At 47.1% G+C, this 71,250-nt stretch overlaps 1 protein-coding gene across 2 annotated transcripts; it reads left to right on the forward strand.

Moving 5' to 3' along the window:
* The first annotated feature begins 6,003 nt into the window (after positions 1 to 6,003).
* On the forward strand, positions 6,004 to 56,828 carry NDST1 (N-deacetylase and N-sulfotransferase 1). 2 transcript variants are annotated; one of them, XM_068979692.1, is made up of 14 exons: positions 6,004 to 6,516; positions 15,132 to 15,626; positions 18,471 to 18,558; positions 34,406 to 34,560; positions 35,219 to 35,404; positions 37,144 to 37,272; positions 38,088 to 38,270; positions 42,642 to 42,738; positions 43,914 to 44,037; positions 46,060 to 46,234; positions 48,508 to 48,678; positions 49,297 to 49,406; positions 50,772 to 50,874; positions 55,777 to 56,828. In XM_068979692.1, the coding sequence occupies exons 1-14, from the start codon at positions 6,004 to 6,006 to the stop codon at positions 55,894 to 55,896; spliced, it is 2,649 nt and encodes an 882-aa protein (XP_068835793.1). In that variant the 3' UTR covers positions 55,897 to 56,828. The 2 variants fall into 2 exon arrangements, with proteins under 2 accessions (XP_068835793.1, XP_068835794.1); XM_068979693.1 differs by lacking the exon at positions 48,508 to 48,678.
* Positions 56,829 to 71,250: the final 14,422 nt, after the last annotated feature.

The raw sequence follows: 71,250 nt of genomic DNA on the forward strand, positions 1-71,250 counted from the left end.
GCTCAGGGAGCTCTTGGTCTCACTCCAGAGCCCACCTGTCCGTCCAGGGCAGAGCTCGACCTCCTCCTCAGTCCTCCTCTCTAGACAGCTTGGTTTCTGAGAGGTTCCTTGTAGCCTCTGCCTCTTTTCTCTTTGGGTCCTAGAGAGGATTCTGGGGGCACCTGGGTGTTTTGGAATCGGGGGTGGGGTCATAAGTGACTTTCAACAGAGCAGTGGCCACAGTTACCGTGGTATTTCCCGAAAGTGCAGTGTTGCCATGGCATCTCCATGACAACCAGAGCATCTCATTCATTATCCCCAGCACCTTGGCAGGGAAAGCTGGGCCTAGGGCTGAAAGAGCACAGTGGAGGCTTGGTTGAGGGCTTGGTAGCTGAGGCCCCCTCATGCTCTCCCCTATCCCTGCCAAGATTCCCCTGTAGGCTCTGGAGCCATCACCATTTCATGGGGTTTGGGTTCAGATTTCATTTCTGCCACTGACTAGCTGTGTGGTTTAAGTGGCTTAACATCTCTGAGCCTTATTTTCTGCAACTGTAAAGGTGAATGACAGTATTAGTTGTAAGGATTAATTGAGATAAAGTATGTAAAAGTGCTTAGCACAGTGCCAGGCACAGGTCATAAGTTCCAGTCCTGCCCCCATCTGCAGGCTCCAGGGTACAGAGCCGTGTGTAGAAACACTCCAAGTCTGCTCCGCCTGGACTACACGCGCGGGTGTGCTCGGGTTGGTGTGTGTGTGTGTGTGCACTTAAGTGCTTAATTGCTCAGTTGTGTTCCACTTTTTGCAACCCTTTGTTGCTTTTTACTTTTTATTTATTATTTTATTTTTGGCTGTGCCTGATCTTTGTTGCTGTGTGTGTCTTTCTCTGGTTGTGGTATGAGGGCTTCTCATTGTAGTGATTTATCTTGCTGTGGAGCATGGGCTTTAGGGCTTGCAGGCTTCAGTAGCTGAGGCATGTTGGCTCAATTGTTGCGGCTCCCTGGCTCTAGAGCACAGGCTCAATAGTTGTGGCACACGGGCTTAGTTGCCCTGACTGTGGGATATTCCCAGATTAGGGATCGAACCTGTGTCTCCTCCATTGGCAGGTGGATTCTTTACCACTGAGCCACCAGAGACGCTCTCTTTGTGACCCAATGGACTGTAACCCACCAGGCTTCTCTGTCCATGGAATTTTCAGGCAAGAATACCGAGTAGATTACCATTTGCTTCTCTGGGGATCTTCCTGACCCAGGGATTGAGCTTGCATCTCCTGTGACTCCTGCATTGTAGGTAGATTCTTTACCTGTTGAGCCATCAGGGAGCTAAATGAGGGAGGGAGGTCAGCTATGAGACTGTTTACCCACCTGAGGCTGGAGCTTGAAGTATAAGCTACAAAGGTAGCCAGTGGGTGTGCATGCCCCGTGCTGAGTTCAGCCATTCAGTCATGTCCAACTCTTTGTGACTCCATGGACTGTAGCCCTGCAGGCTCCTCTGTCCATGGGATTTCCCAGGCAAGAGTACTGGAGTGGGTTGCCATTTCCACAGGCCTAGTGTCACTAAAATGTGTGTGTGTGTTTTTTTAATGGACTTTTTGTTTTTTATTTTGCCCCACCACACAGCATGTGGGATCTTAGCTCATCAACCAGGGATTGAAACTGTGCAGAGTCTTAATCACTGAACCGCCAGGGAAGTCCCTGAAATGTGCTCTTTTTCAAGAAGTTGGAAGTTCTTTTTTTTTTTGGTCAGTAAACAACTTAGGCTTCTATTTGCCTAAGGCCAGCTGTTGCAGGCACTGAGGCCCCAAGACTTCCAGAAGGGATAAGCGGGGGTGGCGAGCCACCCTGCCTCCCAGTTGCTGCCTGCCCCGTCCTGTTCCTGCGGGAGATGGGAGAGTAGATGAAGTGAACCCTTTCGCCATCAAGTATCTCCTCAGTTTTGTGTGTGTGTCAGTAGCTCAGTCGTGTCTGACTCTGCCACCCCATGGACCGAAGCCCATCAGGCTCCTCGGTCCGAGGGATCTCCAGGCACGAGTAGTGGAGTGGGTTGCCATTTCCTTCTCCAAGAAGTTGTGAGTTCTGACTTTTATATGAAATCTCCTGATTTTAAGATGCTGATAGCTAGTCTCAAAGAAGAATGCTGTCAAAGAATTTTGCATCCTGTTTTGGCTGGAGGGTCCTGGTTCTCAGCTTCTGTGCTATAGAGTAGGATGGGGCAGGAGCCCGAGGAATGGGATGTGGGGGCAGGAAAGGGGTTGGTGGGTGGAGATGACTTCAGAGACATGATGATATTGGAACTGGGGTCTTGAAGGATGAGTAAGTGTCCCAAGGGGTAGGGGAAGACATTCCAAGCAATGGGAACTTCATCAACAAAGGCTTAGATGCATGACCAAGACTGGTGACTGGTTGGGCGAGGCTGGAGTTTAGGAAGATGGCTGGTGATGTCGGCAAGGCCCAGGCAGGCCCAGGGCGGGAGGGAAGTGTTGAGGCCTTAGCCCCCAGATGTCCTTGAGGCCTGCGCGGCTCCACGGAAGTTTGAAACCTTTGTTTGGCATGCCTTGAGCCACAGGGGTGCAGGAATTCAGGCAGGTATGGAGGGCCTTGAATGGCTGGTGCTGGGCCCTTGAGGGGTTGCAGTAGGGGCGGCACTGGAGGTCCCCGTGGCCAGCTCGATGGTGGTCCACGATTTGCCAGCTACCCGGCCTTCTCTGGGGCCAGGGGCTAGTTGGTCACTCTCTTTCCCTCTTTACCCTCTCTTGGGCTTGAGCTTTGCATGGCCTTCTCTCTAGCCTTCTGGCTTCTATATGGCCTCTGCTCATCCATCCAGTTCCCCAGCAAGGCATGGCTTCTGAAAGTGGGGATTTGGGATTCCAAGGGCCGTTAGAGACTTAGAGAGTGCCCAGAGCTTGACGGTGCTTTGTGGGCTCAGGTGTTACCCACGTTATGAGTACGCTAAATAGGAATACATCGAAACAGCAGCTGGGCTTTCCTCAGGGTTGTGTGCCAGGCATGACACTTCCTATGTATCCACTCATTTAATTTTCACAACTTCGGAAAGTACGTCAAGTTTTCCAGTTTTACAGATTAGGAAACTGGGGGCACTTAAAGAATTTGCCCAAGATTACACAATTGCTAGGTGGTAGGGCTCAGGTTTGAACGAAGCTGCCTAGCTCTAGTCTGCCCGTGTAACCTTTAGGCTCTATTGACCTAGGGCTTTAGGGAGTTGGAGGCACTGGGTTTGGACTATGAAATTGTTACGTTTCCCAGTGTATGTGCATTTTTTTAAAAATAGGGAAATGTCTGATTCCCACAGGGGTCGGTGACCCCAAGACGCCTGAGACTGCTGGTTGTGTCATTAGCACACATGTTGAAAGGCTGTTAATGCAACAGGCTGAAGGCCGGTGACCAGAGCACCCAGGCCAGCAGGGGCAGTGGGGTTAGATGGCCTGAGTAGGCAGGTGCCTCCCCACCCACTGTGCTCCTGTCCTGGCCCTGGGCCAAGGGGTGGGGCTCGCTGTGGCCGCAGGGCAGAGGGCTGCCCTTGTCAAAGGGGAACGGGACTTGGGTACACCCCAGGAATAAGCTGGGCCAGTCGCCCCAGCTCTCTCGGCCGCACCTGGGAAGCCTGTCCCGCCTTGCCCTGCCCTCAGCTGGAATTGCAGGGACTCCCTGGAAAGCTCTGCCTGTTCCCTTACGCCTGCGCTGTGCTATGCATCCCTCTCTCTCCCTACCCTGGGCCAACCCTTGCTTGGCTTTCTGGCCAGTTCAGGCACCACTTCCTTCAAGGAGCCTTCCTTGATCCTCCCCCTTCCTCCCCAGGGAGATTAAGTGCCCCTCAGTTCTCTCAGATACCCTCCCTCCTCCCACTGCCGCACTCCCTGCATCATGGGTGCCGGTTTTCTTGGCTGCGTTGGGTTCCCTCTGATGCTGGTACATAGTAAGAGACTGAACTGTAGAATATCAGAGGTGGAAGAGTCCCCAGACATCATCTGGCCCAGGCCCCTCGCTGACCGACGAGAAGCCCAGAAAGGGGCAGAGTGTGCCTGAGGCCACACAGCACGTTATGGCAGAACTGGGAGCAGACCCAGCGGCTAAGACACGTCCTCATTTCATACCCCTGCCTCTTTGCTGAGCACATCTTTTAAAAATATTTGTTTTCACCTATTCACAAGATAACAAATGATTATTATACAAAATGTAGGAAACAAAGGAAAAGAAAAGTCAGAGATAATTGTTACTGTTTTTTGTTTTGATTTTTGGATTTAGTACCAGTTTCTGGCTTACGCGTAAAATTTTTCACAAAAGACAGTATGGTCTTACAAAGATGTTTTCTACTTTAACAGTATATATGGTAATTATATTTCTGTGTCAGTTAATGTCTTCCTTCAGCATACTGTAAATGGCTGCCTAGGATTCCATCACATGCTTGCATTATAATTGCTAAAGACAGCCCCCTATTGTTGGGCATTTGCTATTATAAACAACACTCTGTGCTATTATACAGAACGGGAATTCGTTTTCTTGTGGGGAAATCTTTGCACACTTCTGCAATTACTACCTCTAGGATGAGTTCCTAGAAGTACAGCTGTAGGGTCTCTGGTAGACTGTACTCACGCTGAGCAGACCATGTGGTCTGGGGGCTGGGAGCGGGTTTGAGGATCTTCATCCCTGCCTCTGGGTCTGAGACTCACATTCCCCTCCTGGCTGCGCCAGCCCAGTCCCTCACACCTCCTACCCTCCCATCCTGCAGGGGAGCTCTCCTGCCAGTTTTCAGCAGCTACCTCCACTCAGGTTTAAGGGAGACTAGAGCGCCGTGGTCGGGTTGCTGTTTGGGTGAGGATGTTGGGCGAGCTTGGGATCCTCAAGGCAGGGGGTTTGGTCGCGTGCTGTGCTGGGCTGGTGTATGCCACTGTGGGCTTGTGCCCTGAGGATGAGAGATGCCTGTTGTATTTGGGGCAGATAGCGACAGCTGCCGTTTCTTACGTGTGGCTTACGCCGTCCTCCTCCCGTAGGTTTCCTCAGTCACCCTCGGCCCCAGCCCGGTGCAGCAGGCCTGGTGATTTCACACGTGAGATCGCTGATGCTTGAGAGGGCCTTCTAGCACAGCCAAGCCGCTGATGCCTCACAGCCTAAGTCCGAATCCTAGTCTGAGCCTTAGGCTTTAATCTGTGAGATGGCACTGCTGGGCGCATTCCGAGAGAGAAATGGGTGGGAAGCACGCGGGTAAGGGAGTGGGGGAACGCGGCATTGGGTCGTGAGTTAGAATTCCACCTCTAGCTGCCAGGCCTTGAGAACGCTTATTGTCCCACTTCATTCTTCCTGCTTCTGGAGTCTTCTTGGTGCAGTCTTGGACTCTGGTAATCATGATAAACAGCATCTATCACTGTAGACACCACATGCAGGTAACTGCTCAGCGTGATGTATGTATCATGGGACGAAACCTCCCAGCCTCTGGTGAGGCAGGTACTGTAGTTAACACATGGAGAGACTGAGGCTCAGAGAGATGAAGAAGCTTGCCCCAAAGCATGCACCCAGGTCGAGCAGCAGTAGTTGAACTCGGGCCGGCCTAGATCAGGTCCTGTGGGTCCACAGTCAGTGGAGCCCCCCAGGGCCCACACTCTGGCTTTCCACCTTCTGATTCTCCTTCTCTCTCCACAGCCTTGGCCCCGGGGGCCCCACTGAGTGAGCGGCATGCGGCGCCCCCAGGCCTGTCCAGCATCCTACTGCACGCTGCCCAGCACCCCCAGGAGGCCCTGACGCCCTGGGGCACTTCTGCTGTGCACAGGACCACGTGGGGGTTTGCCATGGTGACATAAAGGGGTGCGGAGGAAGGAAGGAGCGCAACCAGCCGTGGACTGTGCCCCTGGCTGGGAGGAAGGGCCAGGGCCCGGATCCTCCTCTCCCCTGCCCACTGCGGGCCTCACTCACTGAGTCTCTGTGAATCTCTTGGCCGGTGGACAACTCGGGCGTCTCCTCCTGCGTGGGGCCTTGGGGCAGGCCGGGGCCCTGGTGGCCACGGTCTCGGGGGCCAGGATGCCCGCCCTGGCGCGCCTCCGCAGGTTGTGTCGGCACGTGTCCCCGCAGGCCGTCCTTTTCCTGCTGTTCGCCTTCTGCCTGTTCAGCGTTTTTGTCTCGGCCTACTACCTTTATGGCTGGAAGCGGGGCCTGGAGCCCTCCGCAGACGCCCCCGAGCCTGACTGTGGGGACCCTCCTCCCGTGGCCCCCAGCCGCCTGCTGCCGCTCAAGCCCATCCAGGCAGCCACCCCTTCCCGCACGGACCCGTTGGTGCTGGTGTTCGTGGAGAGCCTCTACTCGCAGCTGGGCCAGGAGGTGGTGGCCATCCTGGAGTCCAGCCGCTTCAAGTACCGCACGGAGATTGCACCGGGCAAGGGTGACATGCCCACACTCACCGACAAGGGCCGCGGCCGCTTCGCCCTCATCATCTATGAGAACATCCTTAAGTACGTCAACCTGGATGCCTGGAACCGGGAGCTGCTGGACAAGTACTGCGTGGCCTACGGCGTGGGCATCATTGGCTTCTTCAAGGTACGCGGGGAGCAGGTCCGAGCAGTGAGGGGCTCCAGCCGAGCTCGATTCTCATCCCACACTCGCTGGCTGAGTTCCTGACTTTCCCACCTGTACAGTGGGTGTAATGACAGCACCTCCTCCCAGCTTGTTGGTCGTGAAGGGTGAGCGGGTAAGTGTAGGTAAGGTGCTTGGGGTACATGGTGCCCTGTGTCTGATAGGGCCTTTTAAGTATTAGCTTTATTAGGAGCCTTGCCTGCCTTACACAGGCCTTGCATGCTGCTGGCCCATTCTTAAGAGTGGCCCTAGGGATGGGTGCAAAGGAGAAGAGCATGTGCTCTGCTGGGTCATTCAGAACCTGTCACGGCAGTTCTCCCAAGGGCGGGGCTATGTCCCTGTTTTGCAGATGGGCAAACCAAAGCTCAGGAGGGTAAAGTTAGGTTACAGGAGGCCATGCTGCCTGTAAGTGAGAGAGCCAGCCTCTGAGCCCAGACTCAGATGGTTGGGACTCTGGGTCCTATACCCTTTCCTCTTGGCTGTGGAGGGGTATATGGAGTTCATGCACCCCTTGAACCAGAGCCATTTTGCATTGGAAGAAGGAAGGGAAAGAAATCCCAGAGGACAGGTGAGCTGCTCTGGGCTTGGTGGGGTACCCGGAGCAACTGCTGGGACCACGGTCCTTTCTGAAATTGTCATGGAGAAGCTGTCCTTGGGGAGGAGGTTGGGGATAACAGGACAGGAGACCCAGAGGCTCTGGCCAGAGAACCCTGAACTGCAAGGTGGGTGACTGGGATTAGCTGGGTGCTTGGGGGTGTTTGTTCCTCCATTCAGCAAATATTTTCGGAGTGCCTAGCATGTTTAAGTTCTTCGGTGGGCACTGGGAACACAGTGGTGATCGAAGTGTGCAAAGTCCCTGCGGTTGTGCTGCTTACATTTCTGTGCAATGGGTGGGGTGGGTGACTAGACAGTGGGCAAATAAACATACCATGTGGCAGGTGGTGATAAGTAAAAAAAAAAATAAGCAGGAAAGGGCACGTGGATGATGGATATGGGCAGTGATGCTGGTTTTGATAGACTGGCCAGAGACGTTTTCTTTGATTAAGTGACTGGAAGGGCGTGAGAGGAGCCCATGACTCTGTGCAAAGGGCCTTCCAGGCAGAGGAGACAGTAAACACACAAGTCCCAAGGTCAGCCCTTGTGTGGCGTGAGTGGAGAGAGGAGCAGGAGATGGGTCAGAAGTAGCCTGTGTGCACCGGTGGCTGCTCGTTCGTGCCCAGGCATTGGTGGCACAGCCGCGCCCTGGTCCTGTGCCCTGTGCTGGGAGGACTGGTCTAGATGAGGGTGTTTCATGGTGTATTCTTTCACACACTAATGGAGTAGGATGCTCTGCCACTAGAAAAGGTTTTGTGGGCCGAGAAATTGAAGGCCCTTAGAAGTCCTGCAGTGGACCAACCTGGTGAGCTTTGTTCCCCAGCTGGCTTGATGACAAAACCCTTTATTTCATGTCTCAGCATCTGGGGAATGCTGGCCTGGTTTATGGCTGGGCAGTGGCGTAGCGTCAGACGGCTGCATTGTCTGCTTTCCCTTTGCTCCTGGACTCTGTTCCCTTTCCTGACATGAGCTTCATTATGCTCGATGCAGAGCCCCAGGCCTGAGAAAGGTCGGCGTGGCTGACAGCTACTGAGTGCTCAAGCACAGCCACACACATCTTATGCACTTTATGTGAACTAACACATTTGACACTCATAGACCATCCTCCAAACCAGGTGGACGTCATCTTGATTTGAGAGAGAAGGAAACTGAGGCACGGAGGGGCAAAGCAGTGTCCCCACACTCAACACCTCTAATGAGCATAGGTGTAGGATTTGAACCTAGGTGATCTGGTTCCACAGACTTTATTCCCAACACTGGGATGGGTCCAGGAGCATTGAAAACCACGTATTTAGTAGCATTTGCACCAGAGGCCACGCCCAGTGCCCAGAGCTCCCCTGGTTTCTGGGGACCAGTCAGTGGACTCTGGTCATTGGGCGCAGTGGGTACAACAGAGCTGGGATCCTCTCAGGCCCTGGTCCCTTGCTATACAGAAGGTGAACATTTGGCCCAGGGAGGGGCAGGGGTATGCTGAGTCTCCTGTGGGGCCTGTGGTCATTCCAGTTCTCCATGCTCTTTCCACCCTACTGTGTAAGACAAGACCCCCTCCTTGGTTTTCATCAGGGGCCGGTGACTTTCCATTCTGACTGGAGCCATCTGGTGGTCAAGCTGCGTGTTTCTGCTCTTCTGCAAGAAACATGTGCTGCAGGTCGGGGGTTGGGACTCCAGGGGTCTGGAAGCGCTCACTTTCCAATGCCCACAGCACTGGACTGCCTGGTCAGTGTGAGAGCAGGGGCTGGAGAGTCCAGACTGTGGGTCAGCTCTTTCTGTCAGTTATAGACAGAGTGACCTTGGGCAGGACATTCAGCTGGTCTATGAAATGGAGCCAGTCACAGCACCCGCCTTTGTTGTGCCACATTGAAGACAGGACAGTGGACAGAAAGCACTAGCACAGTGCTTGGTGGCCAGAGCCACCCAGGAAATGGCAGCTGGCTTGCCTTGTCATCTTACTCAGCACACACACCTGGGGGTGGCTCTCTGTCCTGTGGCTCAGCCAACATGTGCCCCTGAAGTCCCTGAGGGCAGAGTCGGTCTTCATCAGTAGCCCTGTTTCCTGGCTGAGCCTGGCAGCTCCAGGTTCCCCCAGGTTGAGCACATCCTGACAGAGGCCTGACAAGGGCCACTAATGCTTTCTGTGCACACTTGTGTGTGTGTGTGTGTGAGTTACCTCAGTCGTGTCTGACTCTTTGCGACCCCATGGACTGTAGCCTGCCAGGCTCCTCTGTCCATGGGGATTCTCCAGGTAAGAAGACTATAGTGGGTTGCCGCGTGCTCCTCCAGGGGACCTTCCAGACCCAGGGATCAAACCCCTACATTGGCAACTGGAGTCTTTGCCACTAGTGCCACCTGGGAAGCCCTGTTTGTACACTTACTCTGTGCCACACCCTCAGCTTATTGCCCTGCAGGCCTTGTTGTTCAGTTGCTCAGTCATGTCCAACTTTTTATGACCCTATGGACTGCAGCACTTAGCATTCCAGGCTTCCCTGTCATTCACCATCTCCCAGAGATTGCTCAAACTCATGTCCATTGAATCGGTGACGCCATTCAATCATCTCATCCTCTGTCACCCCCTTCTCCTCCTGCCCTCAATCTTTTCCAGCATCAGGGTCTTTTCCAAAGAGTCAGCTCTTCCCATCAGATGGCCAAAGTGTTGGAGCTTCAACCTAAGCGTCAGTCCTTCCAATGAATAATCAGGGTTGATTACCTTTAACATTGACTGGTTTGATTTTCTTGCAGTCCAAGGGACTCTCAAGAGTCTTCCCCAGCACCACAGTTCAAAAGCATGAATTCTTCAGCGTTCAGCTCTCTTTATGATCCAACACTCACATCCATACATGACTACTGGAAAAACCATAGCTTTGACTAGACGGACCTTTGTTGGCTAAGTAATGTCTGTGCTTTTGAATACCATGCCTAGATTTATCATAGCCTTATTTCCACGGAGCAAGCGTCTTTTAATCTCCTGGCTGCTGTCCCCATCCCCAGTGATTTGGGAGCCCAAGAAAATAAAGTCTGTCACTGTTTCTACTTTTTCCCTATCTATTTCCCATGAAGTGATGGGATGGATGCCGTGATGTTAGTTTTTTGAATGTTGAGTTTTAAGCCAGCTTTTTCACTCTTCTCTTTTACTTTCATCAAGAGGCTCTTGACTTCCTCTTCGCTTTCTGCCATTAAACTGGTATCATCTGCATATCTGAGGTTGTTGATGTTTCTCCTGGCAGTCTTGATTCCAGCTTGTGAGTCATCTAGGCCGGCTTTTCACAGGATGTACTACTCTGCTTACAAGTGAAATAAGCAGAGTGACAGTATACAACCTTGACGTACTCCTTTCCCAGTTTTGAGCCAGTCCATTGTTCCATGTTCAGTTCTGTTGATTCTTGTCCTGCCTACAGGTTTCTCAGGAGGCAGGAAAGGTGGTCTGGTATTCCCATCATTTTAAGAATTTTCCACAGTTTGTTGTGATCCACACAGTCAAAGGCTTTAGCATAGTCAATAAAGCAGAAGTAGATTTTTTTTTTTTTTAATTCCCTTGCTTTTTCTAAGATCCAACAGATGTTGGCAATTTGATCTCTGGTTCCTCTGTCTTTTTTGGATCCAGCTTGAACACCTGAAAATTCTTGGTTCACATACTGCTGAAGTCTATCTTGAAGAATTTTGAGCATAATCTTGCTAGCATGTGAAATGTGCAATTGTGTGGTAATTTGAACATTCTTTGGCGTTGCCCTTCTTTGGGATTGGAATGAAAACTGACCTTTTCCAGTCCTGTGGCCACTGCTGAGTCTTCCAAATTTGCTGACATATTGAGTGCAGCACTTTAACAGTATCATCTTTTAGGATTTGAAATAGCTCAGCTGGAATTCCATCACCTCCACTAGCTTTGTTCATAGTGAGTTTCATAAGACCCACCTGACTTCACATTCCAGGATATCTGGCTCTAGGTAAGTGATCACACCATCGTGGTTATTTGGGTCATTAAGACCTTTTTTGTACAGTTTCTCTGTGTATTCTTGCCCCCTCTTTTTCATCTCTTCTGCTTCTGTTAGGTCCTTGCTGTTTTTGTCCTTTATTGTGCCCATCTTTCCATGAAATGTTCCCTTGGTATCTCCAATTTTCTTGAGATCTCTAGTCTTTTTGTTGTTTTCCTCTATTTCTTTGCATTGTTCACTTATGAAGGCTTTCTTATCTCTCCTTGCTATTCTCTGGAACTTTGCATTCAGTTGAGTATATCTTTTCCTTTCTCCTTTCCTTTCTCTTCTCTTCTTTTCTCAGCTATTTGTAAGGCCTCCTCAGACAACCACTTTGCCTTCTTGCATTTCTTTTTCTTAGGTATGGTTTTGGTCAGTACCTCCTGTACAGTGTTACAAACCTCTGTCCATAGTTCTTCAGGCATTCTGTCTACCAGATCTAATCCCTTGAATCTATTCATCAACTCCACTGAATAATCAGAAGGGCTTTGATTTAGGTCAGACCTAAATGCTCTAGTGCTTTATCATATATAATTCTCATAGGTCTTGTGAAGTGAGTACTTTGTTTTCAGGTGAGGAATTGAGGCTCCAAAAGTAACATGGCTGTCTAGACTGACACAGCTCGTAAATCTGAGCCAAGATTCAGCCACCACACTCAGCTCTTTTAGCCCACTTTTAGGAGCAAACTGACCAATGGCTGTAAGACCTGAGGCCCTAAGAAGTAGTGCCTTGGCATTGAAACATGTATACTATCATGTAAGAATCGAATCACCAGTCTATGTCCGATGCAGGATACAGCATGCTTGGGGCTGGTGCACGGGGATGACCCAGAGGGATGTTATGGGGAGGGAGGTGGGAGGGGGGTTCATGTTTGGGATCGCATGTACACCCGTGGTGGATTCATGTCAATGTATGGCAAAACCAATACAGTATTGTAAAGTAAAATAAAGTAAAAATAAAAATTCAATGAAAAAAAAAAAAAGAAGTAGTGCCTTGGGAAGTAGCACCCTGAGGTTTCCAAGGTCATGCAACCAGTTACTCTCAGTCTGTGCTGCTGCTGCTGCTGCTAAGTCGCTTCAGTTGTGTCCGACTCTGTGTGACCCCATAGATGGCAGCCCACCAGGCTCCCCTGTCCCTGGGATTCTCCAGGCAAGAATACTGGAGTATTGCCATGTCCTTCTCCAATGCGTGAAAGAGAAAAGCGACTCTTCGCGACCCCATGGACTGAAGCCCACCAGGCTCCTCCGTCCATGGGATTTTCCAGGCAAGAGTACTGGAGTGGGGTGCCATGTACTAGGCCTCCCCATTCCCGGGTCAGGGCTGTTCCTTTCTCTGCCTGATGACCCCACTGGAAGACTTGGTGTCTCCTGTGTGGGTCCCCAGTGCTGAAGAACAGGAGGGATTCCTCTCCCTTGGGGCGAGGCTCACAGTGGGGATTCAGTCCCTGCTATGCTTATGGTTACTTTCCCTTCCCTTCCCAGACATTTGCTTTCACTGCAGGTTGGGGTGACAGTCAGTGACTTGGCTTTCTCCCTTCCTTGCTGCGTCCCAGCAGGCCAGCTGCCTGAGCTGCCAGCACCTGGCAGTCAGTTCAGGATCGGGGCTTTGAAATGGGATATCCCAGTGCCTGTGGTCCACTGTGGCCTCCCCGGCCACAGCAGGTGATGGACAGGGTCTGAGATGTCGCTCGCCCCCACTGCCTTTGTCCCCGGTGCTAGCTTAGTAGTCTTGGGGACTCTGGGGCTGGGGGAGGGGCCTCTCAGTTTGGGACTCTCAACACAAGGGTGGGGAGTTGGCACGTGTTCCTGGTGTGTGGAGAGTGGAACACAGGCCCCTTACCTCAGCTTGTGAGGCCAGGGCCCTCCAGAGCCTTACAGAAAAGCACTTGTGCGTGGAGGTTATTACTGAAAGGTGCCCTGGCACAAGGCTCGGCCCTCTCAAGTGTCCTTGCATGGCGCTCACAGGCCAGCTCTCCAGCATGGCCCAGCGCACCACCCTGCCTCCCCCTCCAACCATTTGGCACCCTTTGTCCACTCTTGCTTTGTCCCACCGCACTCATTCCTCACACAGTGGTCAGATGGACCTTTAAAATGCAAATAGGAACCTGTCATCCCTCTGTTTGGATCCCATCGGTGGCGTCTGGTGGCTTCCCAGTGCCACTTCCAGCCTCCAGGGTCCTGCAGGTCTGGCCCCAGCTGACCTTTCTGCCTCTTCTCCCTGTTGATTACTCTGCTGGCCTTTCCGTGTTCCTTGACTGTGCCGCACTCTCTCCAATCTCAGGACCTTTGCACTTGCTGTTCTTTGAACTTGGCTCCCACCTCTGCCCTAGTTGACACTTGCTCATTCTTTAAATCTTAGTTCAGAAGTGCGTTTCCTAGCGAAGCCTCTCTTGAGCTAGCTGACTATGCTCAGTTACCTACTCTTCTATAGCTCTGAACCTCTTCTGTGTAGTTGTGCCACACTGACATTTTATGTGTATTTCTGCTATTTTGATTTCTCTCTTCTCTGCTTGCCTTTATAGTTCATAAGGGCAGGAGCAGTGTCTGTTTTCTCACCACATGCCTGTTACTTAACACAGTGCCTGGAATAGTGAATAATTGTGGGTTAAACAAATGAAATGTGTAATGAACTGCTGTCATGTGCCAGGTATTTGGGATCTGTCTGTTCTTTTTAAAAATTCAGTTGCTCATCAAATATGCCTTTTCTCCCACTGGGTGTCAAGCCTGTGCTGGCACCAGGGATCCAAGGTGGAAATGACATCATCCCTGCCCTTGAGAGGGCGCAGACTGGCAGAGAGACTCTGAACAGATGGTGCTGCAGCTGAGGCTTTAATATGGTCCCAGGGATGAGAAGAGGGCAGATGCATTGGGTTTTGAAGGATGAGCAGGAGTTTGTCAGGCCAAGAAGACGCAAAGGAGCTGGCACAGGGACAAAGACAGATTGTACTACAACCAGAGGAAGGTGACTGGGAGGGTGAAGGACAAGGGGCAGGGGCTGTGGGTCTAGGGAGGAGGAAGGAGAGGGTGCTGTGGGTACTGTCTGAAGGTGCCCAGAGAGCTGGCAGCGGTGGATCCTGGGAGGAGACAGAGGCACAGGGAGCTGGACTCCTGCGGGGCGTGGCCTCGGGAGTGCTGGGGCGTCTAGGGGTTGGGAGCACTTTGCAGCGGAGTATCTCCTTCTGTACCCCCAGCAGTCTCCTGCGCTCTGATCTCTTCTCCGTGGGCATTCGCCCAGGCTTTCTCCTGAAGGAAAGATGGTGTAGCAGAAGCCAGCTTGGAAAGCCCAGGCAGGGAACCTGGTGGTCAGGTGGGCGGGCTCTGGGGTCAGCCATCTGGCTGTGCGGTGTGGCTCGTCCTGACCACTGTGTGACCCAGGACAGCACCGCGCTCAGAGCCTCGGTGTCCTTGCCTGTGAAGCGGGGTGACAGAGGCTGATGTGAGGACTGAAGGAGCGATGGTGATGCCGCCAGCCCTGTTCTGATCACTTTGCCAGGCTTAATGCTCACCCTCCTCCACCAGCCCTGAGGGACTTGCTGCCATTCTTGGCCATGTTTTATAGCAGAGGAAACTGAGGCGTGAGGAGGTTACATAACTTGCTCAAGGTCAGGCAGACTGGTGGCAGAATCCGTGCGCTCCACTGCTAGCTTTCCCATGTGTGATTCTGGACAGGTTACCCAGCCTTTCCGGACCTGGCCTCCTTGTCTGCATAACGGAGATGCCTCCATCGTGGGGCTGCTGGGAGGATTACAGGGCCCCTTCATGTGAAGTACGCGAGCCTGGCTCCTGGCTTTGGGAAGCCGTCCTGTGTGTTAGCTGGTGTAGTACTGAGATGGGCGGAGTGGGGTGTGCTACATTCACACAGGCTCAGGAGTGTGATGAGGCCTCTGGGAATGAGAGCGGGTACTGCTGACATTACTGTTCTCTGCCCATCTCAGTATTACACCTGAGATTCCATGGTCCCGGGGGGCTGTGGATCTGATGGCTGTCTTCCCCCTCCCCTCTCCTCCCCTCCCTGCTGCAGGCCAATGAGAATAGCCTGCTGAGCGCGCAGCTCAAAGGTTTCCCCCTGTTCCTGCACTCGAACCTGGGCCTGAAGGACTGCAGCATCAACCCCAAGTCCCCGCTGCTCTACGTGACCCGGCCCAGTGAGGTGGAGAAGGGCGTGCTGCCCGGCGAGGACTGGACTGTGTTCCAGTCGAACCACTCCACTTACGAGCCGGTGCTGCTGGCCAAGACGCGCTCGTCTGAGTCCATCCCGCACCTGGGCGCGGACGCCGGGCTGCACGCCGCGCTGCACGCCACGGTGGTCCAGGACCTGGGCCTGCACGACGGCATCCAGCGTGTCCTTTTTGGGAACAACCTCAACTTCTGGCTGCACAAACTCGTCTTCGTCGACGCCGTGGCCTTCCTCACGGGCAAGCGCCTCTCGCTGCCTCTGGACCGCTACATCCTGGTGGACATCGATGACATCTTCGTGGGCAAGGAGGGCACACGCATGAAGGTGGAGGACGTGAAGGTATGGCTGGCGGTGCCAGCGGGGGCCGGGGACGCCTCACCACCATCAGCGTCTGCTGTCCCCACTGTGACTTTGCTCTCTGTACCTCCTTTATGCTGTCTGTCCCCCTCCCTTGGCCATTTGGTTCTATTGTCTTCTTCGCAGCAGGTTGCCATTTAAAATTATTTGAAGTACTGAATATAGAGGAATTTTGCTTCTGGATATGTGGGGCTCAGGAACATAACTACTGAGAGATGGGAGCTGTGCAGAGTTGTTTACCTACCTCTTAATCCAGACATGAGTTTTAACTCTCAAAAACGTGTATGTCAGTATCAAAGCTCCTCCAGAACTCATAAAACAAGAATTAGAGCTTAAATTATACACAAGGCATACTTTAACTGAGCTCTGTATAGATGGTGGAAGGCATGTATTTAATTCAAAAAATGTTTATCTAACTTAACTAACTATATGTAAAAGCGTTTTGCAAGCCATGAAATTTTACACGTTTCACTGTAAAAGAGACACCCACAAATTAAGACCATTAAGCATTCTCTAAAAGACAGCTTCCATCTACTCACGGTTTTACTCAGGGTTATATGCAAAGGGAACAACATCACTTGTGTAAATGGGGAAATCAGTATCACATGCCATAAATAGAGGGCAGCCATAACAGTAGATCCAGTGAAAACAAAACAGGGGATTAAATTCTAGCGAAGTCCTGCTGCCTACTGACCGCCTGTCCTCTCTTATGTGAGATTAGTGAGAGTTAGAAATGTATTAGCACCAAACCAAGACTTTTTTTTTTGATGTTAGGAGGAGTGAAAGAGACTTTACAGGAATGCTTTCCTCCCGTGGGTGTTGTGTTGGGGTTCTCTGTAGGTCCTGAAAGGGCCATAGTGGGCAGGGCCCCCGGGGTGAGGGGCAGGGGGATGTGTGGACTCTTCCTTGGTCCAGAGTGAACTCTCTGCTCCTCCTTACACCTCCAGAGGAGAAGAGCAGAGCAGAGGCTGTTGGGGAGCAGGCAGTGTCTGGGGAGTCAAGACCTGGGTTCAAGTCCCAGTCTGCCCCTAAGTGGGTAACCTGAGTACACCCCTTCCTTTGTCTGAGCCTCAGCAGTGAAATGACAAGATGGGGTGGGTGGGAGGGCCCTGGATGGCTGGGGTGGGGGTGGGGTGTGTGTGCAGGTGCCAGGCTCTGAGCCCTCTGCCCCACTTTTAGGACAGGGCAGTATTGCTTTTTTACTTTTGCTTCTGAGATTTCACCTCCTCAAGGGCTCCTCTGTTGGAAGAAAGTTTTGTGACAACTCCTCGTGAGCCTTCCAGCTGAAGCTTCATACAATGCCACAACCCACCTCCCACAAAGTAGATTACTCTCTTTTCTACCTAGGTCATTCTTCCGGTGGCCCAGCCTTGCTCTCTCCTCTGCAACTTAGGTCTTTGCTCCCTGTCCAGGATGAGTCCTTGAGAGGTCCAAGGTTGGCCCCAGAAGGAAATCAGGCTGCCAGATTCACTGTGTCTCCCATGAACCCCAGACTTGGCTTCTTGGTTCTTATTTTCCCCATTTTTAGAGTGAGAAGAGTGCTAGCAGTTTGGAGCTGTTTCTGTAGAAGAGTACCAACAGAGATGCCTTCTTCCATGCACGCAGCTCAGTGGAGACTGCCGAGCCCTCCAGCAGCCGGGTCCCATTTGCCTTAAGCATCCTTTTTTGAGTCAGAATGGACAGCTTAAAAAATTTTTTTTCTTCAGTCCCAAGCACTGGCGACAACTGAGCTTTTCTTTCAGAAACATGAATGTTGCCTCATTAACTTGTACAGTACGGGCTGTCCAGTACAACTTAAGTAATACCAACAGCAGCTTTTATTCAAGGCTTGGCAAGCGCCAGGCTCTGTGTTCAGCCCTTTCTGTGTGTTGCCTCATCTGATCCTCACAGCAACTTTGTGAGATGGGTATTGTTTTAAATCCCGTTTTACAGAGGCAGACACTAAGATTCAGAAAGGTGAAGTGACTGGCCCAAGGCAACACAGCTAGGGAATGGCTATCCATGAGGTAGTGCATGGCCCCAGGAGAGACAGGACTTTCATTTGCAAAGTGTTCTGATAGCAGGCTCTTGCAGGTTTCCCAGCAGCCTTGCACATCATGCCTGGTAGGGATTTTTTGAGTCCCTACTCCAGAGGACAACTGTTTGTTTGACAAGGGTCAGCATCCCTTCGCTGACATGCAAAGCACTGGGTGTGCCGTGCATGGAAACGCTGCATTGCTGGACACACAGTACCTCTTTGGAAAAGTTGTGGTCCTTTGATATCAGCCTTTTAGTCACCAGTGAGGTGAAATCCCCCTCATTTGGCAGATGGAGACGCGAGGCTCACAGTGGCAGTGACTGCAGGCGTGGCGATGCCACCATTTTTCATCATTTGCCAAAATGCCAGGCTGTTTTACATGTAGTATCTCATTTAAGAGTCCCATGAGAGAGCTGTTGTTATCCCCATTTCACACCTAGGGAAACTGAGGCCTGGAGAAGTTGCTAAACTTTCTCAAGGACACAGCAGTACCAGGCTTAGGGTCTAGGCCTTGTCTGGCTGGAGGCCTGGTGGAGGTGGTGGCACAGGCCGGCTTCGTGGGAACGGGGCCTGCACGGTCACACAGGGCCCCATGCTTTGAAGACGCCCACACAAGGTGATCCTCTGGTGTTGCCTTCCTGACATTTTTAACAATTTTTGTGCAAACATCCCTATTCTTATTTTTCCCTGGGCCCTGCAGCCTTTGTAGCTGGTCCTGTTGGAGCCAGACCCTTGATGTGGGCCCTCATGGGAGGAGCAGGAGCTCCTGGCTTCCTCTCACCCCACTGTCCCCACTCTGCCTATCCTAGGCCCTGTTTGATACACAGAACGAACTACGGACACACATCCCAAACTTCACTTTCAACCTGGGCTACTCAGGGAAATTCTTCCACACAGGTAAGTGGGCCTGGCTCTGCCCCTACTCACAACTTCCACGGGCCCTCAGCATCCAGACCCTCGGAGTGCAGTGCCGTGGGGACAACAGGAGAGTGCATGGACCCACTGAGGGTCACATTTGACCTGACCCCTGTGGCCTCTCCCAGATCCACACAGCCCACAGAGCAGTCACAGCCCCAGGTAGAGGGCATTTGGGGGTAGCAGTGATGTGACGACAGCCCCCAGTTCATCCCCAGCCCTCAGGCTCTGCTGTCCTGGGGGTGGGCATCTTCTCCCTCTTGTCTGTCTCACTCCCACCTTTAATATTCTTTGTACTACTTCTGCCTTACAAAGGAATTGGTTGAATTTTAAGAACATTACAGAAATATATAGCAGAGAAAGTGAAAAGGCACTATAATTGTACCCACCCCAGAGATGAGCACTGTCATGAGTTTATTTTCTTTCTTTCTTTTTAAAATTTTATTGATGTATAGTTGATTTACAATGTTGTATTAGTTTCAGGTGTACAGAAAAGTGATTCAGTTATACATATATACGTATCCATTCATTTTTAGATTCTTTCCTCATATAGGTTATCCCAGAATATCGAGGAGAGTTCCCTGTGCTGTACGGCGGGTCCTCGTTGGCTCGCTCTCTCATTTATGGTCGTGTGTACATGTTAATCCCATACTGCTGATTATCCCTCCCCCTTCTTTGGTAACCATAAGTTTGTTTTCCGTATCTGTAACTGTTTCTGTTTTGTGACTAAGTTCATTTGTATCATTTTTTAGAAATCAGATTCCGCTTATGAGATATGATATTTACTTTGGCTTATTCAGTATGATAATCTGTAGTATCCATGTAGCTGCAAATGGCATTATTTCATTCTTTTTAATGGGTGAGTAGTAGGTACTGTCAGTTGCTCAGTCGTATCCGACTCTTTGCGATCCCATGGACTGTGCCCGCCAGGCTCCTCTGTCCGTGGCATTCTCCAGGTAAGAATACTGGAATGGATTGCCATTCCCTTCTCCAGAGGATCTTCCTGACCCAGGAATTGAACTTGGGTTTCCTGCATTGCAGGCAGATTCTTTACCGTTTGAGCTACTATATGTGCCGCCTCTTTATCCATTCCCCTATGGGTGGACATTTAGGTGGTTTCCTTGTCTTGGCTGTTGTAAATAATGCTGCAGCGAACATTATGGTGCATGTATCTTGTCAAATTATGGTTTTCTCTGAATATGTGCCCAGAACTGGGATTGCTGGATCATATGGTAGCTCTATTTTAGTTTTTTAGGAAACCTCCATAACATTCTCCCTAGTGGCTATACCAGTTTACCTTCCTGCCAACAGTGTAGGAGGATTCCCTTTTCTCCACACCCTCTTCAGCATTTACGGTTTGCATATTTTTTTGATTTTTTAATTGGAGAATTGTTTTACAGTGTTGTGGGGATCTCTGCCTTACATCAGTGCAAATCAGCCGTGATCACATATGTATATATATCCCCTCCCTCTAAGCCTCCCCAGCCCCCTGGCCTGCTCCACTCCTCTGCATCGTCACAGAGCACCGTGCAGAGCTCCCTGTCTATTGTTTGCATAGTTTTTGATGATGGCCATTCTGACTGGTGTGAAGTGATAGGTCACTGTATTTTGCTTTCCTTTTCTCTGATATTTAGTGATGTTGAGTATCTTTTCATGTGCTTTTTGGCCATCTGTATGTCTTCTTTGCAGAAACGTCTGATCTTCTGTCTGTTTTTTGATTGTGTTGTTTTTTCGACCTAGAGCTTCATGAACAGTTTTGTGTCTATTTTGGAGATTAATCCCTTGTCAGTCACTTTGTTTGCAAATATTTTCTCCTATTTTGTGGATTGTCTTTCTGTTTATGGTTTCCTTTGCTGTGCAGAAACTTTTGAGTTTGAGTCCCATTTGTTTATTTTTGTTTTTGTTTTCATTACTCTGGAAGGTTAATTCAAAAAGATCTTGCTGCGATTTATGTCAGAGTGTTCTGCCTGTGTTTTTCTCCAAGAGTTTTATAATGTCCAGCCTTACATTTAGTTTTTGATCCATTTTTAGTTTATTTTTGTGTCTGGTATTAGAGAATAATTTCATTCTTTTGCATGTAGCTGTCCAGTTTTCCTGGCACCGTTTATTGAAGAAGACTGTCTTTTCTCCAGTGTGTAGTCTTGCCTCCTTTGTCATAAGTTAATTGCGCGTAAGTGCGGGGTTATGTTTCTGGGCTTGCAGTCCTGTTCTGTTGACCTGTATTTCTGCTTTTGTACCAGTAGCATGCCTCTTGGTGACTGGGCTTTGTAGTGTAGTCTGAAGTCAGGGAGCCTGATCCCTCCGCCTGCATTTTCCTTTCTCAGCATTGCTTTGGCTATTCAGTCTTTTCGTGACTCTGTACAGAATTAAAATTTTTGTTCTAATTCAGTGAAAAATGCTATTGGTAATTCGATAGGGATTGCATTGAATCTGTAGATTGTCTTGGGTAGTATACTCATTTTTGACAGTATTGATGCTTCCAATCCAAAAGCGTGGTGTATCCCTCCATTTGTGTCATCTTCTGTTTCTTTTCATCAGTATCTTATAGTTTTCATAGTACAGATCTTTTGTCTTACATGGGTTTATTCCTAGGTATTTTATTCTTTTTGATGTGATGATAAATGGGATTGTTTTCCTAATTTCTGTTTCTGACCTTTATTGTTCGTGTGTAGGAAAGCAAGTGATTTCTTTGTATTAATTTTGTACCCTGCAACTTTACCAAATTGATCAATGAGCTGTAGTAGTTTACTAGTACCATCTTTAGGATTTTCTGTGTATAGTATCATGTCATCTGCAAACAGTGGCAATTTTACTTCTTTTCCAATTTAGATTCCTTTCATTTCTTTTTCTTCTTTGATTTCCATGGCTAGGACTTCTAAAACTATGTTGAATAAAAGTGGTGGCAGAGGACATCCTTGCCTTGTTCCTGATTTGTAGGGAATGGTTTCAGCTTTTCACTATTGAGAATGGTATTAGCTGTGAGTTTGTCGTATATGGCCTTTGTTATGTTGAGGTAAGTTCCCTTTATGCCCACTTTCTGCAGTGTTTTTTTTTTTTTTAATCATAAATGGGTGTTGCATTTTGTCAAAAGCTTTCTCTGCATCTATTGAGATGATCATATGGTTTTTGTTCTTCAGTTTGTTAATGTGGTGTGTCACTTTGATTTGTGGATATCGAAGAATTCTCACATCCTTGAGATAAATCCCACTTGATGGTGGTGTGTGATTTCAGTGTATCGTTGGATTCAGTTTGCTGCTATTTTGTTGAGTGTTTTGTGTCTCTGTTCAGTAGTTTCTTTTGTGTGTGTTGTATCTTTGGTTGGTGTCAGGGTGATGGTGGCCTCATAGAATGAGCTTGGGAATATTTCTTCTCTGCAGTTTTTGGGAAGAGTTTCAGAAGGATAGGCATTAACTTTCCTCTAAATGTTTGATAGAATTTGCCTGTGTAGCCCCCTGGTTATGGACTTTTGTTTTGGGAGTTTAAAATCACTGTTTCAGTTTCAGCACTTGTGACTGGTCTGTTCATATTTTCTGTTTCCTCCTGGTTCAGTCTTGGAAGGCTGTGTCTTTCTCAGAATTTGTCCATTTCTTCTAAGTTGTCCGTTTTTTTTTTTGCATATAGTTTTTGTGTGTATGTGTGTGTGGTCATCTTATGATCCTTTGTGTTTCTGTGGTGTTCATTGTGTAACTTTTTCATTTCTAATTTTATTGATTTGCACCCTTTGCCGCTTCTTTCTGAGAAGTTTGGCTAAAGGTTTATCAGTTTTATCTTTTCAAAGAACTGGGTTTTAGGTTCATTGATCTTTTCCATTGTTTTCTTCATCTCTATTTCACTGATTTTTTACTGTGATCTTTATGATTTCTTTTCTTTTACCAACTTTGGGTTTTGTTACTTCTTGTTCCACTGGTTGCTTTAAATGTAAAGTTAGGTTGTTTATTTGAGATTTTTATTGTGAGGTAAGATTGTATTTGCTGAGTCCCATAGGTTTGCTATTTTTTTATTTGTCACTTGTCTCTAGTTATTTTTTTATTACCTCTTTGATTCTTTCATTGATCCGTTGGTCGTTTAGTAACATATTGTACAGTCTCCACATATTTATGTGTTTTACATTTTTTCCCCAGTAATTGATTTCTAATCTTATAGTTTTGTGGTCAGAAAAGATGCTTGATGTGATTTCAATTTTCTTAAATTTACCAAAGCTTGATTTTGGCCTATGATGTGATCTGTCCTGGGGAATATTCCATGTGTACTATAGAAGGTGTTTCCTGTTTTCTATAAATATCAACTAAGTCTATTTGGTCTAATGTTTCTTTTAGGGCCCATGTTTCCTTGTTTATTTTTTTTGTCTGGCTGAAAAATCCCCCACTATTATGTGTCACTGTTTCTGCTTTTATGACCATTAGCATTTACTTTATATATTAAGGAGCTCCTATTTTGAGTGCTTATATATTTACAACTTAAAAAAAATGACAAGAAACAAGGAAGGACACAATGTAATGATCAAGGGATTAATCCAAAAACAATATATGACGATTGTTATATACACATACCCATTATCCTCTAAACTCTTTCCCATCCAGGCTGCCATATAGCATTGAGCACAGTTCCATATGCCATACAGTAGGATTTGATGCTTATCCATTTTAAATATAGCGGGTGTGTTCACATGTATCCCAGACTCCCTACAACCCCTTCTCCCTGCCCTTCACCCCTGGCAACCATAAGTCATTCTTAAGTCTGTGAGTCTATTTTGTTTTCCAAATAAGTTAGCTTGTATCCTTTCTTTTTAAGTTCCCCATACAGGGAATATTTTGTGGTATTTCTTCCATTTCTGTCTGATTTTCTTTACTCAATATGAAAATCTCTCTGTCCGTCCATGAGGCTGCAAATTGCATTATTTCATTCTTTTTAGTGGCTAAGTAATATCTCCTGAATAGGTGTTGCACTTTTTCTTTCTCCATTCCTCTGTCGATGGACATCTAGGTGGCTTCCAAGTCTTGGGAATTATAAACAGTGGTGCAGTGGACCCTGAGGTGCGGGTATCCTTTGGAATGCTAATTTCTTCTAGATGTATGCCTTGGAGTAGGATTGCTGGATCGTGGGGTAGTTCTGTATATAGTTTTATAAGGAACCTCGGTAGTGTTCTCTGTAATGCGTGTACCCATTTACACTCCCTCCAGCAGTTTAGGGGCTCCATTTTCTCCACACTCTCTTCCAGCATTTATTGTTTTTAGACTTTTTTTTGTAATGGCCATTCTCACCTATGTGCAGTGGTATCTCATTGTAGTTTTAATTTCCATTTGTTTAATGATTAGTGATGTTGAACATCTTTTCATGTTCTGTTGGCCATTTGTATGTCTTCTTTGAGATGTGTCTGTTTAGGTTTTGGGTCCAATTTTGCATTCTGTTGTTGGCATCTTTTATGTATTCTGAACACTAAACCCATAGGAGGCCTACGGTGTTCCAGCATTTTTGCCCTCGTCTAGGTTGTCTTTTCACTCGTGTGAGAATGTCCTGTGATGCGTGGAAGTTTCTTATTTTTTGTTTTTTTTTTTTTAAGGCCAGTGTCTGATTTTCATTGTTTTCTGTGCCTTAGGTGTCAAATTGAAGGTTCCAACACCAAATTGAAGGTCAGGGAGATATTCAGCCTTTTCTTCTTCTACAGTTCTATGGCTTAGTTCCAGCATTTTAGGCCTTGAGGCATTGTGCATTAAGTTTCGTGTATGGTATGAGGGAAGGTTCACTGTAAAGGTTTTGCACGTGAGGTCTGGGTTCTGCAGCGCCATTTGTGGGATCTGTTCTTGGCCCAGCGACCAGTCTTAGCACTTCTATCAGAAATCAAGTGAAATTAGAAGTGAAGGTTTGTTTCCTGGTTCTCAAGTCTATTCCATGGTCTGTATGTCTATGCTACTGCAGTAATACACATCTAGAATACTATTTGGCTTTTCAGTGTCCCTTGGAATTCCGTGAGAATATTATGATGTTTTTACCAATTCAGAAAAAAAAATCAGATTGAATAGGAATGAAATGAATCTCTATTTTTACTGAATAGTATTATTATTTGAACATTACTAGGCATTCTAATATATTTAAACATGTTGTTTTCCAATAATTTAGGTTTCTTTAAGCAGTGTTTTAGAGTTTTCAGGGTAGAAGCGTTTCACATCCTTGACTGAATTCTGAAATATTTTATATTATGTTTAATTTTTTTTTGAAGTATAGTTGTTGTTCAGTGTTGTGTTAGCTTCAGGCATACAGCAAATTGAATCAGTTGAATTATTCGTATATCCACTGTCACATAGGGGTTAATGCAGGGTACTAAATAGAGTTCCCTGTGCTGCACAGTAGGTTGTTACTAGTTATCTATTTTATATAGAGTAATGTGTGTATGTTGATCCCAGTCTTCTAATTTATCGCTTCCAGCCACCCCTCACTTTCCCTACTGGTAACCATAGGTTTGTTTTCTGTATCTGTGTTACCAATAATTGCATTTATGGCAACATTTCAGATTTTGGATATAAGTGGTATCATGTGATATTTGTCCTTTTCTGTCTGACTTACATCACTGGCTGTGAGAATCTCTGTGTCCATCCATGTTTCTGCAAAGAACATTATTTTGTTCATTTTTATGGCTACTAATACTCCATTGTATATATGTACCACTTCTTTACCCATTGTCTGCCGGTAGGTACCTGTGTGGCCTCCATGTCTTTGCTGTTGTAAACAGTGCTGCCATGATCCCTGGGGTGCATGTGTCTTTTTGAATAATAGTTTTCTCTGGATATATGCCCTGGAATGGGATTGCTGGATCTTATGGTATTAATAGTTCTGTTTATTGTTTTTTAAGGAACTTGTATGTTCTTCTTCATCATGGTTATACCCGTGTACATTATCACCATTTGTGTAGGAGAGTTCCCTTTTCTCATTACCCTCTCCAACATTTATTTATAGCTTTTTAAAAAAAACTTTTGTATGCATTTATTTTTTGCTGTGTTTACTCCTGTACTATCAATTTTTTTTTTCTTTACTTTCTTCTGGGATATCTTTTTCTTCTGCGCAACCTCGTCTTCTGGTTTAGGAACAATGTTTTCCTCCAGTTAGCATCATCTCAGTGTGGCAGGGAGGGCTCACTTGTGGGTCGATCTGACCATGAGTCTCTAAGTCCTGTGCTGCCTCCTGGGGTCTTTGTTCACCTGAATGTGCTCAGTGACCACAGAATCTATATCTTTGCCCTTAAGTTCAGCACTCTCTGCATTTCTGAGCATGTGCAGTAAAAATTCAGCAGTCTTTTCAGACCACTCTTTGGCCTGTGCACACCTACCAACTCCACGCTGGAATGATGGAATGGCACGCATTGCCTCTTTACGGTGACATCCTTCAGATATTGGTGGCTTTTCAGATATGCATACACTTAATGGTCTGGGTGGTTTCTCGAGTGTTCTTAAAGTGAACACGAAGATTTGAACCTCTTGATCTGTGTGATTTGTGGGGTTTTCTGGGTCAAGTGTGTTGTGCTCCATTTTTAGAGATAACGTCAGACCCTGTTGGTTTTATGATGATTGCCATTGTGACCTGTATGACAAGACATCTCATTGTAGTTCTGATTTCCATTTCTCTAGTAATCGGTGGTATTGAGCATCTTTTCGTTTGCTGTGGGCCATTTGTATGTCGTCTTAAGAGAAATATCTGTTCAGATTTTCGGATCACTTTTAAATTGTGTTGTTGGCATCTTAAACCCGTAGCAGGCCTCTGATTTGTAAATATTTCTGCCAACCTCTAGTTGTCCTTTCACTCTCATGAGAATGTCCTGTGACACATGGAAGTTCTTAACTTTTTTGATGAGCAGTATATCTAATTTTCATTGTTTTCTATGCCTTTGGTTTCACATTTTAGGACCCATAACCCAGGCCATTGTCATGGAGATGTGTCTGTTTTCATCTGTAGTTCTTAGCTTACACTGAGGGTTTCTTTCTGTGTTCCAAGTAGACTCGATGGTTTGTATGTCTATTTGAATGCAGTAACACACTTTTGCAAGGTAAATTTGGCTCTTGAGCATCCCTTGGAATTCCAAATAAATATTAGGAATTTTTCTCCCACTTCAGGGGGAAAAAAAAAATTTCTGAACAGGAATGAAATGAATCTGTATATTGGGCTGACTAATATTGTTATTTGAGCAAAAGTAAGCATTCTAATATTTAAACATGGGTTGCTTTCCAATTATTTAGGTCCTCCTTAAGCAATGTTTTTGAGTTTTCAAGGTAGAAGCTTTTCATTTCCTTGATTGAATTCTGAAATATGTTATATTATGTTTAAATTTTTATTAGAGTTTAGTTGGTATACAGTGTTGTATCAGTTTCTGGCATTCAGCAAAGTGAATTAGTTAGATCTATACCTGTATGCACTCGGTTATAGATCCTTTTCACATAGGAATTAATGCAGAATACTGAATAATAGAGTTCCCTGTGCTATATAGTGAGGCCTTATTGGTTATTTGTTTTATAGATATATAGATATAGTAGTGTGTATATGTTGATCCCAGTCTCCTAATTTATGCCTCTCAGCCACCCCTTACGTTCCCCTCTGGTAACTATAGGTTTATTTTCTATATCTATTTTATAAATAAGTTCATTTATACCAACTTTTTAGATTTTGCATATGAATGATATCACATGATATTTATCATTTTTTGTCTGACATATCACTGACTATGAGAATCTCCTGGTCCATCCATGTTGCTGTAAATGGTGGTATTTCGTTCATTTTTATGAACTCCATACTCCATTGTATATGTGTACTGCTTCTGCTTTACCCATTTGTCTGTCACTGGATACTTAAGTTACTTCCATATCTTGGCTATTGTAAACAGTGTTGCAGTGACCCTTTGCATCCATGTATCTTTTTGAATAATGGTTTTCTCTGGATATATGTCTTCGAGTGGGATTGCTGGCTCATATGGTAGTTCTGTATACAGATTTTTAAGGAACCTGAATATCCTTCTCCATCATGGTTGTGTCCATTTACATTCCCACCAGTAGTGTAGGAGAGTTCCCTTTACTCCTCACCCTCTCCAGCATTTATTGTTTGTAGATTTTTTGATGATGGTTGTTCTTTTTTCTTTTACCTTTTAATTTTGTATTGGAGGGTAGCTGGATACCAATGTGATAGTTTCAGGTGGCTAGCAGAGGGACTCAGCCATACATATAAATGTATGCATTCTCCCCAAACTCCCCTCCCATCCAGGCTGCCATATAGCACTGAGCAGAGTTCCATGTGCTACATTATAGGTCCTTGTTGGTTATCCATTTAAACTATAGCAGTGTGTACTTGTCTATCCCCAACTAATTATACCCTCTATCCTTCCCACCTGGGAGTTACAGGTTCATTCTCTTAAGTCTGTGATTCTGTTTCTGTTTTGTAAATGAATTCATTTGTATCATTTCTTTCTACATTCCACATACAACAGATGTTATGTGATATTTCTCCTGTGTGTTACTTACTGTATGACAGCCTCTAGTTCCATCCATGTTGCTGGAAATGGCATTGTTTCATTCTTTTTAATGGCTGAGTAGTATTTAATTGTACACATACCGCATCTTCTTTATCCTTTCCTCTGTGAGTGATCATTTAGGTGGCTTCCATGTCTGGGCTGTTGTAAACAGTGCTACCGTGAACGCTGCGGTGCATCTGTCTTTTAGAATACTGATTTTTCCCAATAAATGCCCTGGAGTGGGACTGCTGGATCGTATCATACATAGTTCCATACATAGTTTTTTAAGGAACCTCTATATTCTTCTTCGTCATGGTTGTACCCATTTACATTCCCACCTGTAGTGTAGGAAAGGTCTCTTTTCTCCGCAACCTCTCCAGCATCTATTGTTTGTAGATTTTTTGATGATGGCCATTCTGACCTGTGTGAGGTTGTATCTCATTATAGTTTTGATTTCCATCAGTCAGTTATATTCTGCATCTTTTATGTGCTCTGGGCCACTTGTATTTCTTTTCTAGAGAAAGTTTTTTTAGTTTTTTGCTAATTTTTAAATTGTGTTGTCGACATCTTTTACCTATTCTGGATATTAATCCCATAGTCAGTCTGGGGGTTTGCAAACATTTTTTGCCATTCTCTTGCTTATCTTTTCACTCTTTTGAGAATGTCCTGTGATGCATGAAGATTTATTTTTTTGAAAGCCAATGTATCTATTTTTCATTGTTTTCTATGCTTTTGGTATCATATTTAGTGAACTCTGAACAAAGCCAAGGTCATGGAGATGTTCACATATGTTTTTTCTACATAACTGTAGGTTCAGTTCAGTTCCGTTGCTCAGCTGTGTTCGACTCTTTGCAGCTCCATGAATTGCAGCATGCCAGGCCTCCCTGTCTATCACCAGCTCCCGGAGTTTACCCAAACACATGTTCATTGAGTTGGTGATGCCATCCAGCCATCTCATCCTCTGCTGTCCCCTTCTCCTCCTGCCCTCAGTCTTTCCCAGCATCAGGGTCTTTTCAAATGAGTCAGCTCTTCGCATGAGGTGGCCAAAGTACTGGAGTTTCAGCTTCAACATAGTCCTTCTAATGAACACCCAGGACTGATCCCCTTTAGGATGGACTGGTTGCATCTCCTTGCAGTCCAAGGGACTCTCAAGAGTCTTCTCCAACACCACAGTTCAAAAGCATCAATTCTTCGGCACTCAGCTTTCTTTATAGTCCAACTCTCACATCCATACATGATCACTGGAAAAACCATAGCCTTGACTAGATGGACCTTTATTGACAAAGTAATGTCTCTGCTTTCTAATATGCTGTCTAGGTTGGTCATAACTTTCCCTCCAAGGAGTAAGCGTCTTTTAATTTCATGGCTCCAGTCACCATCTGCAGTGATTTTGGAGCCCCCAAAAATAAAGTCAGCTACTATTTCCACTGTTTCCCCATCTATTTCTCATGAAGTGATGGGACCGGATGCCATGATCTTTGTTTTCTGAATGTTTGAGCTTTAAGCCAACGTTTTCACTCTCCTCTTCCACTTTCATCAAGTGGCTCTTTAGTTCCTGTTTGCTTTCTGCCATTAGGGTCATGTCATCTGTATATCTGAGGTTATTGGTATAGCTCCTGGCAGTCTTGATTCCAGCTTGTGCTTCATCCAGCCTGGTATTTCACATGATGTACTCTGCATATAAGTTAAATAACCAGAGTAATGATGTTCAGCCTTGTTGTACTCCCTTGCCAATTTGAACCAGTCTGTTGTTCCATGTTTGGTTCTGTTGCCTCTTCACCTGCACACAGGCTTCTCAGGAGGCAGGTAAGTTGGTCTGCTATTCCCATCTCTCTAAGTGTTTTCCATGATAGGTTTGTTTTCTATATCTGTGACTCTAATTCTGTTTGTAAATAAGTTCATTTGTACCAACTTCTTAGATTTTGCCTATAAAGTGATATCATATGGTACTTGTCATTTCTGTTTGATTTAATCACTGACTATAAGAATCTCTTGGTTTATTTATGTTGCTGCAAATGATATTATTTTGCTCATTTTTACTCCTGGGTAATACTCCATTGTATATATGTACCACTCCTTCTTTACCCATTGGTCTGTTGATAGATAAGTTGCTTCCATGTCTTGGCTATTGTAAACCTGCAGTGAACCCTGGGATGCATGTATCTTTTGAATAATGGTTTTCTCTGGAATATGCCCTGGAGTGTTATTGCTGGATCATGTGGTATTAATAATTCTGTATATAGTTTTTTAAGAAACCTCTGTATTCTTCTTCATCATGGTTGTACTCATTTATATTCCTGCCAATAGCCTTTATTTTTTGTAGATGTTTTGATGATGGCCATTCTGACCTTGTTGTTCCATTCCTCAGTTGTGTCCAACCCTTTGCGACCCATTGGACTGCAGCATACCAGGTTTCCCTGTACTTCACTGTCTGCTGGAGTTTGCTCAAACTCATGTCCATTGAGTCAATGATGCCATCCAACCATCTCATCTTCTGTTGCCCTCTTCTCTTCCTGCCCTCAGTCTTTCCCAGCATCAGGGTCTTCTCCAGTGAGTCAGCTGTTCACATCAGGTGGCCAAAGTACTCGAGCTTCAGCATCAGTCCTTCTGGGAAATAATGAAGGTTGATTTCCTTTAGGGTTGACTCATTTGATCTCCTTGCTGTCCAAGGGACTTTCAAGAGTCTTCTCCAGCACCATAGTTCGAATGCATCAATTCTTTGGCCCTCAGCTTTCTTTATGGTCTAAATCTCATATCTGTACATGACTACTGGAAAAACCATAGATTTGACCAGATGTACCTTTGTTGGTAAAGTGACGTCTGTGCTTTTTAATACAGTGTCTAGGTATCATAGCTTTTCTTCCAAGGAGCAGGCATCTTTTAATTCATGGCTGCAGTCAGCATCCACAGTGATTTTGGAGCCCACAAAAATAAAATCTATCATTATTTCCATTTCCCCCCATCTATTTGCCACAAAGTGATGGGACTGGATGCCATGTTCTTCGTTTCTTTTGGTCTTGAGTTTTAAGCCAGTTTTTCACATTCCTCTCTCACCTTCATCAAGAGGCTCTTTATTTAGTTCCTCCTTGCTTTCTGCCGTTAGGGTGGTGTCATCTGCATATCTGAAGTTATTGATATTTCTCCCGGCAATGTTGATTCCAACTTGTGCTTCATCCAGCCCAACATTTCACATAATGTACTCTGCATATAAGTTAAATAAACAGGGTGACAATATACAGCCTTGACGTATTTGAACTAGTCTGTTGTTCTATGTCCAGTTCTCACTGTTGCTTCGTGACCTGTATACAGGTTTCTCAGGAGGCAGGTAAGGTGGTCTGGCATTTCTGTCTCTTTTAGAATTTTCCACAGTTTGTTGTGACCCACACAGTCAGAGGGTTTACTGTAGTCAATGAAGCAGAAGTAGATGTTTTTCTGGAATTCTCTTTATTTTTCTATAATGGATATTTAAATTTGATCTCTGGTTTCTCTGCCTTTTCTAAATCCAGCTTGTACATCTGGAATTTCTTGGTTCACCTACTGTTGAAGCCTAGTTTGAAGGATTTTGAGCATTACCTTTTAGCATGTGAAATGAGTATAATTGTTTGGTAGTTTGAACATACTTTGGCATTGCCCTTCTTTGAGATTGGAATGAAAACTGACCTTTTCCAATCCTGTGACCTCTGCTGAATTTCCCAAATTTGTTGGCATATTGAGTGCAGCACTTTAACAGCATCATCTTTTAGGATTTTAAATAGTTTGCCTGGAATTCCATCACCTTCACTAGCTTTGTTTGTAGTAATGCTTCCTAAGACCCTTCCTAAAAGAGTTTGTTGTAAATAGCATATGTGTATATGGGTCTTATTTTTGTATCCATTCAGCCAATTTATGTCTTTTGGTTTGAGCATTTAATCCTTTTACATTTAAGGTAATTATCAATATGTATGCTTTTAATGCCATTTTGTTGTTAGATTTATTTCTAAAGATTTTTTTTTCTTCCTTTCTTCTTTTGTTCTTTTCTCTTGTGATTTAATGTCCATCTTTACTGTTGTATTTGGACTACTTTTCCTTTTTTGAGTCTGTATCTTTTGTAGATTTTGTGTGTGTGTGTGATTTCCCCGAGGTTTTGATATAGCAGTCTGCATATGCACAAGAGTGTTTTAAGTTGCCGGTCTCTTAATTTCCAATATCCCTCATTTGCACTCTCCTCTCTTCTAGGTTTATAGTTTGATATCAGCTTTGTATAGGAATGATTTCCTGCCTTTACTTTGTTTGCCTTTACAGTGAGCTTTCCCATTTTGTAATTTTCCTGATTCTCGTTGTCCGCCCTTTATTTTCTGCCTAAAGAAGTTCCTTTAAGATTTGTTGTAAGGCTGGTTTGGTGGTATTGAATTCTCTTAGCTTATGCTTGTCCGTAAAGCTTTTGATTTCTCCATTGAATTTGAACGAAAGCTTTGCTGGATAGAGTATTCTTGGCTCTAGATGTCTCCCTTTTATCACTTTAAATATATTGTGCCATCCCTTCTGGCCTCCAGAGTTTCTGCTGAAAAATCAGCTGATAACTCTGGGGGAGTTCCCTTGTATGTTATTTGTTGCCTTTTGTTTTTAATATTTTTTTGTCTTTAACTTTTGTCTGTTTTATTAATATATATTGGGGCGTTTTTGGTCCTCCTTGGGTTTATGTTGTATGGGATTCTTTCTGGACTTGGGTGATTATTTTCTCATGTTAGGAGACTTCTCAGCTATAATCTCTTCATATATTCTCAGTCCCTTTCTCTCTCTCCTCCTTTGGGACCCTATAAAGTGAATGTTGGTATATTTAATATTATCCCAGAGATTTCTGAAACTGTCTTCATTTCTTTATTTTTTTCTTTTTCTGTTCCATGGCTGTGATTTCTGTCATTCTGTCTTTCCGCTCACTTCTTCTGACTCAGTTATTCTGCTATTGATTTCTTACAGTGTATTTTTCATTCCAGTTAATGTATTGTTTTCATCTGTTTGTTCTTTAAATCTTCTAGCTCTTTGTTAAACATCTTTTGTATTTTAATGATCTATGCCTCCATTCTTTTTCCAAGATTTTGAATCGTACTTACTATCGTTACTCTAAATTCTTATGCCCTGGTGGCTCAGAGTAAAGTATCTGCCTACAATGGGGGAGACTTGGGTTTGATCTCGGGGTTGGGAAGATCCTCTGGAGAAGGAAATGAAAACCCACTCCAGAATTCTTGCCTGAAGAATTCCATGGACAGAGGAGCCTGACAGGCTACATACAGTCCATGGGGTCGCAAAGAGTCAGACAAGGTTGAGCAGCTCACACTTTAGCATCTTTAAATTCTTCTTCAGGTTGGTTGCCTATCTCCACTTCATTTAGTTGTTCTTGTGGGGTTTTATCCTGTTCTTTGCCTGGAGTGAGTTTATTTTCATGTCTTAAGGGTTGAGGTTGAAGGCTGAGGGCTCTCTGGTTCATATTTGCCCTCCTCTTGGTGACTTTCCCTCGTTCCTCACATGCTACCCTGCAGGACTGGGCAGGAGGGAAGAGCCCATGAGTGGTCATCTGTAGTGAGTATTCACTTGAGCTGCCACCTGCTTGGGCCACAGTGAGGACAGCCTCTCTTAAATTCTAGGCAAACTCTCCTGGTCTGCAGCTCTGGGAGGAAAGTCTGCAGCTTAGTGCCAAAGCCAAATAAGAGCAACATTGGGTTGTTTGTCAGTATTTTTATGTTCTTAACCCTTAACGGGGCTTCCCAGCTGGCACTAGTGGTATAGAATCTCCCTGCCAGTGCAGGAGACACAAGAGAGGCAGTTTCCACCCCTTGGAGTAGGAAATGGCAACCCGCTCTAGTATTCTTGACTGGAAAATTCCATGGAGAAAGGAGCCTGGCAGGCTGCAGTCCATTGGGTCGCAAACAGTCAGAGATGGCTGAGCCGCACACGCACAACCCTTAGCATATCAGAGGTAGTCGGGGTGATATACACAAGACAGCTTAAACATCCTGTATATATACAAGAAACATCTATAAGTTAATAAGTAAAAGACAACACAGAAAAACAGGAATAAAATCACAGCAAGCAAGTCAGAGCTAGAGGAAACCATTGAGATCATTGTATCTGAACTGCATATTGAAGAGACAGACCTCGAGGGCCCAAATATGGGGGAACTTGGCCAAAGTCATCCACTGACTCAAGGCCACATGGTTCCAGGACCTGGACTGGGGCTCTCTCTGTGCTGCCCTATGGTTCATAGAACTGCTCTGAGCAACTTTTGGGTGGGCAGTGGCCTTCCACGCCCATCCCTGGGCCTTGAGGCAGGTGGGCTGGGCTGAGCTGCCTGTGCTTGGGCTACAGGTACTGATGCTGAGGATGCGGGGGATGACCTGCTGCTGTCATACGTGAAGGAGTTCTGGTGGTTCCCCCACATGTGGAGCCACATGCAGCCCCACCTTTTCCACAACCAGTCTGTGCTGGCTGAGCAGATGGCCCTGAACAAGAAGTTCGCTGTCGTGAGTAAGATTCCCTACAGGGCAGAGCTGGGTGGGCTTGGGGCTGGACTGGGGGTCAGAACTGCTGGCCTCCCGCTGCTTTTGCAGTTCCATGTGACAGCTTTTTATTAACATCTTTATAGCCACTGTCTCATTGAAGACTCATTGATACCCAAGAGCCCGGTGTCTTGATAGCATCATTTTAGATAAGAAACCGAAGCTTGGGGAGGCCACCCCAGCTTATAAGAGGTCTAACCAGAACTTAAACGCAGGACTGTTGGCTTCCGGAGCCAAGCTCTTGTTTTGAGGCTAGACTAGGAGCCCTGGGCAGCTGGAGGAGGTTCCCAGCAAGGAGAGAATAAGGCCTGGTGCTAGTGCCCCCTGAGCTACCAGCCAGTCATAGAGACCATGAAGGTAGATGGGTGCCCATCCTTGCTTCTCACTCCTGGAGCAGGAGGAAGTGAACACTGGGCTGAGAGCTGAAGTCCCAGCTCAGCCGGTGCTTTCCTCCAAGACTCTGGGTCCCGAGCCTCAGCTTCCCCATGTGCACCTCAAGGTCTCGGACCTGCCGTCCTGCCATCCTAGTCTCTGACTCCTCTCCCTTGCCCTACAAAGGGGAAGTAAGGCCCAGAGGAGCAGGAACCCTGTGCTCACCCTGCCCTGGCCCTCCTCTCCCCAGGAGCATGGCATTCCCACAGACATGGGGTACGCGGTGGCACCCCACCACTCGGGCGTGTACCCTGTGCATGTGCAGCTCTACGAGGCTTGGAAGCAGGTGTGGAACATCCACGTGACCAGCACGGAGGAGTACCCCCACCTGAAGCCAGCCCGCTACCGTCGTGGTTTCATCCACAACGGCATCATGGTGAGTGCAGCCCGGAGCCTGAGAGGCAGGATTTGGGGGACCTGGTTAGGGGTTTCTGCTGTCCCCTCTGTCACCTGAGGCTCTCTATCTCAGGGAGGGAGGAGGCCAGTCTGCCTCTTTAGTGAGCGACTCTTATGCTTTTGTGACAGGATCAGGTGGCTGAACATTTTTTAAGAGGCCTCTGATGAGGCCCTGGGACAGGCCTTTGTCTCATCCATTTGTTGGCTTACGTGAAATGTGTCTGTCCCTTTTTTACACACTGGGAATACTGAAATCCACAAAGTCAACAGAAGTCCCCACCTTTGTAGACCTGACATTCTAGTGACAGGAGACAGTGCGTTCATGACTGTGTAAAGTATATAATGGTCAGATGGTATAAGTGCTGTGGAGAAGAGTCAAGCAGGGGGATGGAGAAAGGGTGGGCTCAGAAGGGGAGAGGGCTTCCCAGGTGGTGCTAACCTACCTGCCAGTGCAGGGAGACGTAAGAGGCTTTGATCCCTGGGTCGGGAAGATCCCTGGAGGAGGGCCTCGCAAGCCAGTCCAGTATTCTTGTCTGGATAATCCCATGGACAGAGGAGCCTGGAGGGCTATGGTCCATAGGAATTGCAGAGTTGGTCATGACTGAAACGACTTAGCATGCATGCGGGAAAAGAAGAAACTTAAACAAGATGGTTAGGGAGAGCCTTTTGGGGATGGAACCATGCTGCTACATGAGGAAGAGCATGTATGGCAGAGAAAACAAGCGCAAAGGCCGTGAGGCAGGCTTGTGCAGGTGGTTTTGAGGACCAACCAACAGGCGACTGTGGCTGGAAGACAAATTGGGAGGTGGCAGGTGATGAGGTCAGAAGGGTGATTGGTGGACCAGGTCATGTAGGGCAACTAACACCCCTGGATGGGCTTGAGCTTTAGTCTGTGGTGGGGGGGTTTTGAGTGGAGTGCTCTGATGACCTGACTCATAAATTAAAAGGATTTCCATCATTCTGGCTGCTAGGGGGTAAAGTGGGGAGCAGGTGGAGGCTGCTGCAGTCTTCCGGTTGAGGTGCAGTGGCCTGGCCCAGGGTGCAGTGCTGGAATGTGTTCAGATTCTGGACTTAGTTAGTAGTTAGAGCATACATGAACTGCTGATGAGTTGGACATAGCATATAAGAGAGAGAAAGATTACTCCCAGTTTTTGACCTCAGCCACTGGAGTGGCTAGATAGTTCTCATTAGTCCAGATGGGCAGCTATGGAAAGGCCAGAGTCACACCTCCATCCATCCGGCCACTGACCTCCTCCTTTCAGGCATTCCTACTGACCCTGGGGATGAAGGTGGTGACGGAGAGGGTGGATCACATAAGAAACAGCTAAATCAGTGCACAACCGAGAGTGCCATGAGGCAAGTGCTAAAGCCAGGAGAGGAGTCACAGAGCGTGCCTGGGCGTGCTGCTCTAGAGAGGGAAGGGGCCCTTGCTGGGCACACAGGCCAGGTTGCCAGAAAGATTCTCCCTTGCCAGTCCCTATTACCTTGGAGTCTGCTCACTTTGTACAGAGAAATGTGAAAAGTATTTACGTGTGTAAACTGGCAAGGCCAGGTGGGCTCACTTGGGGGACTGTCACAGGCTGCAGACGTTCTTTGGTGGGGAAGACCCCCAAGGGTGGGGGCTGTGTGGTCACATAGGAGGCTGCCTCTCTGGCAGGACTCTGCCTGCCACCATCTGGACCTGGAGAAGCCATAGCTCCTCTCCCGCCCCATCCCTAGGTCCTCCCGAGGCAGACCTGCGGCCTCTTCACACACACCATCTTCTACAACGAGTACCCGGGTGGCTCCAGTGAGCTGGACAAGATCATCAATGGGGGCGAGCTCTTCCTGACCGTGCTCCTGAACCCTGTGAGTGCTCCCCAGCCCTTGGCTGGGGTGAGGAGGGGCAGCTGGACCGCCATCCCTGGGGGAGGGTGGGAGCAGGTGTGCAGCTGGGAGTTAGAAAACCCGCATTCCAGCCCTGACCCTGTCCCCACCTGCTGTGTGACTTTGGCAGAGAATCTGAGCAGCCTTTGTTTCCTTTTATCATCTTACACTTCTGTACAATAGTGTTGGCACTTTTCTCCATGTTCTTTTTCCAATCCTTGTGTGTGTATAAATATATAAATATTGCATATTAAAATATATAATAAACTGAATATTTAAACTATATATCACTATCTGTATACATTTATATATATGTACTGATAGATAAAGTTTAAAAGGCACTCGCTATAGATGTAGAGTGCATTTTAAACTTTTCATCTCTTTTCCTGGGCCTCTCTTTCCTTATCTGTAAAATGGAAATAATCATCCATGCTTTGATAATGTTAGATAGGTATCAAGTGGTGGTGGTATCAGCTTTGTGGGGTAACCGTGTATTCCTATGGTTCATGTACTCCCTCACCTTCCTGCCAAAAAAGTACAAAAGAGCACCCACGTGTCTGCACAGGAGGTCAGCTTCCCTTTCGGGGCTGCTGTGCTTGGTGTCAGACTGGATTCACCTGGTGCACCTAGTCCAAGGTCACGTGGCAAGTTGACCGATGGCCCCGGTGAACCGTGGACTGGTCATCGAGTGGCACCATAAGCTTAAGCAAGGCCAGCGGGTCAGAAGTCGGGGTGAAGGTAGTGAAGGAGGCTCAGAGGCTGACAGCCCCTGCCTCCCATCTTCCTACCTGGAGCAGATCAGCATCTTCATGACACACCTGTCCAACTACGGGAATGACCGCCTGGGCCTGTACACCTTCAAGCACCTGGTGCGCTTCCTGTACTCCTGGACCAACCTCCGGCTGCAGACGCTGCCCCCGGTGCAGCTGGCCCAGAAGTACTTCCAGATCTTCTCCGAGGAGAAGGACCCGCTCTGGCAGGTGAGTGGGGTGGGTGGCCTGGATACCTCGCTGCAGGGAGGCAAGGCCCAGCACCCACAGGCCTGCGCTCCAGCCACAGGCTCAGGGACTCGGTCCTCAGGCCCGCATGCTCTCTCGAGTGTAAACTCAGCTGTACACTTGCTCACCAGCGGGGGCACTGTCACTTGTTTTTGTGCACATGAGACCTCCCATGCAGAACCTATGTGAATGCACACACACACAGCCTGTGAAAAACAGCGTCATGGGACTGCAGGTGGACATGGTAGAAATGAGTGTGGGAAGCAGCTGCTGGCCTGCCTGGATTCAGTCTGTTATGTCCCTTCTCACTCCAGTAGGTTCTGAGCCCGGGAAAGGGGGCCAGTCAGAGAGCTTAAGGGACAGTCCTTCAGGAAGTCCGCCCCAGTTGTTCAGTTGCTCATTCGTGTCCAACTCTTTGCAACCCCATGGACTGTGGCATGCCAAGCTTCCCTGTCCTTCGCTGTCTCCTGGAGTTTGCTCAAACTCACGTCCATTGAGTCAATGGATGATGCCTTCCAACCATCTCATCCTCTGTCGCCCCCTTCTCCTCCTGCCCTCAATCTTTCCCAGCATCAGGGTCTTTTCTGATGAATCTGCTCTTCACATCACATGGCCAAAGTATTTGAACTTCAGCATCAGTCATTCCAATGAGTATTCAAGACTGATTTCCTTTAGGATTGACTGGTTTGATCTCCTTGCAGTCCAAGGGACTCTCAAGAGTCTTTTCCAGGACCACAGTTCAAAAGCATCAATTCTTTGGCTCTCAGCCTTCTTTATGATCCAGCTGTCACATTCGTTCATGAGTACTGGAAAAACCATAGCTTTGACTGTATGGACCTTTGTTGGCAAAGTGATGTCTCTGTCTTTTAACACTCTGTTAGGTTTGTCATGATTTTCTCCCAAGGAGCAAGCATCTTAATTTCATGGCTGCAGTCACCATCCACAGTGATTTTAGACCCCAAGAAAATAAAGTCTGTTTCTGTTTCCATTTTTTCCCCTATCTATTTGCCATGAAGTGATGGGACTGGCCATGAAATTAAAAGACGCTTACGCCTTGGAAGAAAAGTTATAACCAACCTAGATAGCATATTCAAAAGCAGAGACATTACTTTGCCGACTAAGGTCCATCTAGTCAAGGCTATGGTTTTTCCAGTGGTCATGTATGGATGTGAGAGTTGGACTGTGAAGAAGGCTGAGTGCCGAAGAATTGATGCTTTTGAACTGTGGTGTTGGAGAAGACTCTTGAGAGTCCCTTGGACTGCAAGGAGATCAGCCCTAGGATTTCTTTGGAAGGAATGATGCTAAAGCTGAAACTCTAGTACTTTGGCCCCCTCATGCGAAGAGTTGACTCATTGGAAAAGACTCTGATGCTGGGAGGGATTGGGGGCAGGAGGAGAAGTGGACGACAGAGGATGAGATGGCTGGACGGCATCACTGACTCGATGGACGTGAATCTGAGTGCACTCCTGGAGTTGGTGATGGACAGGGAGGCCTGGCGTGCTGCGATTCATGGGGTCGCAAAGAGTCGGACGCGACTGAACTGAACTGAACTGAAGGGACTGGATGCCTTGATCATAATTTTTTGAATGTTGAGTTTTAGGTCAGCTTTTTCACTCTCCTCTTTTACCTTCATCAAGAGGCTTTTTAGTGCCTCTTTCCTTTCTGCTGTTAGGGTGGTGTCATCTGCATATCCCAGCGATCTTGATTCCAGCTTATGCTTCATCCAGCCCGGCATTTTGCGTGATATATCCTACATGTAAGTTAAATAAGCAGGGTGACAATATACAGCCTTGACGGACTCCTTTCCCAATTTTGAACCAGTCCATTGTTTCATGTCCAGTTCTAACTGTTGCTTGTTGACCTGCGTACAGGTTTCTCAGGAGGCAGGTTAGGTGGTCTGGTATTCCCATCTCTTTCAGAATTTTCCACAGTTTGTTGTGTTCCACACAGTCAAAGGCTTAGTGTAGTCAATAAAGCAGAAGTAGATGTTTTTCTGGTTTTTCCTTTTCTTTTTCTATGATCAACAAATGTTGGTAATATGATCTCTGGTTCCTCTCCTTTTCTAAATCCAGCTTGTACATCTGGAAGTTCTTGATTCATGTACTATTGAAGCCTAGCTTGAGGGATTTTGAGCATTGCATTGCTAGCCTGTGAAATGAATGCAATTGTGCGGGAGTTTGAACATTGTTTGGTATTGTGCTTCTTTGAGATTGGAATGGAAACCAACCTTTTCCAGTCGTGTGGCCCCTGCTGAGTTTTCCAAATTTGCTGGCATTTTGAGTGCAGGATTTTAACAGCATCATCTTTTAGGATTTAAAATAGCTCAGCTGGAATTCCAAGACCTCCACTAGCTTTGTTTATAGTAATGCTTCCTGAGGCCCACTTGACTTCACATTCCAGGATGTCTGGCTCTACATGGGTGATCACACCATTGTGGTTATTGGGTCATTAAGATCTTATTTGTACAGTTCTGCGTATTCTTGCCACCTCTTCTTAATATCTTTTGCTTCTATTAGGTCCGTACCATTTCTGTCCTTTATTGTGTCCATCTTTGCATGAAATGTTCCCTTGATATCTCTAATTTTCTTGAAGCGATCTCTAGTCTTTCCCATTCTATTGCTTTCCTCTATTTCTTTGCATTGTTCACTTAAGGATTTGTTATCTCTCCTTGCTATTCTTTGAAACTCTGCATTCAGGTGGGTGTATCTTTCCTTTTCTCCTTTGCCTTTCCCTTCTCTTCTTTTCTCAGCTATTTATAAGGCATCCTCAGACAACCATTTTGCCTTTTTGCATTTCTTTTCCTTGGGGATGGTTTTGATCACTCTCTCCTATACAGTGTTACAAGCCTCTATCCATCGTTCTTCAGGCACTCTGTCAAATCTAATCCCTTAAATCTATTTGTCACTTCCACTGTATAATCATAAGGGATTTGATTTAGGTTATATCTGAATGGCCTAGTGGTTTTCCGTACTTCTTCAACTTAAATCTGAATTTGTCAATAAGGAGTTCATGATCTGAGCCACAGTCAGCTCCTGGTCTTGTTTTTGCTGCCTGTATAGAGCGTCTCCATCTTTGGCTGCAAAGAATATAATCAATCTGATTTTGATATTGACTTCTGGTGATGTCCATGTGTAGAGTTGTCTCTTGTGTCGTTGGCAGAGGTTGTTGGCTATGACCAGTGTGTTGTCTTGGCAAAACTCTGTTAGCCTTTGCCCTGCTTCGTTTTGTACTCCAAGGCCAACCTTGCCTGTTACTTAAGGTGTCTCTTGACTTCCTGCTTTTGCATTACACTTCCCAGTGATGAAAAGGACATCTTTTTTTGGTGTTAGTTCTATAAGATCTTGTAGGTCTTCATAGAACTGTTCAAGTTCATCTTCTTCAGCATTAGTGGTTGGGGCGTAGGCTTGGATTACTGTGATGCTGAGTGGTTTGCCTTGGAAATGAACCGAGACCTTTCTGTTGTTTTTGAGACTGCACCTAAATACTGCATTTTAGACTCTTTCTTTGACTGTGAGGGCTACTCCATTTCTTCTAAGGGATTCTTGCCCACAGTAGTAGATATAATAATCATCTGAATTAAATTCGCCCATTCCCATCACTTTAGTTCACTGACTAAGATGTCGATGTTCACTCCTGCCATCTCCTGCTTGACCATGTGCAGTTTACCTTGATTCATGGACCTAATGTTCCAGGTTCCTGTGCAGTATTGTTCTTTACTGCATCAGACTTTAATGTTACCACCAGACACTTCTGCAGCTGAGCATCATTTCCACTTTGGCTGTCTGCCCCAGTGGGGACTGTCAAAAACTAGGAGCAGAAGCTTGAATTGATGGTCTCACAGTTCAGACCAGGTGTCCACAACCTAGCTTTTAAGTCGGTATGGCCTGGCCTGTGGTCTGTTTTTGTAAATAAAGTTTTATTGGAACATGGCCATGCTCATTCTTGTACATACTGTCTGTGACTACTTTCAAGCTCCAATAGCAGAGACCGGATAGTACCCAAGCCTAAAATATTTAATAAACATTTCAAAAGATTTACTATACTTCATAAAGTTTTCTGACCTCTTGCTGAGCTTTTAAATTCAACAGTAGGAGCCTGTGAGCTCCTGTTATGCGCCAAGTGCTGGGGTGAGCATTTTCTAAGGCTTTGTCTGGGAGTGGGAGACTGGCCGGAAATCATTGCTGCCTACCAGTAGCTCAGTGTCCTGAGGTGGGGTGTGACAAGGACACGTGTAGTTACGCTTGTCACTCAGGGCTGTAAGAGCCACACGTCCATGTGCAGTGGGAGTCTGGAATCCACTCACGGAGTCCATTCTCCCGCCCCGCCCTGACATCTCTTCCACCGTCATTTCAGGATCCCTGCGAAGACAAGCGCCATAAGGACATCTGGTCCAAGGAGAAGACGTGTGACCGCTTCCCAAAGCTCCTCATCATTGGCCCCCAGAAAACAGGCAGGTCTCTCCACTCTTGACCAGCTTCCCTTACTGTCCTGACAGCTTCCCCTGCTGTCCCAGCCACACAATTCTGGAGACCGTCGTGCCCTGGTCCCACTCTCCAGTAATCTACACACTCTTTCCTAGGAAGTGGGACCGAAGCTGGGGTGACCTTGAGTTGCCCATCAGTGTGGAGGTGGGAAGGGTAGAGGTTGGGCATTGAATTCTCCTGTTGTGAACCACAGCCTCAGGGAGCTCTCTTGGCGTCCTCTTGGGAGTTTGGGTCCAAGCAGAGAAGCCCAGATCAGATGCTTTGCAAGACTGAGCAGTGCTTGGCAAAACTGGGTCAGGGTAAAGAGACCGTGACAAGTTAGGACTGTTTGCAGTGGTGACATGCACACTACATGGTATGGATGGCTGTTCCCATGTTACAGACAAACACTCCTGGCTCACAGAACTTGTCACTTTCTCTAACACATTTAGTTAGAAGATGGCCTATCCAGGTCTGGAACTCTGGTCTCTGTGCCCCCAAAATATATACTCTGAACCACTGAACTCTGAGGTCTCTTCTCTTCTGAAACCTCTCATTAAAGCATGTTAACTGTAGATCCGTGTAGGAAAGGAATGGACCCTCTAAAGGGAGGGGGTCAGCCCTGTACTGTTGAATGGGGAGGGAGTGTGAGTGAAGGAAGGGAACTCAAAGAGGAGGCATCTGGGCCAGATTTCTTAGCCCTTCAGGAATTTCCCAGCAGGCTGGTGAGTCTGGAACTCCCTTGTCCTTGAGTTCCTCCCAAGTGCCAGAGAGGACTGAAGCCCAGGGCTTGAAGGGGCCAGCAGAAACCATCTTCTTCTGGGGTTTTGAGGGGACAGTAATCAAGTGGATGTGAATGCCGGAGTACAGTGCTGAGGATTCTGAGACCAAGTCTTTGTGATGAAGAGTGCTGTGATGGGCTAGTGATGTCTGCAGTGGATTCAAGAGTTGGGGCGCCCACCTGTAAGCTCTGTATTTGCCTGTCCTGAGTTTAGTGTGTTTCCCTCATGGTAGAGACGAAGAAACTAAACCCAGAGAAGAGAAGGGACTTTTCCAGTGTCTGCCAGTGAGTAACAGAGAGCCAGGACCAGAACTCAGGATTTCAGACTGTGTTTTCACTGGGGGCCTGGGCCCAGGTCTCACCCGCCTTCCTTCCCTGCAGGTACCACGGCCCTCTATCTGTTCCTGGGCATGCACCCTGACCTCAGCAGCAACTACCCCAGCTCTGAGACCTTTGAGGAGATCCAGTTTTTTAACGGCCACAACTATCACAAAGGCATCGACTGGTGAGTGGGTCTTTCTGTCAGCAGTGGGACAGGACGGCCGCCATGGAGGCTGCCAAGGAGGAGGTCTGCTGAGGCCACAGCAGGAAGCAGCTGGCGCTTGCTCACACGCAGCCAGTTCCTGTAAACAGGGACAGAGTGCGGTGACCCTTGAGTCATGATGTTGGAGCCTGCACACAGATGGGACACTTGATGAGGAAGCCCTTTGCCCCTTTGTATTATTGCCTGGACTCGGAATACTAGACGTTAGAGTCCCTCCCCTTCCTTGCCTTCACGAGTCCAAGAAGAGAAGAGGGACACGCCTGAGGCCCTGAGAGCTGAGGACAGAGCAGGGGTTAAAAATCCAGGTGTTCTGACCGGAAAGCTGGCCCTTTCCACTGCGTGTGACTGACCGTGTAGCAGGAGGCGTTCTTGTGAGCCCTTCAGAGGTGGCTTGTTAGGTCTTCAGGGAGTCTCCTGGGAGCGTGGCTGGAGTTGCAGATTCCTACCAGAAGCTGTCACCAGAGGCTACCCCAGGGTGTGGGTGCTGGGGGGGGATGCTTCCACACCGTGTTTCTTATGTTTGCCTCTCTCTTATTTGTCTTTTCTAACCTTATACGTGTATTGTTTATTATTATTTTTATGTCTGTGGTTTACCTGAGTAGAGGCCTCATGGGCATTATTCTGTTTTCTGGTATTTCTCTGTGTATTTCCAGCAGCCTCTTTCTGTTTCTTCCTTCCAATCATCTATCAGGCAATCTAGCTGACTTTTTCTCTCTCTGATACTGCCACAATCTCTTATCTAAAATCCATTGTAACCAGATGCATGATTGGAAGTCACCTCTTTCTGGATTTAGAGGGACATAGCATATTTAACAGCACCTTCACCAAGGTCTGGGGCAGCACCCATTAGCAAGTTTATTAATATATCTGTAGCAAAGTATGTGAACATTTATGCCAAGTAAGATTCTGAAGTCAGGGTTTGCTGCTGGATGGCTTTGCTACAGACTTAGCAAAAAAGCTTCTTTCTCAGAGCTTTCTCCCTTTAGGTATAACCAACAATGAACTGTGAACATAAAGGTGCTACTTTGTAAAGAAATTTTGGAAATGTGAGAGAACTAGCAATTTCTCAGCTCCACTCCAAATATTTTGTTTGTAGGGGTACAGAAATCCCCCAGGCCCCCGGGTAACTCTGAAATCTGATAAATGGGTCCCTGGGACCACCCAGGAGAAACCTCGCCTCACAGGATAGAGTAGGGATCCTATGCCCTTAACTAAGACGGGCTCTGTGGGCTTTGGTTCCCAGAAACTTCCGAAGCTGTAGCTCCGTCTTGCGTGAGTAGGTGCCCCTGGGAGGATCTGGAGTGTTTATTTTCTTTTCTGAGGGGCCCTCAACCTAGAGGTGATCTCAGAGGACTGGTGTGGACAGTCACTCTGGGCGGGATGTGGGAGGTTCATCTGGGAAGCTGTGAGGTTCACCCATATGAGGCAGGCGGAGTGTGGGGGGACAGATGGTAGGCAGTCAGTCGCCTCCCCTCCTTGTCTGCTGGTCTACAGTGACAGCTTAGAAAGTACCATCAGGTCAGGAAGGAAACCCTGCAGCCTGGAGGCAGCAGAGGGCGTCCTTCCCCTCAGTGCTGGGGTTCCCGGGTCAGAAGCGTTCCCGCTCGCCCCCTAGTGGCAGTAAGGGTTAGGGCTCTGTCAGTTTCACCCTGGGAGCATCCCATTTAAGAAGAAAAGACAGAACCCCTTCCCATGCATACACACCTCCTCCTGCCCCCAGCCCCGCCACACACATCACACCCACAAGTCTTTAGATCCTCTTGATCCCGAGGTCTCCCCGAAAAAGCAACTGATTCATAAGGAGTCTGCCAGTGGCCACTCTGCCTCGGATCCTGGCAAGTAAGTCCTCGTTAGACCCAGAGCAGCGTGCCTGCTTGCGTTCTCACGTTCCACCCCTCAGTGAGCCTGGCCCTCCCGGCTGCGTTCCCCAGGCCCCTTCTCCTAAATCTTGCCTGTGAGCCCTCTTCTGTGGGCTTCCTGCAGGTACATGGAATTCTTCCCTATCCCCTCCAACACCACCTCCGACTTCTACTTTGAGAAAAGCGCCAACTACTTTGATTCGGAAGTGGCTCCCCGGCGGGCAGCAGCCCTGTTACCCAAGGCCAAGGTCCTGACCATCCTCATCAACCCAGCGGACCGAGCCTACTCCTGGTACCAGGTGAGCTGGGGAGGGGCCCTGGGCAGTGGCACGGGCTGTGTCCTCCACTCAGCCACTAATAAATATCAGCGAACACTTTTCCTGCGTCGTCTTTGTGCTCACTCTCAGCTGGCTCCTGCAGTGCACTGGTGGGTAAGAACAGGGTCCCCTCTACTGTGCTCCCAGCCCAGAGGAGGAGCCGGGCAGAAATCCATGCCGAGTCCCAGCCAGGTTACCTGCTCCCCCTCCCAGCTTCATCTGGGGACCTGCTCTGACTCTGATTCTCCAAGTAGAGGTGGAGGCTGGTTTTGTCTTGCTGAAGCCAGGATTTGGTGAATAGTGATCCAGGCTTCATGCTATCTGTTGCCGCCTCACTGGGCTCTGGGTGGGGCTGGGAATTCAGAGAGGGACAGAACACAGGACCTGCCATTCCTAGTGGAGGATGCAAATGCCTGATCAGGGAAGGAAGTTACCTGGACTGTGGTTTGTGTGAGGGAACACAGCTTCTAGTTTCTACTTGATTGTGTAAGAACTAGAATTTCCTATAATATCAATGACCTGACTGAATTTTTTCTGAGCGCCTTTCCACTGGGCTTATAGGAAAGCTTAACCTCGGGTCTTTTGGGGGGTTTCCTCCCCTACCTGCCAGTCTTGCTGGAATTATGCTTATGCCAGTGTGGGGGGCTTCCTGCTCTAAAGCTGGTCCTACTGTAGGCCTGGCCACTCTCTGAGCTTCCTCTCTGGGGCTTCATTGTGACCACAGGCTGGTAGGAGTCTGGGTGCAGATCCCCCAACAGACCTCTCCCCTCCTCTCCCTCCCAAGCCTGGTTACCCTCCTTATCTGGTGTGCAACCCCACTCTTCCTCTCACTTATCTAGGACTTTCTGTCTATACCCCAATATTCTTTCCTCTGGGCTTTGATCCCGGGGGAACAGAAGCCGTTTCTCTTGCGTGCCCTGCTGCCCCCTACCCTGTGCCCCGGCAGTGAGCAGAGACCGACCATCTGTATTTATGGGGGGAGGAAAGAGGAAGGAGAGGGAGGCAGAGGGAAAGCAGCCCTGGGTGGAGGCATCCGGGTTCTGTCCTAATGCACCTCCTCCTCTAGAGGGCGGAGAGCTTTGTGTCTCCCTCACAGACAGGTTCATCAAGCCAGTGACTAGCTCAAGTTCATGCGCTGGCGTTTTGAACCCAGCTCCTCCAGGTCTAAGCCCCTGTTCTTTCTTCTGTCTGTGGCTGAGGCGGGATAAGGAGAAGCGGGGCTGATTCCTCCCAGGACGGTCCAGGGAGGTCCAAGGAAGGGAAGGGAAGGATGATGGCCTGCCTCAGAGGGGAGATCAGGAGGAAGGGGGCTGTCCCCCAATCCCTGGCCCAGGCTGTGTGTGATGCTCAGTGAGGGTGTGGGGGCTCCTGAGGGTCACCCCTGGTGAACAGGCTCGTGATCTGTGGACTTTGGCACTCTGCAGATGCCGACTGCATAATGCCGGGGCATTATTTCAGGTGCTTCAAACCTGGTGTTTTCCCCTTCCCAGTTCTTCCCCAGTCCTGGTTTAGTCTGCTTGGGCTGCCACAGCAAATATTCTAGATTGGGTGGCTTAAACAGCAGCACTTTTTTCTTGCAGTCCTGGAGCCTAGAAATCTCAAGTCCAAGACTGAGGTACCAGTTGGTCTGGCTCCTGGTGAGAGCTCCCTTCCTGGCTTTTAGACAGCCACCATGTCACTGTGTCACGGCAAACCACCTCTGTAGTGTCTCTTTGTACCAGGGCACCAATCCTATCACGGGCTCCGCCCGCCTGACTGCATCAAGGCTTGGAGCAGACATTTGTATCTGCCTGGTGTGTGAGCACATAGCTTTATTTTTATTGTATTTATGAACGATCACCTTTATTATCTTTATATACGACAGCTGGTTCTAGTTTTCTGTCTGTGAAGGCAGTATTGAGTTTTATTTTGAAATGCATTTATGAGAATAAGATATGTCCACATAAAGACAATCCTGTTGATTTGGCATGCACAGGTGGGCATGGCAGAGACCACAGAGACGGTGCAAGGGGACCAGCATTCAGAAGCTCTGACCTAGGCTGACCCCCATCTTGCAAAGATGGGGAAACTAGGGCTCCAGGGGGCTGTGACTTCCCTGAGGTCAAAGGGTAATGACAGGTAGAGCCAGATCTTGAGGCCAGGGCTCCTGGCTCCAGCTCGGTGTCCTGGCCACCTCCTAGTTACCACCCCACAGAAGCCTCTCCCTTTGGTGCCTCCATGTGACACACTGACCCTCTCTCCCTGCTTGTCTGCAGCACCAGCGAGCCCACGATGACCCGGTAGCCCTGAAGTACACTTTCCATGAGGTGATCACTGCTGGGCCCGACGCATCCTTGAAACTGCGCACCCTCCAGAACCGCTGCCTGGTCCCTGGCTGGTACGCCACCCACATCGAGCGCTGGCTCAGCGCCTTTCATGCCAACCAGGTAGGCCTATTCCTGACCCTCGGGAGGGCAGCCATAGCACTGACTTGGGGGAGTTAGCTGAGGGCCTCAAGATCTCTTTTACCAGTGACAGGGCCAGAAATGCAGTCGTTGGACACTTAGGTCTTTGGGATCGTCAAAGGTTTCAGTCTTGTTTATCCCAAGCCCTTGTCCCATCACAGCAGGCTCTGTAACCCTAAGGGGACCCAGAAAGCCCTGGAATAGGCCCTGGGAGGGAGGGGAGAGCCCAGTTGGAGAGGTAAAGAGCCAGGTTGCTAAGGCATTTTAAGGAAACCCTTGGAAGGTTTAGGCAAGAGAGTGACATGTAGTCCAGAAACTTGGAGAGAGGCAGAGAGGGTGGTATCTTAGGGGCAGGAGGGAATGACAGGGTCTTGGTGATGGATTAAATGCTGGGAGAGGATGGTGTCAGTCAGAAGACGGCAGGGAGCAAGACTGCCCAGGACTGAGGCACAAGGACGCCTCCTGTCTGAGGAGGAGGAGGAGGCACTCTACAGAGCGTAGGGTCCCCAACCCATAACTGTGGCTGCTGACCCAGAAGACTAGGGGCCTGTTGGCCACAGGAGTGAAAACAGGTTCAGATCACACACTTTTTTTTTCCAGATTCTGGTCTTGGATGGCAAATTGCTGCGAACAGAACCTGCCAAAGTGATGGACACAGTGCAAAAGTTCCTTGGGGTGACAAACACCATTGACTACCACAAAACGCTGGCGTGAGTGTTATCTTGGCCTTTCAGCAGGGGGATGTTCTAAACAGGCACATGGGCCCAAAAGCTGGAGGCTGGAATGATTAGGAGAGAGACACAGATTAAAGTCAGCAAGTATGAGGAAGTATGCGTGGCCCTGATGGCAGTTTAGCAGAAAAGTTAATATGACTTGAGTCATATAAACAAAGGTATTGACTCAAGAAAAAGGGAGGTGATGACTCTGTTCTCTTCTGGTAGTTCTTCCCCTAGGGTGTTCTTTTCAATCTGGACTGAACATTTTCAGAATGTTTAAGTTAGACCAGCAATGAGCAGCTCTAATACCCTTAAGGGTTTCTCAGCATTAATTTATGACTTAAATATAATTTAAGGAAAAAGATACTATAAATATTGTCAACAGTTAATAATTTTCATCACATAAAACCCAGTGCAAGGACACTGAGAATGCCCTCCCAAGGTGAATAAGTGCCAGCCTTTGTTGAGGGACTCAGGGCTGAGGAGGGGCTGTCTGAGGGTGAATCACAGACCCGTGACACACAGCTGGATGAGGGGGTCTCAGGAGGAGAAATAAAGTCTCCTTCCCCAGCTACCTTCTCTGGAAAGCCCTGCAGCAAGAATATCGCCATCTCCCTACTTTGGAGGATGAAGGTAGAGAAAGAAAGTCAGTCCTTTGCTCTGAGGGCAGAGAGGAGCAGCAGCTAAGGGCATAGCTGTGGGAGCAGAGATGCCTGGGTGAGGATTCCAGACCCATTACTACTTTAACTGTGGGACTTTGAACTTGTGTCTTAGTTCCTTCAAGCCTCACTTTCCTCCTCTATAGGTTGGGGGTACAGATAATAATAATTCCTATCTCCCGAGGGACACTATCTTGTGGAGCTCTTGGCTTAGTGCCCAGAATGTACTAATCTCAGTAAATGACAGCTGCCCTCAGCATCACCATGCCTGCCCTGTGACCCATTCAGAAACCCCCATCTCGCTCTCCTGCCAGAAGGAAACTCTGTTCTCCTGCTGTCCTAATGCCCAAGAATCTCCAGATAGTTGCTGATCTGGGACTGAATTCTGACATCACTATACCTCCCCTCCTGGTAACAGCACCTGCTCTCCCCAAAATACCCTGGAAGGCCCGCATGACTTCAGATTCTGAAGGCAGTCTTGCTTTGTCAGTTCTGGAGTTTACTAAACAACAGCAACTTTCCAGATATACACATGCTTAAACACAATTGTAGATAGAGCATTTCTTGATAAAGATTGAATTTATTAAAAAGCAAAAGAACCCCCACTAAACGTTCTTCTACTGGGTCTGGCCCCTGAGTTGGAGAGTGCCAGGAGGGTTTCCAGGCTGAGGAACGATGAAGGCTTTCCCCACCTCCACAGGTTTGATCCAAAGAAAGGATTCTGGTGCCAGCTGCTCGAAGGAGGAAAAACCAAGTGTCTAGGCAAAAGCAAGGGCCGGAAGTACCCGGAGATGGACTTGGATGTAAGTAGCAGACATGCCGCCTATGGCAGGGGAATAAATGATGGGGCCCCGTACTGGAGAGAAGCTTCTCTTTACCTGACACCCAGTGCTCAATGCATTGCCTTGACATTTCTTGAAAAGCTTTCTTAGGAGGAAACATGGGCTAGGATTTAACAACTCAGAGTTGATCTAGTTAAACAGTATTTCCTTTCACAAGGGCTGAATGCTATGGGGCTTTGAGAATGAATCAGACGTGTTCTTTGCCTTCAGGGAGTTCCTAGTCTAGGAGGAAAATGAGTGACACATGCCAGTAAGTACAGTACAAGGCAAGAAGCGCATTGTGTAGTTAGGTGTGCACATGTGCGATGGGACTTCAGAACAAGGACGCACCCTGTGAAGCTGGACGGGCAAAGGCTTCTCAGATGGGGTAGGGGCTGACTCTGGAGCTGGGCCTGGAAGGATGGGGGAGCATTTGGACCTATGGCATGGAAGGATGAGGCATTCTTGTAGGAGAGGACATCCTTTATAGTATAAATGTATGGTAAAACATACGAAACTGTGACTGTGGTTATGTTGCCCAGTTTTTTCATTATCCCTTGCTCATTTTTTAAAAATCCAAGTATAGTTGATTTACAATATTGTCTGTTTTAGGTACATAGCAAAGTGATTTAGTGTTTATATATATACATATACATATATAAATTTCTCAGATTATTTTCCCTTATAGGTTATTACAAGATATTGACTATTGTTCCCTATGTTATGCAGTAAATCCTCATTACTTATTTATTTTATATATAGCATTGTGTATCTGTTAATCCCATACTCCCAATTTGCCCCACCCCACTCCCTTTCCCTTTGGTAACAAGTAAGTTTGTCTTTTGAGTCTGTTTCTGTTTTGTAAATAGATTTACTTTTTAGATACCACATATTAAGTGATACCATACAGTGTTTGTCTTTTTCTGTCTGACTTCACTTAGTGTGATAATATCCTGTAGGTCCATCCACATTGCTGCAAAGGGCAATGGTTCATTCTTTTTAATTTCCTTGTGTATATATACGTGCCTCATCTTATCCATTCATCTGTTGATAGTCACATGGGTTGCTTCCACGTCTTGGCTATTGTAAACAGTACTGCTGTGAACGTGGGGTGCACACATCTTTCCAGTGCATGTATGTGAAAAGATACATGCACCCCAAGGAGTTACTTTCTTTCTGGATATAAGCCTAGGAGTTGGATTGCTGGATCATATTGTGGATCTGGTTTTAGTTTTTGTTTTTAATTGGAGGAAAATTGCTTTATGGAATCGTGTTGGTATCTGTCATATATCAGCATGAAGCAGCCATAGGTATACATATGTCCCCTCCGTCTTGAGCCTCCCTCCCAGTCCTCACCACATCCCGCCCCTCTCGGTTATCACAGCGCACCACACTGGGGTCCTGTGTCGCTCAGCAGCTCCCCACTAGCTGTCTGTTTAACACATGGTAACATTTGTGTTTTAATGTTACTCTGTATTTGTCTCACCCTCTTCTTCCCCCACTGTAACCACAAGTCTGACCTCTATGACTGTGTCTCTGTTCCTGCCCTGCAAATGGGTTCATCAGTACCATCCTTCTGGGTTCCATATATATGTGTTAACATACGATATTTGTTTTTCTCTGACTTCACTCTGTATAACACGCTCTAGGTTCATCCACCTCACTAGAACTGACTCAGATGCATGCCCTTTTATGGCTAATATTCCGTTATATATATGGACCACAGCTTCTTTATCCGTTCAGCTGTCAGTGGACATCTAGGTTGCTTCCATATCCTAGCTATTATAACTAATGCTGCAATGACTAGTTTTTATAAAGGAACCTATTGTTTGCCATAGTTCTCCAATTGGTACATCCCCACCAACAGTATAGGAGGGATCCCTTTTCTCCACATTCTCTCCAGCATTTATCTTCTGTAGGTCTTCGATGTTGTCCGTTCTCATCCTTGTGGAGTGCTCTCATTGTGGTTTTGATTTCTGTTTCTCCAGCACTTAGCCATGCTGACTGTCCCTTCACGTGCCTGTCAATCATCTGTATGTTCCCTTCAGAGAAGTGTCGGCTCAGCTCTGCTCTTTCAACCGAGTTGCTTTTTTGATACTGAGTCACATGAACTGCTTGTATGTTTTGGAAATTAACTCCTTGGCTGCATTGTTTGCACATATTTTCTCTTCTCATTTTGTCAGTGTTTTCTTTGCAGAAGCTTTTAAGTTTAGTTTGGTTCCATTTCTTTATTTTTGCTTTTATTTCTTTTGTCTTGGGAGACTGACCTAAGAAAACATTGCTATGATTTATGCCAGAATGTTTTGCCTGTGTTACTCTTCTGGGAGTTTTGTGGTATCATGCCTTACGTTTAGGTCTTTATATCATTTTGAGTTTATTTTCATATATGGTGTTAGGGAGTGTTCTGTTTCTTTTTCTAAATTTTTATTTCATATCGGAGTATAGTTGATAAACAATGTTGTGTTAGTTTTAGGTGTAAAGTGACTCATTTGTACATATGCACATACCTATTCTTTCTCAAATGCTTTTCCCGTTTAGGTTATTATAAAATATTAAGCATAGTTCCCTGTGCTATACAGTAAGTCTTGTTGGTTATCTGTTTTAAATATAGCAGTGTATATATATCAATCCCAAACTCCCAGTTTATTCTCCTCCCCCTTTAGTAACCATAAGCTTGTTTGCAAAATCTCTGAGTCTGTTTCTGTTTTGTAAATAAGTTCATAAATGCTGCAGTGACCCCTGGGGTGCACTTTTTTTTCTTCTCACTACTGTTTCCTTCAGTATATGCCTAGGACTGGGATTCCTGGATCACATGGTAGGTCTATTTTTAGTTTTCTAAGGCACTTCCATACTGTTTTCCACAGTGGTTGCACCAATTTACCCTCCCATCTACAGTGTAGGAGGGTTTCCTTTTCTCCACATCTGCTCCAGTATTAATTGTAGATTTTTTGATGATGGCCATTCTGACTGGCATGAGGTGATACCCCACTGTAGTTTTGATTTGCTTTTCTCTAGCAATCAGTGATATGGAGTATCTTTCCATGTGCTCTTTAAGCCATCTTTGCTTATGTCTTCCACCCATGTCTTGATTGGATTGTTTGCTTTTTGACATTGAGCTACATGCGCTGTCTGTATATTTTGGAGATTAATCCCTTGTTGCTTCATTTGCAAAGATTTTCTCCCGTTCTGAGGGTTCTTTTTGTTTTGTTTATGGTCCTGTTTGTTTATTTTTGTTTTTATTTTCATTACTCTAGGAGGTAGGTCAAATAAGATCTTGCGGTGATTTATGTCAAAGAATGTTCTGCCCATGTTTTCTTCTAAAGAGTTTTATAGTATCTGGCCTTACATCTAGGTATTTTATTCTTTTCAATGCATTGGTAAATAGGATTGTTTATTTCTGATATTTTGTTGTTAGTGTATAGAAATGCAGTAGATTTCTGTGTATTAATTTTGTATCCTGCAGCTTTACCAGATTCATTGATGAGCTCTGGTAGTTGTCTGGTAACATCTTTAGGATTTTCTTTGTATAGTGTGTCATTTGCAAACAGTGATGGTTTTACTGCTTTTCCAATTTGGATTCCTTTTCTTTCTTTTTTTTCCTTTCTGATTGCCGTGGCTAGACTCCCAAAGCTATGTTGAATAAAAGTGGCGAGAGTGGACATCCTTGTCTCGTTCCTGATTTTAGAGGAAATGCTTTCAGCTTTTCACCATTGAGAATGATGTTAGCTGTAGGTTTGTCATATATGGCCTTTGTTATATTGAGGTAGGTTTTCTCTATGCCCACTTTCTGGACAGTTTTTAATCATACATTGGTGTTGAGTTTTGTCAAAAGCTTTTTCTGCATCAATTGAGATGATCATATGGTTTTTATTCTTCAGTTTGTTGATGGGGTGTATCACACTAATTGACTTGAAGATACTGAAAACTCCTTGTATCCCTGAAATAAATCCCACTTAATCATGGTGTATGATCCTTTTACTATATTGTTGGATTAGAATTGCTAGTATTTTGTTGAGGATAAAGATCAGAGCAGAAATAAATGTAACAGTGATGAAGGAAACAGTAGAAAAGATCAATGAAACTAAAAGCTAGGTCTTTGAAAAGATAAACAAAGTTGATAAACCATTAGCCAGACTCATCAAGATAAAAAGGGGAAAGGGTGTAAATCAATAAAATTAGAAAGGAAAAAGGAAAAGCTGCAACTGACACCACAGAAATTCAAAGGACCGTTGGAAACTCCTCTCAGCACTTACCTGAACACCAGCAAAATAGACACCCTAGACGAAAGGGACAAATTCTTAGCAAGGTACAACCTGCCAAGACGGAACAAGGAAGAAATAGAAAATAGGAACACACCAATCACAAGTACTTAAGTGGAAATTGAAAATGTGATTTAAAAACTCCCAACAAACCAAAGTCCAGGGCCAGAGGGCTTTACAGATAAATTCTATCAAACATTTAGAGAAGAGTTAACACTTAACCTTCTGAAACTCTTCCAAAAAATTGCAGGGGAAGGAATACTCCCAAACTCATTCTGTGAGGCCACCATCACCCACCCTGATACCAAAACCAGATGAGGATACTACCACAGAAAAAATAAAATTATCAGCGAATATCACTGATGAACATGGATGCAAAAATCCTCAACAAAGTACTCTTGATTAATTCTCTCTCTTTTCTCCCAAACACGAGTTTTGACCTTGTGCACTACAGTTTGGTGCTTTACTATATGTTTTCTTTTGAAGGTTACCATTTTGAAGAAGGTTGTGAATAAATAATGGGAGTGGGCGATGATGGCAGCGGGGTGCTGGTTTTCCAGAGGCAGGGGCGGGGGTCACTCGAACCAGCACATGACCAGCGTCTGAGCTTCCCTTCCTGTTGCAGTCCCGTGCCTTCCTGAAGGACTATTACCGGGACCACAACGTCGAGCTTTCCAAGCTGCTGTACAAGATGGGCCAGACACTGCCAACCTGGCTCCGGGAGGAGCTGCAGAACACCAGGTAGCCGCGGCCCCCACCGCCGGACTGAATGTGACGGCAGGGATGTCCCGCCACACGCTGAGCCAGACTGACCTGCAGAGTGGGGAGTGGGACCCGGCTGGCCAAGCACTCACAGCAATACTCCGCCACGGCCCGGGCCAGCCAGGAGGAGAGCCCAGGCAGGTGCCCACGTGCCTCAGAGCATCCAGCACGCCGTCGGTGGCCTCTCGGACCTCCCTTGCCACCTGCGGTCCGTTCCGCTCACAGTCTTTCATGGGGAGGCCACTTCCTGTTGGTGGAAGGCCACAGGCTGGTAGGAAGGAGGCACAGGACTCTGTTCTCTGGCCCTCACTGTGTCCTACCCACCGTGCTCTCCCCATCCATTGCTCCCTGCCCCTGTAGGGCGTCCACTCAGTATTAGCTGCCACGTCGTCTCTGTCCTCCTGACAACAAGGACAAGGGTCCAGCTGGGGCCTCTGGCAAACCAGGGAGAGAAATTGGACATGTCACTGACGTTTCAAGCCAGGCTTTTCAGAGGGGTCAGCTGGAAACCCAGAGGCAGCCACAGGCGGGGTGTGAGGGTGGCTGCCTTGAGAGAATGCTGGACCTCCACACCCATTGCGGCCCATACCTTTGCATCTCATCTTCCCGCTTTGGGGATAGAGCCGCTGGTTCATACAGTACCCACCCGGTTCTCAAGGCCACCTTCAGGGCCCCAGGGGCACTGCCATGCCATTTGGACCCAGAGACCCAGTCCTCAACCCTGCCCCCTCTCTCCCCCTGGGATATGACATGCGTGGTGTTTCCTGTGGTAAGAGACTGAGGCGGTCGTGGGGCCGGCTGTATACATGCTCCAGTGTACATTTGTTGCCCCCAGGCCCCTGCCTTGACCCCAGGCAGATGCTGGACAGAGTTGGTGAGACCACCACCTCTTCCTGACGCCAGCTCCCTGGGGCCGAGGGTACCTAGAGCTCCCCTTAACCTCCCAAGTACTAAGAAGCTAAAGTATTTTAATTTTTTTTTTTTCTTGGTGCCAGAGTTTATACCCTGGGTGCTGGGGTTGCACTGTGTTACATATATATATATATAACTGTGTATATATATATATATATATATATATATATATTATATTTTTTTGGTTGGGTTTGTTTTTAATTCAGTCATATAGAATGGTGGCAAGCCCCAGTCCCAAAGGGTGTCCTATCTCAGTGCTAGAGCATGGGATGGGTTGGGGGGGCGGTATGTATCTTCACGTGTGGGGGCCTCAAGGACACAGAATGGATGTGCCCTTGGAAAGGTCAGGTGCCATGGCTGCCCGGCAGCTTCTCCAGGGGAACAGGGGTGGTAAGATGCAGAGGGAAGACCTGTTGTCTCCAGGAAGTCTGCCTTCGTGAGGTGCAGTGATCCCAGGGACTTCTGATCAAAGGAAACAGCCAGGCTGAGGTAGGAGACCCCGGGGCTGAATGCTGGCCTGTCCCCCTTCCCCTCACATGGTGCTAGGTGGGGAGCTGCCCTGGGAGCTTGGGGCCCCCCAGGACCCCCCCAGAGCTGTCTCCAGCCCCTCTGCAGACAAGCGGATCTCTGGGCTAGTTTCTGATGGGGGCCTGCCCCTACCCCCCTCTTAACAATGTGAAGTGACTAAGGCTGGGGTGCCTTTTCCCCAGTCCCTCCCACTGCCAGTTCAGCTTTGAACTGACACCTCGGAAATCCTTTCTAGAGAGCCTGGTCTTTGTTCATAGGATGCTGGGGCTGAGGAGTTCCTCAACGGGTGTGGACACAGCTCCAGAAAGTGGAGGTGGCCTCCTGGGCCGACGTCACAGAATTGACTGGGAGCAGGGCCAAGAAGCGAACTTGAGGCTCCCGCTTCCATGCCCAGAGCTCCTCTTCCAATGCCACACTGCCTCTGAGCCTGTCCTTGGGACCCTGCCCTGCCAGGTTGCTGTCCCTCCAGCGGTCACACCTTTGGTCATTCCAGGATATGGGGACAAACCACTCCTTCCCAGCCCGGTGCCTTCTCAGTCCCAGATCTGCATTCCTGTCGTGCTCGCCCCACCTCAGAAGGCCCTTCCCCAGCCTGGAAACCTGGATCTTGGTTCCCGGGGTCTCCGTGGAATGGAGAAGTGGAGTGTTCTGTGGAGCTGGCCGCATGTGGTTCTCCTGTCCCCCGAGGAAAGTGTTCCCATTATGCTTTTCACGGGGCCTTAGAACCTGGCACTGCCAGCCCGGCGGGGGCTGAGGAGCAGAGTGTCTGAGGACTGGGTGGCAAGCCTGCGTGCATGCTTGTGAGGACTTACTTGCACCAGGAACCAGACTCCCAGAGCTGGCAGTGGCTTCCGCAGTGCAGAGCCCAGCCTTCAGTGCAAGGCTTGTGTTCTGTGATGAGGACCTCACAGCTCCCACCGTCTGAGGTCTGTCCTTGAGGGGCGGGTGGGTCCGGTCCCCTTCTCCTCCAGCCTGAGGAAGAAACAGGCAGGTTTGAGACCCTGAGGAAGCAGAGGAAATCCTAGGGACTTGACCTGTCACGTGTTGTAAGTCTGTCTGGTCACTGCTACTTTTTCCCTTCCCACTAAAGGAATCTGTCTCAAGGACCCCCTGCCAGGACTTGGAGGTACTGGGGAGGGGAGAGAGCCCTAGGGGCTCTTTGGCTACTGAGTACACAGATCCCCCTGAGAGGGGAAGAAAACCAGAGGTCGGTGGTGCAGTGTCCTCTGCATCCTCCATGTCACTAAGTCACTGTCTGGCCTGCAAACAAGAGCAGAAACTGCCCCCCTTCTGCCATCTCCTCCACACACCTGTGCCCCAGGCTGGGAGCAGGTGTGCTGTGTCACCGGGGTTCTAGAGCTGCCCACGGCAGGCGCCTTGCACTTGGAGAAAGAGTCTGAGGTGTAAGGATGGGTCTCTTCTGCACCTCTCAATAGGAGCAGCCAGTGCCTCTGGGGCCCAGCGAGGGAGCAGTGGTCTGTTCCCAGCAGGAGGAAACTGCTGGGCTGACCTGCAGAGACCAGTTGGTCCCAACATGGAGCTGTCCCCACAGGTATGTTAGAAAGAGCAAGTAAATGTTGTACCCAGTATTCTATAACTAACTCCCACTACCCACGGTTTAGACTCACAGTGAACATTTTGCCACATTTTTTAATCTTTTTGTCTGTACACTTTTTCTGAACTAGTTTAAAAGTTGCAGTTATCATTAAGACTCCACCCCCAAATACTTCAGCCTGCATCTCCTAAGAGATAGGTCATTTTCCTTCAGTTGGCCCTCCATCACACCCAAGACAACAGTCATTTCCCAGTAACATCAGTCCCTATTTAAAGTTCCCCCAAATAATTTATGCCTGGTTTTAGAATTAGGAACTAGTTAAGGTACACAAGTTGCATCTTGGAAGTGTGTTTTCTAAAATCTCTTTCAAACCAGTGGAGTTTCCATTCTGCTCACTTTGGTTTTTTAAATGACGTTATTTCTGAGGCTCGACGTCCCGCAAGCTGATCTGTTTTTCAAGGGGTCTAGTTCCTCTAATCCTCGTACTGGCAAGGGTGATTTAGGCTATGGGGAGTGTTACCTTTTGTTGCTGACTTAAAAACTTCAGTCCCTTTGCTGTCAGGGCACTGTACCAAGTGCCAAATCAACAGAGGGGCAGGCCAGAGCTCCTGGAGAGGGCGGGGGAGGCAGCTTCACGACTGGGCTGGGAGAGTCTAGAAGGAAGAGGCTGCACACGTGGAGGCTGGGCCTGTTGGAAATGAGGCATCTTGGACTCATAAGGTCCTGTGTTCTTCTGATCCTAGAACTGGAAACAGGGCACCAAATAGTATCTCTTTCTCTCTGTTTTGCATCTCTGGGTTTTCGCTTCTTGGAGGCCCATGGTCTGTGTGCATGAGGGCAGAGCCGCAAGGATGCACCAAAGAAAGGGGAGGGTGCATTGCGCAGGCCGCGGTTAGGGAGAAAGAGCGCTGGGCTGAGGCAGGAGATGTGAAGTTTTGTCCAAGTTGTGTGCACCGAGTAGCTCAGTCACAGTTTTCCTCCCAGGGGCTTAATTTCCCCATCTAGAACAAGCAGATGGGGCTGCAGCATGGGCTTTTCAGACATCGAAGAAGGAAGGGGTCTGCTCTCGTTGAGGTGGGGATGGAGGCCCCCTGCTCTTCAGGCAGTGCTGGGCTTCCGGCTTGCTTGCCTGGCTGGGGCTGCCTGTCCCCATGGCTTCCCTTCGTCAGCTCCCACCAGGGAGAGCCGTGGGCCTCGTGTGCAGTCAGTGTCGAGGGCCCAGGGAAGACTGGCTGTGTTTCATCCTAATAAGTTCATCCCTCCCTCCCTCCTCTCTGTGACCCTTGAGGAGAATGAGGGCGGTGAGGGTTTTCTATGACTGTGCTAGCTTTTATTATCAGCAAGAGGGCTCCTTTTGTAATTTGTGCATGAAATTCATGTCATTTCCTGGGGAGAGAGGAGAGGGCTGACTGAGAGGGTGGGGGGCAGGTTAGGGGAACAGGCAGAGGTTTCCTTCCTTTGTGGGTGGGGAGGAGAGAGGAGGGTGCGTCCCCACTCAGCTGATCAGGGCTCTCAAACCAGCCGTTTTGGGTTGTGTTGAACGTGGGAACCTTCCTCCGTTAATGTACAATCTCGAACTAACTGCTAATAAAGTGGGGTTCTGTTTGTACACCTTGGTCACATCTGTCTGTCTGATCTTTTTTCAAGGCCCACAGGAGTGGTAGAGAGAAGGGTGTTCGCACGGTGGCCGCTGTGGCCACCCCTGTAATCACAGTGACTTTATCAGATCAAAGACCAATCCCACAGAGGATAAGCCGCAGCCGGTAGGGGCCTGTCCCAGGACAGCCAGATGGGGTCTCTCAGGTGACAGAGAGCTCTCAGGCACACTGGACAGTAAGTGCTGGAGTTCTGTGCTGCGAGGAGCCTCTGTCTAGAGAGAGTTCTGCCCTCAGCGTGTGATGTGATTGAAGATAAGTCACCCTTACGCTTGGATCTTCAGTTTCTCTCACCTCTTAGGGGCGTGGAAGGTGTTGGGCTCAGTGGCCACTCTGGAGAGCTTGATTCAAATGCAGATTCCCTTTCTGTGCCCCCAAGGATTCCTCCGTGGCAGATGCGTGTGTGACCCGAGCACCTGCATTTTAACAGCCTCTCTAGCACACTGAGGCGCCCCACTCAGGGAACCCTGGTTCAGATAGGTGGCTCCTGCAGGTTCTAATTAATGAATTCCAATTAATTCCTCCTACTGCCCAAGAAGTGAAAACTTTGGATGAAATGACTGACTTCCTAGTTCTCCCTGCTTGGTTGAGGTCAAGTTTGCCGGGGTGGGGCAGAGGTGGGGAGCAGAGAGGCAGAAGCCGCTCCCTCAGAGGCCGCTGGGGAACTTTACAAAATGCACATTCCCAGCCTCCCCTAGTCCTGTCCACTCAGAACCTCGGAGAGAGATCCAGAAATGTGGCTTTTAAACAGTCCCTGCCTCACAGGAAGGTGTGGGGACACTTGAGTCAAGCCACCAAGGGTCATCCTGAGAAGCTCCCCAGAATTGGGGACGGCTGCCTTGGGGTCTGCTGGGACACAGCAGGAAACATAAGTGCTGCCTCGGTGTGGACACTGCCTGTAACAGCAACTTGGCACTGATTATTCACAAGGCCTGCCGCCCCAGCTCTCAAGAAATATCCTGGGAGAGGTAATCAAAAAAGAATTCAAATCAGGACGACTCTCTGGAGGCCAATTTCAAGAGGTAAATATTAGTTTCACTATTATTTAAAAAAGAAAAAGCACAGGAAAAGATGGTTAACATGGCTAATGATTAGAGACAGGGGACTCAAAATTGCAACAAGGTAACACCTCCCACCAGTCAGAGTGATTATCTTTAAAACATCTACTAAGGATACAGGCTGAACAGGATGTGGGGGAAAGGGACACCTACATTAGAGATACAAAGGGAAAATTTCATGCAAAGATGGGCTCGATAAAGGACAGAAATGGTATGGACCGAACAGAAGCAGAAGATATTAAGAAGTGGTGGCAAGAATACACAGAAGAACTGTACGAAAAAGATCTTCATGACCCGGATAATCATGATGGTGTGATCACGCATCTAGAGCCAGACATCCTGGAATGTGAAGTCAAGTGGGCCTTAGGAAGCATCACTATGAACAAAGTTAGTGGAGGTGATGGAATTCCAGTTGAGCTGTTTCAAATCCTGAAAGATGATGCTGTGAAAGTGCTCCACTCAATATGCCAGCAAATTTGGAAAACTTGGCAGTGGCCACAGGACTGGAAAAGGTCAGTTTTCATTCCAATTCCAAAGAAAGGCAATGCCAAAGAATGCTCAAACTACTGCACAATTGCACTCATCTCACATGCTAGTAAAGTAATGCTCAAAATTCTCCAAGCCAGGCTTCAGCAATACGTGAACTGTGAACTTCCAGATATTCAAGCTGGTTTTAGAAAAGGCAGAGGAACCAGAGATCAAATTGCCAACATCCGCTGGATCATCGAAAAAGCAAGAGAGTTCCAGAAAAACATCTATTTCTGCTTTATGGACTATGCCAAAGCCTTTGACTGTGTGGATCACAATAAACTGTGGAAAATTCTGAGAGAGATGGGAATACCAGACCATGTGATCTGCCTCTTGAGAAATCTGTATGCAGGTCAGGAAGCAACAGTTCGAACTGGACATGGAACAACAGACTGGTTCCAAATAGGAAAAGGAGTACGTCAAGGCTGTATATTGTCACCCTGCTTATTTAACTTCTATGCAGAGTACATCATGAGAAACGCTGGACTGGAAGAAACACAAGCTGGAATCAAGATTGCCAGGAGATATATCAATAACCCTAGAAATGCAGATGACACCACCCTTATGGCAGAAAGTGAAGAGGAACTAAAAAGCCTCTTGATGAAAGTGAAAGAGGAGAGTGAAAAAATTGGCTTAAAGCTCAACATTCAGAAAATGAAGATCATGGCATCCGGTCCCATCACTTCATGGGAAATAGGTGGGGAAACAGTGGAAACAGTGTCAGACTTTATTTTTTGGGGCTCCAAAATCACTGCAGATGGTGACTGCAGCCATGAAATTACAAGATGCTTACTCCTCAGAAGGAAAGTTATGACCAACCTAGATAGCATATTGAAAAGCAGAGACATTACTTTGCCGACTAAGGTCTGTCTAGCCAAGGCTATGGTTTTTCCAGTAGTCATGTATGGATGTGAGAGTTGGACTGTGAAGAAGGCTGAGCGCCGAAGAATTGATGCTTTTGAACTGTGGTGTTGGAGAGGACTCTTGAGAGTCTCTTGGACTGCAGGGAGATCCAACCAGTCCATTCTGAAGATCAGCCCTGGGATTTCTTTGGAAGGAATGATGCTGAAGCTGAAACTCCAGTACTTTGGCCACCTCATGCGAAGAGTTGACTCATTGGAAAAGACTCTGATGCTGGGAGGGATTGGGGGCAGGAGGAGAAGGGGACGACAGAAGATGAGATGGCTGGATGGCATCACTGACTTGATGAACATGAATCTGAGTGAACTCTGGGAGTTGGTGATGGACAGGGAGGCCTGGCGTGCTGCAATTCATGGGGTCACAAAGAGTTGGACACGACTGAGCGACTGAACTGAACTGAACAGTGTCCTTGAATGTGAAGTGTAAAGAGTCCCCTGGAGAACAGCACCACAACTCCTCAAGAAACTGAAAATAGAGCTGCCAGTTGATCAGATATTCCCACACCTGGGGATGTATCTGGAGGAAAGACACAGGCACCCCAGCGTTCACCGCAGCACTATTTACAATAACCAAGACACCAGAGTGGCCAGAATGTCCGTGGACCAATGAATGGATAAGGAAGAATAGAGACAATGGAATCTTAGCCATAAAGAAGAAGATAAGACCCTTCTCAGCAACATGGATGGACCCAGAGATGATCATACTAAATAAAGCTAACCGTCATGTGATATCACTTAAAGGTGGAATCAAAAACTCTTTCCAGATGAACTAATTTGCAAAAAAAAAAATAGAGACTTGGACAAGAAACTTGCTTACCAAAGGGGAAAGGTGAGAGGAAAGGATAAATTAGGTGAAAGAAACCTATACACACTAATATATATATATATTATAATAATTATGATAGATCATCAACAAAGACCTACTCTATATCACAGAAAATTCTATTCAGCATGCTTTAATAACTTGTATGGGAACAGAGGCTGAAAAAAATTTGCCATGTATAGATGTATAACTGAATCCCTTTGCTGCACACCTGAAATAAAACGTAAATCAACCATACTCCTAGAAAAACTAAAAATAAGAAACACCACCTCCATGAGAATTCCCTGGTGGTGCAGTGTGCTTAGGACTCCATGTGTCAATGCTGAAGGCCTGGGTTTGATTCCTGGTTGGGGAACTAAGATCCCACAAGCTGCATGATGTGGCCAAAAATCCCCCCAAAGGACAGCAAAAACCACCTCTATGGCACAAGGGTGGCGCTTTCAGAAACTTCTTGGGGTTTGTCGGCTGGGAGCTTGGTAAAAGTCATGGCGCAACAATAAGAACACGGGTGGGAGGTTCCCTGGTGGTCCAGTAGCTAGGACCCCGCACTCCCAATGCAGGGGGCCGGGGTTCAATCACTGGTCAGGGAATTAGATCCCACATGCTGCAGTAAAAGATCAAAGATCTTGTGAGCCCCAGCTAAGACCTGGTGCAGCTAACAAATTCTATATATAAAGAGCATGGGTGTAGCATTAACAGGAGCAGTGAGGATGCACGGTCCAGATGGGATTCCTGGGCCAGGTAATCAGTCAAGCTGTAACAGAGAGTTTTGAAGTAAGAATTCTTTTTTTTAAAGAAACGTAATTGAAACCCAGGTAGAGGCAGAGACTTCTCACTGAATTTGGGGTGAGTATCAGGACTCGCCAGCGCATCTCCTCCGTGTCCCTGCACTGTTTTGGAACCCGAAGAATCCTTGAAACACCCCGGGGAAGCCCAGCCCAAGTATTCTCAGAGGTCCCAAGAGTGCTGCAGTTCCAACAGTCTGAACAAACGCATCGAAACCTCCTCATCTCCCACGTGAGGAGTCCTGACTCAGGGAGCATCATGCCCAAGGGGCAGTGTCAGATCCTGGAAATGGGTACTCCCTCAGAGAAGCCCTGGATCTGGTGCACGGGGCAGTGTGTTTCATCACAGCAAAGCCCTGGAAACAGCTTCGATGTCCATCCAGAGCATTGGCTAAATAGCCACTGCTATGGCCACATGCTGGAACATGGTGATGGAGGAGAGAATGAATAGCTCAGGCCCCAGGTCCCCATCCAGGGAAATTTGAAGAATGTGACCATCTGTGGAAAGAGGATGCCATAGAGCTAAGTACACGTACATGCTCTGCTGGCTCCGACTACTTACGCCATTCTGCACTGTTTTTCCTGGCAATGTAGCTAGCTCGCTCTCACACTGAGCTGATAACTGACTACTTCTGAGGGGGAAGCTTTCAAAGGGGACTTTAGCTTTGTCCCAAGTATTCTACTAAAAACAAGAGAGATGTATGTATCATTTGTGGAATGAAAATGTCATAAAGGTGACTTTAAGAAACAGAAATGGGCAAAGCAGAAAATGAAGTCCAGAGAGCAGGACTGTTGTGGGATGCTCACCGTAAAAACATCCCTGCTGCTCTTCCAGCCCACAGGCACCCAACATGCAGGGCCAGAGGTGGCCCTGGCTATGGGGGGAATTCTTGCCTTGCTGCAGGAATCCTGAGCACCTGTCAGGCTCCTGACCTGGGGATCCTGACTCGCTGTGTGACTGTGGGTGACTCGGCTCCACATGCTCACACGAGGGAGTTGGAGTGAACATCAGTGTTGGGACAAACCCAGCCTAGCACCTGTGAAATTCATAACATGAATCTACCCAAGAAGCAGCAGCTGCACATCCGTATTGAGGGACATTTTTGCAAAATAACTGGCCTGAACTCTCAAAATGGTTGAGGTCATGGAAGGTCAAGAAAGGCTAAGAAATGGTTCAAGGAGATTAAAGGATGCTAAAGATACTAAAGAGCCTTGGCAAATCAACCATCATTTATAATCCAGGAGAGTTCCTAGACTAGGAAAAGTTACTTGTAAAGAACACCATACTAACAGTTGGCAAAATGTGAATATTTTCTGTGTGGATTGGATAATACTATTTATTATACTGTTATATAAGAGTATATCATTGCTCTTAAGTAGTACATGCTGAAATATTGATGGGTAAAAGGGAAGAAATAAAGCTGAATTTTGACCCCTGCGTTTTCTCTAATGGGTCAAATTTATCTGGCACAGTTCAGACCATGTCCACCAGGGGACACTGTCGCCCCACCCTCTGACAAACTAGAGTTGACTTGAACCTCCTCTGGGAAGACTGGGCTGGTGATCAATGGTGGTGAGGTAATGAGACTATAAATAATTCAATAAAAGGATTAATTAAAAACTTTCTCACTCTGTCAGGGAGGCCTTCTGCTCATCAAGTGCTCTCTCTCTCAATCCTTGCCACAACCGTCTGAGGTAGGTATTATCCTACTCCCACTATGTAAATGAGGAGTCTGAGATTCGGAGAGGTTGAATAATTCTGCCAGGATCACAGAACTGGGAGTCCTTGGTCTGTGAGATTCCACTGCCTTGAGCCCCCCGGGTGGTCCTGCCTCCTATCATGAGTCAGACTGGGGAGAACGCACTGAGCCTGCCCCTGCCCGTCTATAGGCTGAGCACTTAAAAGTGTGTGTGTGTCCCACCCATGAGTATAAAGCAAGCACAACGCCGCCTACAGTGAGACCTAAGTCCAGCTCTAAACAGCAGCCCCACCCCCCTGACCTCTAACCCACCCCAGCCCGCACCTCTCCAAGGGAACGACTAACATCAGTGTCTCTGGATCTTTCCGGAAATTATTTTTCAAATATGACAGCTCAGTACACACACATCCTCTGCTGGCTTGCCCTGCTCATGCACGTTCTGCATGGTGCTTCTTCCCTGGTACTGGGCGCTGTGTGGCAGGTTTTGCTGCTTTCTCAGCAGTGGATGGAGATTCTGGTTTAGGCACTGAGGGGGCTCCACTCTATCAAACGTTTGGAGGAGGAGGGAGGGAGGGATAAGCTGGAGCTTAAGTTCTCTAGGAGCTGTTCCCCATTCTAGGGAGCTGTTGTTTGGGAAGGGAAGAGGCTGTGTAGCATAGTTGCTGAAATATGCACAGATAGCAGACCTGATTTCAAATAGGTCCACACTGGTTTTGTGACCTTGGGCAAGTACCTTATGTCGCTGAGGCTGTCTTATTGGTAAAATGGGAACAGTGATGGGTGGCAGGTGCCAGGGCTGCTGTGAGGAGTAAGGCCTGCTCCACACTGAGCACTCGGTAAAGCCTGACCCAGTTCTAGGCACCCAACTTTGGCAGCTCCCATGCCTTGGCCTGGGGCTGGCACTGCCACCTTTGTCCTGAGGCTGAGAAGGATGGGGCTGAAGAGCCAAGAGGAATCCCCAACAGGGAAACTCATCACGTATGGTTGTTCTCTCTGGGACCCCTGAAATCAAATCGGTTAGGTGATCTAGGACACTGAGAATGACCCCTCAAAATATACATCCCCTCAAGTACCAACTTCCCAGAAATGCAAAGGATCATAAAAGAATACTATGAACTGCATGTCAACAAATAGATGAAATGAGCCAATTCCTAGGAATACCCAAGCTACCAAAACTGACTCAAGAAGAAAGAGAAAATCCGGATAGAACTGCAGGTCTAGAGACTGGACTTCCCTGGCGGCCCAGTGGTTAAGAATCCGCCTGGCAATGCAGGGGACACGGGTTCAATCCCTGGTCCAGGAAGATTCCACATGCCGCAGGACAACTAAGCTCACGCACCACAACTAATAAGCCCACGGCCCCGGAGCCCACGCTCTGCAACCGGAGGAGCCCCCGCAGCGAGAAGCCTGCAACGAGCTTCTGGAAAACTGCAACATCCACTCATCATGAAAATCCTCCAGAAAGCTGGCGTTAGGGAACCTACCTAAACACAATAAAGGACGCTACCAAAAAGGCACAGCTAACAGCATTCTCAGTGGTGAAAAGCTGAGCGTTTCCTCTGAGATCAGGAACGAGACAAGGATGTCTTGCCACTCATACAGCATAGCTTTGGAAGTCCTCACCACAGCAGTCAGAGAAGAAAAATAAAAGGAATTCAAACTGTAAAAAAACTGTCCCTGTTTGCAGATGACAGGATATTATATGTAGAAAATCCTAAAGATAGTACCAGGAAACTGTTAGAGTATCATTAAAGTCAGTAAAGTTGCAGGATACAAAAGTAATACAGAAATCTCTTACATTCCTATACGCTAATGATGAAAGAACAGAGGGAGGGAGACATTAAGGAAACAATTTTGTTAACCATCACATCAAAAAGAATAAAATAATGCCATTTGCAGGAACATAAAAGGACTGAGAGATTCTCATACTAAGTGATGCAAGTCAAAGGAAGACAAATACGATATGGTATCGCTCATATGCGGAATCTAAAAAGATGGTACAAATGACCTTATTTACAAAACAAAAATAGTCACAGATGCAGAGAATGAACCTATGGTTACCAAAGGAAGAAGGAGGTTGGCAGAGAGTGATAAATTAGGAGACGTGTAGGGGGATCAACAAATACGCAATACAACATACGTAAAACATGACTAATAGGGACCTGCTGTAGAGCACAGGGAACTCGACTCAGTATTCTGTCTTAACCTGAATAAGAAAAGAATCTAAGAGTGGGTATACATATGCATATGAATAATTCACTTTGCTGTACGCCAGAACTTAACAAGATATTGTTTATCAACTAACTTCAATAAAAATTAAAAATATAAAATATTTCAGAATTTATAAAGTGAAAGGACTGTACCCTGAAGCCTCTAAAAACATTGCTTAAATTAAAAGGACCTAAATAAATAGAAAACAACACGTGTTTAAAGATTAGTATGCTTAATATTGGGCTTCCCTAGTAGCTCAGTTGGAGAAGGCAATGGCACCCCACTCCAGTACTCTTGCCTGGAAAATCCCATGGATGGAGGAGCCTGGTAGGCTGCAGTCCATGGAGTCGCTGAGAGTCGGACACGACTGAGCGACTTCAGTTTCACTTTTCACTTTCATGCATTGGAGAAGGAAATGGCGACCCGCTCCAGTGTTCTTGCCTGGAGAATCCCAGGGACGGGGGAGCCTGGTGGGCTGCCGTCTCGGGGGTCACACAGAGTCAGACATGACTGAAGTGACTTAGCAGCAGCAGCAGCAGCAGCAGCAGCAGCAGTAGTTCAGTTGGTAAAGAATCTGCCTGCAATGCAGGAGACCCCAGTTCAATTCCTGGGTTGGGAGATCCACTGGAGAAGGGATAGGGTACCCACTCCAGTATTCTTGGGCTTCCCTGTGGCTCAGCTGGTAAAGAATCCGTCTGCAATGCGGGAGACCTGGGTTCGATCCCTGCACTGGGAAGAACTCCTGGAGAAGGGAAAGACTACCCACTCCAGTATTCTGGCCTGGAGAATTCCACGGACTGTATAGCCCATGGGGTCACAAAGAGTCGGACACAACTGAGCGACTTTCACACACTCACTCATGCTTAATATTGTTCAAATATTGTTCACTCACGCTTAGTATTTCCCAGAATAACATATAGATTAAATCCAATCCCTGTTAAATCTAAGAGTTTCTCTATTTTCCAGTTTGTATTTAATTTTTAAAAACATTTTATGTTGGAGTATACTTTATTAACAATGTTGCAATAGATTTAGGTAGATAGCAAAGGGGCTCAGCCATACATATCCATGTATCCAGTCTCCCCCAAACTCCCCTCCCATCCAGGCCACCGCATAATATTGAGCAGGGTTCCATGTGCTATATTGTAGGTTTTTATTGGTTATCCGATTTTAATTATAGCAGTGTACATGTACATCCCAAACGCCATAACTATCCCTTCCCCCCATCCTTACCCTCCTCCCGGCAAAATTACCTTCCCTAAGTCTGAGTCTGTTTCTGTTTTGTAAGCTCATTTGTATCATTTCCTTTTAGATTCCACATATATGGTGTGTCATACAACATTTCCCCTTCTCTGCCTTACTCCACTCAGTATGACTATCTCTAGGTTCATCCATGTTGCTGCAAATGGCATTATTCCATTTTTTAAAAAAGACTTTGAGTAGTACTCCATTATATAATATACCACACCCTCTTTATCCATTCCATTGCCGATGGACATTTAGGTGAACTCCATGCCTTAGCTATTGGAAACAGTGCTGCAGTGAATATTGGGGTGAATGGATCCTTTTGGATCATGTTTTTCTCTGGATATATGCGTAGGAGTGAGACTGCCGGATCATATGACAGCTCTATTTTTAGTTTTTCAAAGAACCTCCATACTGTGCTCCATAGTTCAGAGTTACTTTTTTATTTTAAAAATGGGGGAAAATCCTAATATTCTTTGGAATTCCAAAGGACACCAAAGAGCAAAAAATCTTGCAAAACAGTGGTAATGTGTTATTAGAATAGAATTACAGACCATGGGACAGATACGAGAATCCACAAACAAAACCTCACTTCTGTTTTCACTTGATTTCTGATAGAAATGCTAAGACTGGTCCCTGGGCTAAGAACATTCCCAACAAATGACACTGCAAAACCTGGACCTCACGGGCAAAATCTTGAGGGTGGACCTGACCTCATACCATCCAGAGAAGTTAATACAGGATGAGTCACAGCCTAAATTTTGGAGCTAACCTATAGATATGTAGAAAAACATCCGTGAACATCTTCATGACCTGGGGTTGTTCATAGTTCATTAAAAATGATACCAAAGGCACAGGAAACAATGAAAAATAGATACACTTGCTTTCAAAAAAAAAAAAAAAGCAAAACTTCCATGTGTCATAGGACATTCTCGAGAGAGTGAAAAGGCAACCAAGAGAATGGCAGAAAATGTTTGCAACCCACAGTCTGCCTATGGGATTAATATCCAGGATATATAACAGATGTCGACAGCACAATTTAAAAATGCGAGGCAGCAAGAGACACAGAGATAAAGAACAGACTTTTGGACTCTGTGGGAGAAGGTGAGGGTGGGATGTTTTGAGAGAATAGCATTGAAACATGTATATTACCATACGTGAACTAGATTGCCAATCCAAGTTCAGTGCATGAGACAGGGCACTCAAGGCTGGTGCGCTGGGACAACCCTGAGGGATGGCATGGGGGGGAGGTGGGAGGGGGGTTCAGGATGGGGGGCACGTGTGCACCGTGGCTGATTTGTGTCGATGTGTGGTGAAAGCCACTACAATATTGTAAAGTAATTAGCCTCCAATTAAAATAAATAAAATTTTATAAAAAAGAACATTTAAAAAATGAGCCCAAACCTAAACATTTCTC

Source organism: Capricornis sumatraensis, chromosome 9, assembly GCF_032405125.1.
Source record: "Capricornis sumatraensis isolate serow.1 chromosome 9, serow.2, whole genome shotgun sequence".
NCBI classification, from domain to species: domain Eukaryota; kingdom Metazoa; phylum Chordata; class Mammalia; order Artiodactyla; family Bovidae; genus Capricornis; species Capricornis sumatraensis.

Coding starts and splice junctions, on each gene's coding strand:
- NDST1 (XM_068979692.1), top strand. CDS start 6,004: ATGCCCGCCCTGGCGCGCCTCCGCAGGTTGTGTCGGCACGTGTCCCCG. Junction 38,271..42,641: donor AGAAGGACCCGCTCTGGCAG/GTGAGTGGGGTG, acceptor CCGTCATTTCAG/GATCCCTGCGAAGACAAGCG. Junction 42,739..43,913: donor CATTGGCCCCCAGAAAACAG/GCAGGTCTCTCC, acceptor CCTTCCCTGCAG/GTACCACGGCCCTCTATCTG.